This window comes from Neopsephotus bourkii, unplaced genomic scaffold (assembly GCF_033783945.1).
Source record: "Neopsephotus bourkii isolate Nb327-2 ecotype Australia unplaced genomic scaffold, CSIRO-AGI_Nbou_v1 NB_741, whole genome shotgun sequence".
NCBI lineage: Eukaryota > Metazoa > Chordata > Aves > Psittaciformes > Psittacidae > Neopsephotus > Neopsephotus bourkii.
The window spans coordinates 2,074,180-2,146,268 of NW_026901239.1; the positions used below are offsets into that span (position 1 = coordinate 2,074,180).

General features: G+C 36.8%; 1 long non-coding RNA gene across 1 annotated transcript; it reads right to left on the minus strand.

Moving 5' to 3' along the window:
* Positions 1–46,153: 46,153 nt before the first annotated feature.
* On the minus strand, positions 46,154–47,954 carry LOC133212846 (uncharacterized). Its single transcript, XR_009725629.1, has 2 exons — positions 47,866–47,954; positions 46,154–46,798 (listed from the first exon to the last, which is right to left on the minus strand). It is a non-coding gene; the product is annotated as an uncharacterized LOC133212846 (long non-coding RNA).
* Positions 47,955–72,089: the final 24,135 nt, after the last annotated feature.

Consider the following 72,089-nt stretch of genomic DNA (forward strand, 5'->3'; position numbering starts at 1 on the left):
GCTGTCACAAGCAGCATTTCTTTCAACAACAGCCTTAATTTTTTTCCATACCAAAGTACACAAGGTCAGTACCTCAGTCTCCTTTCAGCATTAGTCATTAGATTTAAAATGAAAAATGCATATGATAGCCTTCAAGATCTTTCTCCTTTTCACATTTGCTACGTTTTTTCCTTTTTTCCAGGAGTTACAGTACCCAACCACATATTCTTTTTCCTCCAGCTGTTGTCATTAAACTCTACATCTTAGTCCCTGAATGCAGCAAAGCTTTAAGCACCCACTTTAGGCAAACAGTAGAATCAATGAAGTATTACAGCATTGCTAACCAGTCTACCATAGGAGTAAGTATCCCATAATATGCTCCAGCAAAACAAAAGCCCACCCACAACTGCCATGATTTCATCTGAAGGGAACTGGGAAATATTGTGAGATTTAACCTTGAAGCATATCTATACAGTACGTTCAGTATTCATTACGGTGATGGCCATTGACTTCAGAGTAATGTAGCAGGTGTGCTTTTAACAACAATCAACAGAAAAAAAATACGTAGATGACCTTTTGCTCAAAGTCCTAAAATTAACATTACTCTGATTTTTAACTGTGCAACCCTAATGCTGCTGCAGAAGTTTAAGGCAATTGCCTTTTCCCCCTTCACAGGGCAAGCAACGCTATACACTTTAGAGTCAAAGGCCCCACAGTCAGTTGTATGAATCTTTCAAACACATGTATCTAGAGACTGTCATTTTAACCACTTCCTCAAGGGTTTCTATAGCCCAGCCAACACAATCCAAGATGGCTGAGCCCTCACTCTTCTAAGGAAACACTATCTCTTGAGTATGAGGGCAACCCTCTTGTTCGATTTATAAGTATACAATGCCCAAGAGAACTGATAACCTCTGAACACATAATTAAATTGCACCCAACATTAAATATATTAGTACAGATGCTTCTGCTAGAATAAGCAGACATTCTGCAACCCATTCTACCACTATCCTTAGGAACATCTCCAAATAAATTCAGTAAAACAATCCATTCTGAGAACAGTGAATTGACATGGAAAAGTTCAAAGTTCAAAGAAAGCTACATTCCTTCTTGCATTTTGATTTCTCTCACTCTCTGCCAGCATTTCATATGATCTTGAAGAGGGTCTCTAGAACCCTATTCAACAGAATTCAATGGATTGAATTCATTACATGTTGTGCAGGACTTCTTTCACAGAGGTGAAGCCTGAAAATTGAGGCACTTAGAGCCAGCTTTACAAAGAGCTCCCTGCAGAACAACTCCTGCAGACACCCAGGAGCCCTTATAGAAGGGAACTCTAATTAAGGGCCTAAAAACATGGTCAGGTACCTAACCTGAGATCTGCTTTGAAAAATATCATGCCCCTAAGAGCTTGGTTTGGAAACCTGCTTAGAGACATTTGCTTTAAAACTGTCCTTAAAAACCACACTTAACCTCTCTTGCAGTGGGAAAGAGGTCACTAAGAAGGATTGTTATCAATCATTCTTTTCCATGAGACACTACCAACACCACTAATGCTATTAATTTGCTCACGGATTTCATACTCATTATAAAACTTTAAGATTTTTATTCTTCGGTACAGCTAGGAAAGAGATTACTTCGCCTGAGATCAATGTAATTACAGAGGACATGGCAGATTTGGTATCCTTTTCTTTCCTGTTAAATCCTGATGTTTGCTTCAAGTTCAATCATGATTTGGCAAAGTAATATTGGCAAAACCCACCTTTACACAGGTCTGGTAGAGCTCCCACAACTGGGCACTTATCAGCTTGCTGAGTTTGTGCACTCCAACGACTACTTCTGCAGGCTATAGCACCAGTTCTTTACTCGGCTAGCCCAGTATTCTTGTTGTGCACAAGCCATCTCTGCCTGCCATCTGTTTGTGTAAATGGGATATTTCTGCACAACTCCCTAACACTACATGTTCAGACCTGGTCTTCCAGACTCATCAACAAGGGCATCCCCTTCTGGTGCTGTAATCTGGGTTATCAGTTAATCATTTCAAAGACGTATGATAGCTGAATCAAACAGTACACAAACTTTGTAAAGATTTGCAAAAAAAATATACCATGCTTTAAATACTGCAAGAGAAAGATACAAGTAAGCAAAGCAATAAAACACCCACACGCATCTTGTTTAATATATACTGGTAACTAATGTGGAAAATCTAAAAGTAACCATCTCCAGAAGGCTACCTAACTTCCAGTAAAATTAACATGATTTAGATGCATATGTGATTTTGGGAAGGCAAACTTATTATAAGCATCTAAGTAATTTTTTCAAAGTGGCTTTAAGTCACTTACAAAAGCAGGACTTAGGTACATTATTATTACCGGGCTCTATACATAGTGAAACTTTTAAGAGAAATCAAACCTACAAAAGCAGTTAGGCATCTGATTTCTACTGACTCATTATTGTTCAGAGCCTATATGAGTTAGTGCATGAGAATCTAAGCACATTCTAAATACATGTTTTTTGAGAAATTATTAAAAATTTGCCATTTTAGAAGCTTGGAGTTCATTAGAATAAATTATATCTGAGAGCCTTGACACAACAGGAAATGCCTCAATTTTTTTCAAGGCAGTGCAGACCCACCTTTGGGTGTCACAAAAAGACAAAAGCAAGACTGTGATGTATCTCGTTAAACATGTTACACTATGTGTTTTGTCTGGAGCTTTTGCAGCTCAGGACACTGTTATATTGACAGCCTGAATGCGTAAAACATACCTGTTAGACTAATAGCCAAGAAAACTCTTTTAAAAGCTTAAAAACTCACCTTCACCATTTTATGAAATTGAAATCAGAGCATTATCTGCAATCTGGAAATTGTTCCAGTAATACTTAAGATTACTGGAAATGAATTTGAAAGGTATAAGAATTATGCATCAATCTAAAGAATACACGAAGATGAAAATTGTTGCAGCAGGGCAGCATTTTCATCAGAAAGTTGTATTTAATGGACTCAAGTCTGAAATATTGAAATCATATGAGGTATCCTACTTTCATATTATTTTATGGCATCAGACCTAATCGCTTCCCTTGACTTGATGAATCTTATAGAATTACTGTCAAGCTATATGTGGCTGAGAGATCTGTTTATACGAAGCTGATTCGTAGTTTTGCAGCTAAGTAAAAAGATAAATCCATCTGCTGTCTTTCATCTCACCTTTTATGAAAGCCTTCAAGATGAAGCCTGTAGCAACTTTTTTTTTAATCTTTATTTGGCTGTTCCATTTTCAAATATCAAATGAGGCTTTTTCAGCACAGCCCACTGAAGTTTCTCTCAACTGATGTTATAAAACATCACTAATTCTTAGCTCTAATGCCTACACATGCAAGATGGTCACATATTCAAATGCTCATCAGCTTCCGGCTTCGAACAAAGGTCGTGGTGCAAGAAATGTCATGAGCAGGTTTTTGGCATATTGAGTGAGTTACTTTAACTTCATTCCAAAGAGCCTATTTCTTATAGCCAAAGAAGAAAGTCAGAGATTTCACTACCTTACACTTAATATTTTGAGTCCGTTTAATATTTGGGGACCTGGCTTCCTCTGTTGACATATTATTTAAATTCTAGATTGGCAAAGCCTTCAAAAGTTAAGGTTAAGCACATTCCATGGTAAGCAGTACCTGTGGTCTTTTCATACAGCATGAAGCCGTCTGTGGGAAAATGAAAAGGGACTCTAATGAGATGCCCTAAAGCCATTACCCTCTGCAGCAGCTTATAGCTTCTAAAAATCAGCCTCAGAATGAAGAGTGAAATAAAACTCAACCTGAAATGTTCATCTGATTAGAAGACTATCTTTGCCTAGCACAGGAGCAGGCACACTGAAGCTGCTCAGAGTATAGTAGCCACCCATCTCGGCTAACTACTTGGTTGCTTCATCTTTCAAGAGTCCTGCCAGCATTTACAGATCACAGAACAACATAATCAGTCATGGATGCTCCATCTTCTCATGCCAATTATCTAGTGCCACCTGTGCAGACAATTCTAACCAGGAATTCCACGTTCACTGCTCTTGAAGTAGACGCTAGCACTAAGATTTTTTGCGGAATTTGGGTTGACATGACAGAATAAAATTTACTGTAACATCTGGCAACAGACTGCAGTTTAGAGTTTATGTTTTAATCAGAGAAGTATAGAAGGTTTGGGCATGAAGCCACAAGTTCATAACAATCCCAAATAGTGTCACTAAATACTAAATTTTGGAATTAAAAACTGCACATCTTGCAAGATAAAATGAAAGATTGCACTGGTGAAGCATTAGTCATTACATGTTGACATTTAATTTAACAGAACATTGAGAACAAGAAAGCTTTAACGCCAGACATTGATATCGAAGAGAATTTGAAAATTTATCCAGAAAAAGATACAGTCAAACAGAAAAAAGATATATGGTGACCTCAGCACAAAGAAATGACACAGCATACAACTACAATGGTAGACAGTAACGCATATTACAAGAGATATATCAGCAGGGCTACTTCACTACATTCACAGCTTTGTGACCCTACATACATGCTCTTTAGGAAGGAACAGGCAGCCTCTTCGGCCTCCAGAGGTAGAGAGTCACTGTTCTGCTCAAAGAAGCCTTGGACAGCCAACATTACGAGGTGATTTTGGAGAGAATAGTTGACTTAAATCCCCTTGTCTTCTGGAGGCAGTTGGGTAAGACATAGTACTGTTGCACTAAAAAGACTAGTGTAGTGCTCTCTGACAACAATGCAAATCTCCAGTGACATATGATACCTGGAACTCCCAGTGACTTAGAAATGAAATAGGTGTTTGTGTCAGTCTTATTAAAGCACACACATACTAGGCCATATCCACCTTATCTGTTTGTGTTAATAAACATTAACTTGGAAGTGAGGTGTAGAAAGAACCATGCTCTAATACTGATGGCCATCTTATAAAATACACAAGTAACTAAAACAGAGATAATGAATGAAACATAACTTTGCCAAAGCCAAGGGAGATGGGTTAAAATTACAGAGGAGACTCAAAATTCACAGTTTATTCTCTCACTCCTCTGAATGGATGGGGGTTGATGCAGCAGTTCTTTCCCTGAATATCCTTAGAGTATTTCTTGTTTATCACTCATAAAATATTCAGCAAAAGCACAGTGCCACCTGAAGAAAGGGAAACCATGCTACTTCTCATGGAACTCCCTACTATAAAATTTAAGAAGCAGCAATTTTTGACACAGAGGGGAGAGGGCAAAGAGGGAGTCTCTTGTGATGATCCTAAAATACCACAGAAACACCTTTTAGAGAACCCAGAGACTGTGCTTTCACAGACCATTCCTAAGATGTTCCTTCATTCGTAGCTTCTAGTTTGTTACAGGATATACACCACTTGGGAGTGGAATAGCAGATATGCGCTTCAAGTACTTCCAAATGCAGCAGCCAGATTGTTACCATGGGGGGATGCTAAGCTAACGTTTCAGTGTTCTTGTTGCTAAAACAACTTGCAGACAAATAAAAGCCTCTATTTAAAAACTAGGTGTTGAGCTTTATAATTCTTAAGGACTCACATCTCTGACAATTTTCAAGCCTTTCATCATGAACAATCTCTTCGGAGACTTTTGTAATTTATAAGAACAATGGGATTGCCATTGACAAGTTACAATCACTGAGAGTTTAGGAAGGAACTCTTTTTCTCAAGCACAAAAAGATGATCGAAAACCTTTCACATTTCAGAAGAACAAAAATGGAAATAATTCCTCCCACTCCTCTTTTGCAGAACTTTCACAGAGCGCAATTTCTAAACAAAAAAATTCTGTATAGTTCCTCAGGATAATGAGACAGATACATTATAAACAGACAGATGACTGAAGCACTTAGGATAAAAAAGGTAACCAGAAGACTGTATGGGCTTTCCCCTTGACCTCTAGTAAACTGAGGAGAATCTCAAGTGGATACGTTACCTCCAAGATATTTGCTCCCATTATTCTCAATTCTGCATTAGTAGTAGTAGCTGAAATAATCAATTCTTGATAAAAAAACAATGGAGATACAGATTATGGTACTCAGGAAGACCATGGTGAATACTCCAAAGACTGAAACCACATAATCTGTGAATCTAGAAGTGTATCACAATACACATGCCTGTCTATTGGCTGCAAGAGCACTGTTTATCTCCCATTGGTCTTCAGGATCATGAAAATTGTATTTGCCATTCCAGTCTCTTTCTTAAAACAAAGCCAGATATCTTATGCTCCCTTATACAGTATACATCTGCACTTTTTTTCACTTATCACAGAATCATAGGATGGTTTAGGCTGAAAAGGATATTATCAATATCACTTAGTTCCAACCCCCTGCCATTGGCAGAGAACTTTCCACTAGACCAGGTTGCTCAAAGCCCCATCCACCTTGGCCTTCGACTTACTAGCTCACCAGATTGGCCTTTGCATGTGATACTCCCGTTTGATTCTTCCATTGTCTGTATGCCACAGTTCATATGCAACCTAAATTAAGAACCACATTGACTTGTGTTCATTCCTTGGTCTGCCAGGTGACAGGTTTATTGGCCATGTTAGTGATGTCACAGATTTTCTTTGAATTTCAGTCATCTCGAGTGGCATTTGGAAAGGGCATTTTCTACCTAAAATCAATAGCTTCTCTAGCTGATGTAATATTTCTTCTTACTAGAAATATTACTCAGAATATAAAAGCAATTGATTGTAGGCAGAAAATATACTTGCCAATTACCAATGGAGAGGGAAAGAATAAAAAGTGCTCTCTAGCTTAAGTAGTTCCAGCTGGTGACACACCAGTACTAATCAGCACATGTGTTTCAGAGGCACCAGAGCCATCTCAAGCAAATGCCTTCTTTTAATTCTTACAAGTTGAAATTCAAAGTGTGGTTTATTCCAGTGGCAACATGAACCCAGATTTCTAATGTTGGATTTGTCATAGCTCTACTTTCACAGTAACTAAAGCAAAATAACCTCTTGCTGAATTAAGGTGGTGAAAATGCAAGTTAGGCAAGCTTTCCAGTAACCTTAATGGAATTTGAACACATGAACAGATCAGTGGAACATATTTAAAATATTGGAAATTTGTCCTTTTTTCTTTGCACTGATGTTACAGTAAATAATAAGTTGTGTACTTGATTGTGACAGGTTGTAATTACCTAAGAAGTGTGATACTAATTATTATATAGTAGAACATTAGCATAGCTTTGGTGTGGCACACTGCCAGAAAAATTTCCAGTTCTACAGCAAAGCCCAACAGCCCCAGCTTTGAAAGTGGAACAGACACACAATTTGCCTTGATTCATACTTTATGTTTTATACAGGTGCACCTAGAAAATTGCTCCAAACAACACAGTCCCTGTTTGTCCTCTCACCTCCAAATCTGCTGCAACCACTCTAGTACTCATTTTCTCCATTGTAACTGGTTGCAAGGACGTCCTGTAGATTTACGTAAGGCCTCCAGTCATATGCTGCTTATTCGCATGTTCCCCAGACATGCATAGGGTGTGCATCAGATAACAGTAAAGCTGGAAGAAGAAGAAAGGCACAAACAGGAGTTAAGTAGTTTCAACAAGCTTGACATAAGCAACAGCCAAATGGCCAAATACTTGAAGAAATTGGTTTGAGCAACAGTTTTCTCAATGAAATTATGATATCTCACTTGTTTGATATCTACATATCAAAAGGATTTTTGTAAGAGTTATTTTAAAGCTCATATTTTCACATATACCCCAGTGAGATAGAAGTACAAGTTCTAGTGGTACTGGATTAGAGTACTTAAACTTTCTAAAAGGACTGAAACGAACACTTGCTATTACAAAATGAGTTTTGATTGTTGCTTTCTATGCAATTTTCAGAGAATAATGCAAGTATACTTTTCTGGGCAGGTGAGGCCATTAGACCATTCTATAGAGGGAATTCTGTATTCATCATTCAGAAATGCTAGGTAAACACATTTCTTTAAGATATGAAATTCAGATACCAGTGCAAACTTAATTAAAGTATGAATCTTTTGTTTCTTACATATGTCAAATAAACCCTTTCATTAGAAGAAAGTCTCTGCTTTCGTAGGTGTCCCAACAGCATCTGTTAAATCACATTATAATAAACATAGCAATTTCAGAAATTATATCCTTCACTTTAGTTTTTTAAGGATCTAAGACAAATCCTTTGATAAATTTGAGTCATGCTTGATATATGTTGAATCCTAGAACAAAATTCCAAGTCTCTTCTGTATAGGTTATTCCCTTCTGAATTTCTATATACCATCACTTTATGTACATCCCAGACATGTACACAAACTGAGTCCCAAAAAAGTGTTTTAATGTGTTTTAGGTATGAGCAAAAAGACTCTGAAAAGCTATTTTATTCAGGAACTACTGTAAACCAGGGATAAAAGATGGCATGATTAGTTAAAGAAAAAACAAAAAAATAAACCCAGAAAATGCTTTGGCCAGCTTCTCTTCACAACTAATTTCCTTTTCCTTGCCCTGACATTCTTGCCCTGGCATTATATTAATTAAAGCAGGCAAAGCTTTCAGTTAGCACATTTAGGTTATTTACATTTTAAGAGGATGTTTTGGAACAATTCCAAGCAAGCATTACATAAAATTGGATGTTATACATTGGGCAACTGAACTCCACTTTTACATGCTGCTCCAACAAAGAATATGTTGACAAATATGTCAACAGAGAATACATTGACAAGTTATGTCAACAAACAATATGTTAACAAAGAGCTTACAGCTTCATAGTTCCAAAACATTTTCTCCTGTCTATCAGGGAAAGTTGTTCACCCTCCACATGGCTTGCTAATGTGATTACGAAACAAGGAAAAAAAAATCCTAAAAAAAAAAAAGAAGCCCAAAACAACCAAAAAACAAACTCACAGAACTGTGCTCAAACCACAAAGTTTCCATTTCAAAATTACATAGTTACATTCAAATATTACTGTGAGAGACAGATAAACTAATAGACCTCAAAATGACAGATTTCTAGGACATGTTTTTGGTTCAGGATGATTTTTAGTATGATTAAGCTTGAAATACTAAGACTTCTCTTCACTGGGAAATTTAATGGTGCTTCAGTTTGGCTGTTAAACAAGTTAAATGACATAATGCTGCTCACATTCAACTGACCAGTGAGAATGATAATGAGTTGTGTCAAGAATCTATCACCAGCTCAGAGATAAACCTGCTCTTGTCTAATTTTTTAAGTAGAATGAAAGGAACTTAACCGTTCTGCATCTTAACTGGTTTCGTGTAACAGTAATCAATTCTAAATACATTTAAATGTTGAAATTTATCCTACTACGTCCCAGACTTCTAACAGAAGAAAGAGCTAGGAAGGACATAAAAATAGATTCATTTTGGCAGATGGAAAATGAAGAGAACATTGTCATGAAAAGGCTCAATCAGTCACTTTATGCTTCACCAAGTTTTAGGTATTTTATTCATATGGCAACCAAACTCGGTTTGCCCAAAATTCATTTCACATCAGTTCAGTCTGTTGCCAGGCAAAGAACTTGATAAACCTTGTCAAAGCAAAGAATTAAATGGACTGACACCTTAGGCATTTCTTGTATCTCCGTCTCTTTTTGTTAGCAATCCCACTTATCTACTCTGTAGTGCATAACCACTGTGCAACTAGGTAAGTAAGTGCTACGATCAGCAGCTTTGCACTTGATCCAGTTTGAATCTATCATTCTACTGCAGTTGAAGAGCCACCATCATTTCTGCTCAGCCCAATACAAAATATGTGATGTGTTTCCTATTCTGATATGCTTTTGGTCTTCTGACCCCCAGACAGACCCAGAATGCAAGCAGAAAAAACAACTGTTCCACAATTTTTTTTTCATGAGTAATGTGGAAACAGGAATCATCAGTAACCCCTGAATAATTTTTGCTTCCAAAATGTCACCTTTATTTTCAAGAATCAAATGCTTACCTAATTTGGGCTATTCACATAAACCCAGCTGATCTTGAACACACCCAACATATTAAAAAGGTGAGGATCATCCTCAGGAACAACACTTGTACTGCTAGTTAGGATTTCTTCTGACACATCACTTACTCAGAAGAATTTTCAATGCTGCCATCGCCCTAAAGATTCTTTTCAGGGTTTCAGTAACAGTGGCATCTGCAGAAGGGAGCTCCAGCCACTTGAAACTCATTAAAACATACTTGAGACTGACAATGAGTTGAAAACATCTGTCAGACTTGGCCAAGATTTCAATCAAGTGTGATGTTGCCGTGTTACTCTGCTACATTGACTTAATAAATGACTTGGCTACTGTCAAGGCAAGGAAAGTTGGTTTCTAATTACTAGCCTGGTTTTTTTTTCTGTATCTGAAAGGTACTTTTACTTAAAGGCTCATACGCTACGTGACATGCACCAAAATGAATTTGCTGAATATAGAAGCTGATGTAAAGTAATACAGACTTGCTTTTTAACATGCTGTATTAGGCATCAGCTAATATCTAACATGGAATACATACAGTCTCCAACAGAAAGTAAATCATATGCTTCTCCCAAACATCTTAAGAAGAGTAAACAAGTGGCTACCTGATACTTTCATCCTCTTTTTTTTCTAATTAACCTCAAGTCCCAAACAACTCTGAGCAACAAGCTTCCAAGAACCTAGTGTCATTTTTAAAAAAGAATCTCCAGGAAAACCTCTGAGTTACACAAGGTATTTTTCAAAGAAGCTAAAAAAAAAAAAAAAGTGTACACTTAAAGTGAAAAAAATAAAATAATTTAAAAAAATCACGGTAAATTAATTACAGATTCAAATGGCATGGAAAAGAAGTAGCACACAGTTAATTCTTACCTCCAGAAAGGCAAGTGAAGGGACAGCAGTCTGGGGACTGATGGGCTTCCTCTTTTCACTTTACATTTTTCAGTATCCTTTCCATCCAAAGATGTTACAGATATTTCTTGAGCTCTCCCTTGTCAGGAACGGTCCCATAAACAGAATATTTTAGGAAAACAAAGTTTTACAAAAAGTAAGGCCCTCCACAAAATCAGTGCATTGGACCCTAGAAAGCTCTTACAGTATGACTTAGATTATATAAAACTGTTATATGTGATGAGTATGTTCATCCAGGTGCAGGGAGAGCATGTCAATCTAATCTTAATATTGCTATAAAGCTGCATCAATTTCATTTTACCATTCTGATACATGTAAAGTATTCTGGTAGCTATTTTACTATAGGGATCATTTTATGAAAATTGATTTCCAATAAGCAGATTTATTTAATTTGGTCCAATTTCAGAGGGGTTTTCTTCAAATGTAAAATAAAAGAGCAAGTGTAAAAAGTAGTCAGATTCAGTTTCAAGAAGCTTCCGCTTCCACTAAATCTGCTGTAAAGATTTGACTGAAACCACCCGAACACGTGAAGCCCAATGAGAAGTTCTTTGAAATATCCTCCCCAGGCTGCATGCAGATATATGGGACTTTAACAGGGTTGCATGTGTGTGGCTAGAAAGAAGTAAAAGTTAACATACAGTTCTTGTTCTTTAAGAGCCAACCTGTTGTTCCCTCTTGCAAGCACTTCCATGTTCAGATTATCTGTGCACCAAAACTGCAGCTCCAAAAAAGTGCTTCTTTTGGTTGGTTGGTTGCTGTTGGCTATTTTTTTTCCTGAAACCACTCCAGTTCTCTGAAATGATGGATATTACCTGAAGAAACAACAAAGATTGTATTAGCCATTACTTTTTATGTGACTTATTCGCAATTTGAATAAAGGTCATGTAGATAACCAGAATGAAAATTTTAAGTTTTGCCTGATGTGAAATTTCAGATATATTAACAGGAAAACTCTTTTCCTCTGTTTGCTGTCCAGGAGGAGCTTTAAGAAAAATTATAATTTTTGGGTTATCGGCTGTGGCCAAACAAGAGATCCTTTACCCACATTGTACTTTGAAATTACACAGAAATGCAAAAAAAAAAAAAATTAAAAAAATGAAAATAAGAAAAAAGTTTTTCAAAATTGGAACTCGTGCTATGTTTTGTTTTACAGTATGGTTTCTCTGCAAGAAACTCGAGAAACTGGCAGAATGTCCATTTGCAGCTGTATTCTTTCTAAAAACAAAATTCTTTATGCAGTCAGCATGTGCCTTTTCTAATAATTTTTCACTTCAGAGGAGCACCTCTATTTACACTAAGATAATACAACTATGTAATAGCTTAACTGAAAATACAAATAATATAATATACACACATATTCTTTACATACATATTGAATATTTTAAGTAATCTTTTTAAATACCCAGTATTATTGCAATGATCTCTTTTTAATTTGGCTTCGTGACCACAATAGATGTGCTCACAACATGCTACCCTGACAAAGCAAGGGGCTCTGCTCTAGAAATTTGACCTTTTTTTTCACAATCTAAAGCTAGATGAAAAACTTGAGGTTTTGGGAGGGAGGGAGGGGGTGTAGGGTTGGGAGGTAAGGGTCAAGAGCCAAGCTCGGGCTATACAGTATGCTTAAACTAAGAGCTACTCATACCCATACTCTCACTCTGTGAGCAAACCAGGAAATCAGAGGACTGCACACAGAGTAAGGTGAAACCCAGCTGAGGAAAAGATGACAAAAATCTAATCTTCATAAAGCTGTAACAAGGTTCTTTGAGGCTTTTTAGTCCCTAGGATTTAATAGTAATATCCATTGACAGCTTAGTCATTGAAGTCCTTGGTGGTGTACTATGCTCTTTAACAGTCATCCAGAGAATATATCTGCTTCTGCCAATTCATAAATGCAAATTTGTTTTAGACAAGGCATGAATAACCCACTCATTCATCCTCAAGTGCAATCAGATGAAAATGCATGTGTTGAGCAACCAGCTCTGTTATTATTTGTTATGGATCTGCAATATCTACTTTCATTTCTATCTCTTTTCAGAAGAGGGGCAGACAAGATGATTAAACAGGCAATGTAAATCTCAAGATTAAGGTCAGGAAACATAACTTCATTACAAAACATTCTCTCTAAGCCCCCTGTGAACCTGCATTGTCTCATGGTCTCTAACATGTTATTGAAGTCCACTTCTCAAAAAACTGCCACTTAAAACCACAGGCTAGGTTGCAATTTCTAGCTGATCTGTCTTTCTCCTATAAATAGAAGAGAACTGAGTGGGTAAAATAGAACAGAAAGTCATTCTTGCATCTCCAGCCTCCAGGCTAGGAGAGACAATCAATGGTATGCTTCTCTTATGATGAACATTCACTAAACGTTTTGTTGAGCTAGTTTCTATAATTCACTTATCTGTACAAAGTAGTTTTGCAATTAAATAAGATACTTCTGTCTGTTTTCTTAAGAACACCGTATCAATGCTTGGAAATGTATTTGCTCTGTACGTTTGGCATATGGCAGAATGCAGCTATGCTGTAAATCTGCAGCCTCACAAATTAAATGTGCTATACATTACTACTTACAATATTGCAGCTTTTCATCATAATTTTGAATAAAGTTAACATCATTATGTAATTTTACATTATTGTTATTAAATACTTAAAGAGAGAAAAATTAAAAGCCTTGCACTAACCATGTCAAAAGGACAACATCCTTGAGCCAACAGCATCCTTTTTTTATATATAGAATTCATCCTATCTTCCTCTTCTTACATCATGTCTTGACTTTTATTGGCAAAATACACAGCTCTAAGAAATCACACCATCTTATACCACTTAGCAATAACTCCTCTGGAAAAAAATAAGCGATCTTAGCAAGTACAGAAGCTATCCTGTTCTTTAGATATTTAAATAAAAATGAGAACAACAACAACAAAAAACAGCGCAATGTACAATTTTTTGAAAGAAAAAGATACAGGAACATTAAAAAAAAACAGCAAAAGAAGTCCATTATTTAGCAATGTATATTGTATTTTAATGAATCTAAGTAATACACATTGCTGTATCACCTCAAAAACTTAGGATTCTCAAATTATGTCTATACAGGATGAATGCACCCTAAATGAATACAGACCTCCTAGTCTAATGACTACCAAGTTTTAAAAATTAAAATCTGTAGAACATCTTTTGTCTGCTCTGGGATGAATTTTACTCATTAATAAGAAAACCTCATGGACACCATCACTTGAAAATCATCCTTTTCACTTGTTTTAACCTCAAAAATAAAAGACTTTTTGCTTTTGGAAATGTAAGCCTTTCTGCATGGCCTGTTTGTTCTTCAACACCATTTACCACTGCTGTGTAACTAGCACCTTTAGTCTCATGCAGAAGTAAATACAGCATCCCACAGCATTCCTCGGAATAAAAGAAACATCACAGTATGAGCCAGTGAATCAATTTCAAGGCAAACACAAGCCCATTTTCATGTCTTTGTATTCTGTTGAAGTTTGTCAATGTCAAGTCAACCCTCCCTAAAGACAACACATCTTCAATTAGAGATGTATAAAACAGTTTGCATGCAATTTAAATCCTGCAAACCGGCAATCTTCTCATGAAAATCACAAACAATTATTCCCATTCTCATGCATCAGTACTTCTGACTTACTGCCATCTTTCTGTTACATGAATTGACCTTTAATTTCCAAGCCAGAGAAAAAGACTGAGCATCTGTGACAGGGGTTAGTGATTTGTCATTCAGTCTCCACATAGTCAAGCTTACACTGCTAGCAGTTTAAAATACATGAAAATAGTATTCTTTGCTGCGAAATTCTTCAGGCATCTCCTGGATTCCCACTCCACCCTTAGCAAGAAAAGTTGGTCGTTTTTCATCTTCCCTACTAAAACAGTATACAGCTGTCTTAAGTATTTGAAGCTTGCATGCTTTCTTATGCTGAATGCCAATCAAATACATTACCATGCAGCAATTACTTGAGATATATATTTAAAACCAGTAGAATACAAGAGGCATTGAATTTTGATTTCAACAGATAAGTTGTGTCCTTGTGAGGCCAAATCTTCAGTTAGTTAAGTCAATACATATCCCATGCCTTCAGGGAAACTGCTGATTTATATCTCATATAGTCAGTGGGTCTATATGTAAAGTTCAACAGCAGTGTATACGTAAATTTCAACAGCATGCCAATGGACTGCTGAATCAAAACTTTACTGTAAGCAAGAATACAAACCTTCTCTTTTAGGTTACTGAAACACTGCTCAGAGACACATGAAAAACTGAAATGGAATGAGGAAGTAACAATTCAAAAGAAGCTGACACCTGTCAATGTGCTTTTAAAAAGAAATGTTCTATTTAGCAAAAATGGTGGAATACTTATCTGTTTTGATGAGCACTCATTCAAAATTAGGACTCTATTCATTAAAACATCTCTTGGCTTTTTTTTTTTTTTTTTTTGGTGGAAAATCAGAACTGCTGATTTTCTGTTCCATTTTAAAAAATAATACTTCCAAAACAGTCCAAAAAGGGAGCTTTTTTAAATTTACCATATCTTTGGTTTAGACTCTCAGAATGTTTAATTTCCCTTTCTCGGTATTAGCCCTATTGAATTTTTATTGATTTTATTCTCCTACTTTTTTTTCCCCCTTAAGGCCTCAGCATTTTTCAAGTAATGTAATTTCTCTTTCCTCCCCTTTTTCCTGCAGGATTCTGTCATTCTTTAGTCTCCAGAAGCCCTGGAAGAGTCTAGAGTTTGCTAAAAGCTATTAAGGCATTCTGTGCTTTATGGTGTGTGCTGTGACTGAGTGGCAGCAAAGAAAACACATAAGGAACTGTCTTCTATGACAGTACTACTGTTCTCAGCACACCAGCTGGTCACAGAGTCCTGTGCATCCCTGTTTATGGGGTATTGAAGCACATACTCCTAGGCGCTAAGCTGATTTCTAACACTAAATGTGTAAGTAACATGCAATTTCAATTTGAGTGTTTACTTTTAATTTCTTTTTTTTTAATTCAAAATGGCAAATTTCTGTGAAACATTTTGATAGCAAAATTTGCAGAAGAAAATTGCCATAGTGAGCATTTTTGGGCAAGTCTGCTTCAGAGAAAAAATAAAAAAGAACTCTAGAATTACTTAAAAGAATTATTTTTAAAGCACTTTCTTTTAGACAGAAATCTCAGCATGCTTCAGAACAAGCAGATTTCTTCATGGGAGATACTTCTGAAAGGAAAATTTACATGAAAGGAACATGACATACCCCTCATTGCCCTGCACTGATTGGTGAAGGTAGTGAAAGTAAAGGAGTAAAGATGAGCTTGAGAGAGGGTGGGAGGACATGCACTGTTCTACTGTTTGTCTTTGTTTCTTGCTACTCTTGTTTTAATTGGCAATAAAGTAGTCTTCCTCTAGTTAAGTCTGGTTTGCCTGCAACAGCAACTGCTATGTGCTCTCCCTGTCTATAGCTCAACCCACAAGCTTTCTCATCCTTCCTGTTTTCTCTCCCTCTCCTGCTGAGGAGGAGTAGTGAGACCGAACAAATTGAGAAGTACTAACAATGGCTCTCATTTTGCAACTGTCTATCCAGGAAGAGATATGTCTGTGCCTACTCCTACTGATTTCACTGTACCTGCTTGCAAGCACAGATTCTATATATAGAAGACCCAGCTAGAGCCAGTGAGGCTCCACCAGAGCACAAAGGTCCACCTGCAAGATAACTGCACAAACAGGATCATGAATTGCTCAAATGAACGTGAAGCCAATATAACTGTCAAAGACATATGAACCAAAACCAGAGAATCTCTCCACAATTAGCTCACAACCACTTAGCTATATGGCCATCAAAACAGTAAAGAAAAAATTTGGTGCCAATACAATAAGGGCTCTCTTAATTTCATGCACTATGACTTCTACAATTTCTTCATTTCTCATTTTATTTCCCTAAAAGTGGCTTCATTTAAAAGCAGAGAAACCACATTTCATGCTCTTCAGTTTCATTAAAGATATACAAAAGCCCTTACCAAAAGAAGACTGCTCTAATTAAACCATTGTAGCAGAAGGAAATATTGAAATGATGAATCTGAAAGGATTCTGACATGTTCTATATTCTTTTGCACATCAAGCCTTACATATAAAAAAGACGAAAAGAGCTCCTCCCTTTAAAAAAACAAACAAAACCAGTTTAAAAATTACACAACAAAACGTAACACTCAACCCAGGGTAACACAAATAAACTATCTCACAGATTTTCTGAAGTGTGTCAAGAAAAGAGGTTGCTGATCACTTCTTCAAGAGTGCGAGAATACAGTATTACACCTTCAGAAAGTCAACCTGTATCTGCCTGACAAGGAAGCTATGGCTAAATCCCCTGCTTAAAACTCATTCCACAGGAAATTTCCTAGAAATACCATATGAATTACATAAGAGAAAATCAGCATCATTCATTATGTGCTGCTTAAATAGCACTAGATTTAAAGCATTGCTATAAAGTAAAAAAAAGTCCTCATTCCTTCAGGAACTGCAAAATAAAACTTTTTTGAATTATATCTTTCTAGGAGCAAGAGGAATAGCAATGACTGTTCTGACTCTGACAGTGGGAAGAGAATGAGATGCAGTTTTATTTCATTTTCAAAGCACATGAAACTACAGCTACGTTAAAAAGTTGGCTCACAGTGAACTCCATTTTGTGACTGATTAAATAATTGCTCCAAATTCCAGCAATATTTTAGGGATCTCTTGGTCATAGGACGAATATGGAGAGTTTCTTTCCACGTGAGTAAGCGATCATTCCTGAGGCTGGCTGGAACCAAAGAAGCAACTTATATTTATTCAAATTCTGTTTCATAGTGGATAAGGATCTTTAGTGCCCCTTCGGCATTCAGATCCTGTGCAAACAACTACAGTCTGTTGACTGTTCCACCAGCTGAGGCTTGTGAAATCCTGTGCCGCCTATAACATACGATGCTTCCATGTGGGTTCTGATATTGTAAGACTTCCTTCTAGCTCCAAAATGACAGAGAAGTGGCATTGAGAAAGGCAATTAGACTTTCTTAACCTCATGCTGTGATTATTTTTTTTTTATTCCAGAAATAGACATCTTCTCAGACCTTTTGAATTATCTTCTTAGCTACACAAAGGATTAACAAAATAGATACTAATTCTGTGTCTTTTTTTTTATTCCTATTGACCTTGTCACATTAGCCCAATGCCTAACAGAAGACACAGAAATAATTTCCAGTAATCGAAACCCTACTTATAGTAGGCAAGAGGCACAAGAGAGCAGATTCCAAGAAAATCAAGAAACCAAACTGTTGTTTCATTCACAGCCTGAATGAAAATGACAGATTTTCCAACTAGAAAAGCAGATGAACTAGCGAGCCTTATCAACCTCACAAAAACCTCTGTATCAAATTAAGAGGCATGAAATATTAATTCTACTATTTTAACTTTACTTTTGTTACTCTCCTTACTGTCCATTGGAAACACTAGAAACATTCAGTAAACACACGTTCTGGCCCTATTATCAATAGCGATCAAAGCAGTGAAGAGTGCAATGCATTACTGACTGACTCTTGAGAGACTTTAATCTTTCTTCATAAATCACTCCCTCTCCAACTACCTGATCATTTGGACTTCAGAATAAAATGCAGGTTTTCTGAAAGGTTCTGACTGATCTGAATGGCTCACAAGTAGGACCATGAGGAGTCTTAAATGGCAATGGCCACATGCCATCCTGGTTTTTATGCATCTATTCAGGTAGATTGCCTGAAATGAATGAAGACATCAGAGGAGAGGTTTCATTTTTTTAAAGAAACGTTCTATTGCACTATTGCATATTGCAGAACTATAATATTTAACTTTTTAAGCCTGTAAAGTTTAGATAAAGATGTAGTGAAAATACATTGAAAAAATATTTGCTAAATCCATACACTAAACTCCAATAATTTAAAAATCTGCATTATATCTATTTCTCACTTGCTTACTCCATGTAAAATAATGGATTGCACGGTATATATGCTGTTGAGAGAGCAGGTTCCCTAAAACATAACACACTAGGTAACCGTGGTCTAGCATAACTTGCCAATTTTGCCTGAAGCTGTTTCCATCAACAACAAAGAAAAGGAGGTATCATTGATTTCTATGGATGCTGGCTCAGATGCAAAGACATTATACACAAACAAAGCTTTAGGGACTGGTTTTGATCATCCAGGGTTGTTTTTTTTATTGTTGCTCATCTCTGCATTTCCTGAATTTGCTGAAATAAAGAACAGCTGTTCTCACAAGCTTACCAATTCAAATCTGTGAAGACAAAAGTTGCATCAAATTTTCCTTTTTCTTTAATTGTATAGTATAGATCTTATCTCATTCAATGGAGAACAAAAGAAGTTCAAACAAGGGAGGGAAGGGAGACAGTCTCACAATTTTGCTAGTTATGGGAAAACGTAGCTCCTTGCATGTGCATCTACAGACACAGCGCTGGAATTTCTTGCTCCGCCATATGTGACCAACAGAACAGATATGGTCAAATGGTTCGCACCCAGAGGACTATTCCAGAATTGCCCTAGGGTCATCACAGTGATAAACCTGAAGCAATCTCAGCAGAGCTGTAATTTTTCCTGGACAAAAAGATATACATCTATTCTTCACCACATCTGACCCTTATACTGAGTTATGATACATATGTAGACCAGTTGTAGGAACAAATGATGTGAACGTGCTCAGTGGACACATCCTGGTTTTCTAGACATTTAGTACTCCAAACAAATATCCCAAACCCTTGTTTTCTGCCTTAACAAAATCTTTCACAAAAGTGAAAATTGCCACAGAAATGTGAAAATCAGAGTAAGATGTAAGCTAGAAATGACACTAAACCAGTACATAGCTTAACGTGTGCTACAAAACCTGCCCGGGATTGGACTGTATAATACAAATATACCTGCAGCCTCTGTACTCTCTAGTTCCCTCAAGCATCACCTGACTACAGTCACAGCCATAACAAGTTTATATATATCCTTAAAGTGGGATATAGTCTGTAGCTGAGAAACAGGAGCTCCACATTTGATTCTCACTCCCTTTGTAAACTCAAGGAAACAAATTAGACACTGTGCCTTGATGCCTGTTGCTCAAGAGCCTGGCTGCTGTGCTTTTCAAACTAAAAGGACAAAGATTGCTGGCTGCATGTAGGGGAGGGCGGACAATTGCTGCACTACACACACGCACTCATGGCTAGAAAGAGGTCTGCTGCTCTCTGACACAGCAGAAAACAAAGGAGCATGACTTCTAGGTCCAGCATTTTATTTCTTCCTTTCCCTGCTGTCTCAGACAGTGAAATGAGGCAGGGATGACAGCTATCAGATAAGTCGCTACTTACCTGCAAGTCAAGTGCCACACACAAGTAGTAGGCAGTATAGTTTCCCACGCACATTGAGGGCCCATTCAGAATTCCAAATAATAATTTACCTCACAAGAGTTTGCTCATTATGTGCTTTGCCTGGCCCTTGCGCTCTTGTAAAACACTCTTTGAGTAGGTAGGCATGAAATAATCTCCTGCTGCCTGTAGCACTGGCCTTTTTTTCTTTTCATGTGACTGCAAACAGAAACTCCTTATTCAAAAAGGAAAAGGTTATTAAACTCAGCAGAGTTTTTTTAAAAAAGATAGAAATGAACTGTGACTGCCATCTTAAGTGTGAGTCTTGCCTGGAAAGCTGTTCGACACATAAAAGGCGAGCGGAAAGCACAGATTCAAGCCAAATCTGGCCATTTTCATGTATAGTCACCATTAAGCTGACAAAACAGTCATCTGCTACTACTTTTTATCATGAAGGGTCATTTAATTTGGGATATTATTGTTCTTATTAAAGTTTCCTTTAAGCTGTAGGCTCTCTTTACGTGAATCTCCCTTTTCTAAACAATGCACACATCTCAAAAGGATTTAGACACTGCTTGTACTTTACACTGGTGAGTTGCCTCACTGATATCAGTGACTCACGTAAGTAACATGAAGGCCAGTAAGTGTAAGCAGCACTAGAGCCCTGTCTGATGAAATCTTTATACCTATGGCCGTTCACCTGTAAAACAGCATCACAGTCATGACATGAAAAGTCAGCAGCTGATAAACCAATGAATCAGCACCACATACCTCCAAAGGCCAAATTTTAACTTGTTTTAAATAGAATGATGAAAGATCTTAATCTCTTTCATGCCCTTGTTTAATGGCTGGACTGCCCAGCTACAATATTTCTTCTACGTATAAAGTTTATTATGTGCATTCCAAACCTCAAATTTTAATGCTATTCTCTATGCTAACATTTGTCTGGTGCACAAATTGCCACAACAATCGCACAGCTACTGCAATGATGGTACAATACTTTGAAACAACACAATCTCAAGCTAGTCAGATTGATTATTAGGACCAGTCACACTTGATTGAAAATAAGACAGATAAGCTGTATTAAACCTTCTTATTGGTAACCATCAAGAAATGAAATGAGCTAATGACTATTTTCTTTCTTTTCCCACTGATTTGCAATCCCTGGATGAACACTGTGTAAACCAGAAAGATTTTTGTGGCCATCCTTTAGTAATTGACCTTTAGCTCTTCCCATTTCATTTGCCCTAAGTGTTAATTGACTTTGAAAAAGCAGTATATTATCCTTTTAGAAAAAAAAAAAAAAAAGAGAAAAAAAATCTGATTTGTGCTCGCCAACATCCTACATCATCAAAGCCCTGTTAAATCATAGTGCAGTACAGCTGGAAATGAGTCTCCAGAATAGAAAGAGGGTGGGGGAAGGAAGCGGATCCGTCATTGAAAGACCTCCACTGCCATCTAGAGAGAATCTGTACTAGCCAGTCTTCTAAAAGGGAGTATCAGGTGGTTAGTCAAAATATTTCCATTTTGATGTTGTTACGGGGGAAGGCAGGGGCTCCATTCAAGTTCACCACATCTATACAATTTTAAACCAACTTTGCAGTAATTTGCACTAAAAATAACATAGCCTGGAATATAATTTGACTGTAAATTCTACGGAAGTCATGGGAGATAGATAGCTTTAAAGGCTCACTTATAGGCTTTCCTACAATGAGATATGATATCTGTTCAGTTTTGTTTCAAAGAAGCTCCTTTGAAGATGTAGGTGCTGTATCTTTGCAGAAGGGTGCTTCAGTCACAAACAATTTACATTTTGACAGACATGCTCTGCTCCTAGCAGCTGCCTTTATGATATTGTTTGTCAGTTAGAGAGAGAGAATGTGCTATTTCAGGCTGTGATTTTTTTATATTTTTTTCCAAATGTATAAAATTGTCTTTTCTGAGTGCTTTATATGGAGCAGCCTCACAGAGACAGTCAGACACAGAGCAGGAGGCATCCATGAAATGCATTACCGGTAACAGGTCACTTTAATCTGACCAATTTAATTTACTTTGCCTCTGACCAAAGAGGAACTGAACTCCATTAAGTGCATGTGATAGGTCAGCTACTAAAATAACTGGAGAGGTGTTCCTTACCACCAGCACCTAATCCAGTTACATTCCCAAGACAGCCAACATATGGGTACATGGCTAACTGCATCTAGAACAAAAGAAATTAATCTGTAGCTTAGAGTACAGTCAGCAAGTAATGAAACTGCACTGCTAACACACCTCAAAAGGGAAAGTTCATTACTGCTGTCTCACAAAAACACTTGCTGTGAATTGTGGTCCTCTTGGTCTCCATCACTGTTATTTATTTGCTAATTAAAGAGCAATGTGGGACTTGTAACAGCTAATAGGAACTCACAGGTTCCTCTGTCTATTGATTCTCTGAAAATTTCAAAACCAAAACCTGTCTGAGGACTAAGGACTGTTAGTATAAACCCAGTCACAACTATTAAAATACTGTCTGATGTTTTTCATATTACAGTGCAATTTGTGTTTGCTTCCTTTGTGAATTCCTATTGGGCTGAAATATCCTGAGATCAACAAATTAGTAAATTAGCTTGTGGCTACCTCCTTTAGCTAGCCAGTGAGGTGATCTGTGATCGTGTAAGGTATTTGCTCACTATGGCAGCAGTGGTGAATTAATACTTCACAGAAAAAGATGATAGTGTTTATACTCTTTTTAAAAGAGTTTTACATACTCTTATATAGTTAAAAGTGCATAAAACATGCTGTATTATACAATTATTTACACTCTTCATTCCTAAGAATGGCATCTCAAAACAGAATTATCAAGGAAATGACACCCACAAAAAACATTTTTGGTTTTCACTGGAATACACTGAAATCAGAAACATTTGATTCCACACTACCCTGCACTTCTTGACATTTATCCTGACAGGATGCTAAATCAGGCCATTCTGAACACTCATTTTATATGGGTATGTGCGGCTATTGAAGGTGAAAGCAATGGAGAATCAAGCCTACAGAATCTAATATGCAAACCGTAAGGTTCACTAAGCCAAGAGCTGGTCTCTGTGAGGTGACTGGCTGTCTTCTCATTTCTATTAATGGTAACATTGATGATTCCTGGAGGGAAGAACATAGTAATTTTGAGGGACGGGTTTATGAGGAGAGAGAATCCACCACTACAATGGAGTATTAGGAAACCCAGAATACAGAAGAATGAAGTGGATGACTGACTAGATAGATCTTCCAGTCCAAATGTGTTACAAAATGCAGGAGGCATTGCTTCCGTACATTACAGCCAGCAGATTTGTCAGGAGGAAAAATCCCAATGCACCCTTAAAACCCAATTTGTCCTTTTTGCTGACAAACACAATTAAGCTGTGCAATTCAGGGAGAGAATGGTAGGCATAACAACAGTTATTGTGAAAGGGCATACATTTAAACATGGCTAGACCGGGCTTTTAGTCGTTATCCTGCTTAACTTGTCCAGAGACCTTGAAGACAGTCCGGAAATAATGACAGAGAAGAAGAGCCCACCTTGTAACAATAAAGCATTAAAACTGAATCAGGTAAATGCCAAAAGCAAGACAATTGTGGTCACAATACTGCTTCTGGTGAAAAAGTATATACTTTCTTTATTTTTTTTTTTTTTTTTTTTTTTTTTTAAGGCAAATAAAATCAGCCTATAAAGCTTGCAACATGCAGGCCAGTCCTTAGTCCACTATATTTTACACCACAAGCTGCTTTAGGTATTATTGCCAACACAGAGTCCTGTTAATGTCAGACACAAGTACATCAACTAGAAATAGAAGGGAAGATAATGTTCACATTGTGGAAATGAAAGGATAGAGTCTTTTTTGTGTCTGGAATTTATTGTGGAGTCAAAGGGCACTGACGAAATTCTGTTTGATTTGTACATGCCACTGGATATAATAGGATGGTCTTCATGAAGATATGAATCTCTCAGCCTTTTTCAAAGGCTCGCTTAAAGTGCATTACCTTTCAAGGGATATAAATAAAACTCCTTTAAAGCCACTTACTTACAGCGTGACTGTAATCAGTTTACTTTACATCTTCATGCTTCTTTCCCCTTCCTTCCAGATTTGGTCTTGTTTATTGAAGCTATTTCTAAGAGTAACCTATCCCTCACTATTTTTATTATTTTGTTGTTGTGAAATGAATGGCACAATGAGACCAAGTGCCCACTCTAAAGGTAACTGTCATGTAAGGGTTCAGTCCTTGCTCATAATGAAATTCCCTAAAACATATTCATTCATGCTAGCTGGTTTTGTTCATTTTAGCAAAAAGGCACACATAGATCTTCCTCTGTCTTTCACACGCTCTTTCCTCATAGGTTCACCAACTAACAAATCTCATTCCAGATGGAGCTTCATGTGCAAGCTTCTCATTAAATACCACTGAAAACATGACATAGTTGGCATTGCTGCAATGTAATACTTTATGACTTCGTAAGACATGCTTGGTTTTGCATTGCTTGTAAATATTTTGGTGAATAGGCTGTGTCTTCTCTGGAGAAAGCAAAACCAGCAGTTTGGTGTTCTTTGCCTAGTTTCTTCAGCAAGAAATGAAAAGAGCTACAACTGTCTATTACTCATCTGAAGTTTCCCTTCTCAAAAAAATGTGCCTTCTTGGTATAGAGTATTTTGAATTTGATCAAAATGGAAGATCATCATGCATGCCTGTAACCATGACACTTGATACCAAAGTCACAAAATCACATTCAGGGATACCAAATATCATGGCAGAGCAATAATGTCTTTCATCACTTAAGCAACCAGAGCCAGGTGCAAATCAAGCATAACACCGTTGAGACTACTCAAGCTTCACCGATTTTCACCAAGTAAAAAACTGTCCTATTATAGTGATATAGAGAAGAGCCTCATAACACAGAGAAAGGAATGAGCAAAGAGGCAGCAGATGTAAGTGCTCTTCTGGTCTTTACAGGTAACATCTAGGGATATTCTCTCTGAATTTGTTTGCTTTTCAGAGAGCATACACAACTCTTTGGTCAGCCTGTTTCAGACCTAACTGTAAGCAGTGGACTACTTCCAATGAATACCGCCATAAGATACTGTTATTTACTTTAGTATATGAGACACAGGAGATGAGGTGCTTGAGTGATAAAAAATGGTTAGCATACTAGAGCCAGAAGGTACTTAAGACTAGAAGCAGTTCCAAAATGAAGGACTTGACTTGTGGAATACTGTAACATTAGTATTGATTTTGTTTACTTTGTAAATCTGAAAGGAGGAAAATGCAGTAAAGTGATGAAATGTGCTGACGATACAAAATGGGTGAATCAACAAATACACAACAGGGAAGCAATAAAATTCACAGGGAATTGGCTAGACTAGAATCATGGGCAGATAAGTGGTTTATGCAATTCAGTTTGGTAAAAGGTAAAATAATGAATCTACAGACAAAATAACAAGAAAAGGGAACTCTACCTTCAATGGACAGAGAGGTCACTGCTGAAGAGATTTTCATTTTAATATTCCAATGCTAGTAATTGTATGCTGCAAATCAGATTTCTCTAAAAAAAGCTCCCTTTCAGCCAGCCTTTTTTTTTTCTCACTATTTGCTATTATATGGTAAAAAAGCACTGGGCAGAAGAGAGAATTAAAAGGAATGCTGAATTCTTCAACTTTTGCCCAACTGACTTCTTTTTATATGAAAAAAAAACCTCCCCCCCCCAAAAAAGAAACAAGAAACAATGTTTAAGCACATAGAAATTAAAGAAGATTATTCTAATACCGGGCTAGATTAGGTAGCAAGAAAGTGACTTTTATAATGCTTATATCACTCTGATTAATAAAATGAAACAGAATTGGGAAAGTAAGATATGAAGAAGACAAGGAGAAATATATAAATGCATATGCTAATACAAAACACTTATTTAGGAAGTCTGAGAAACAGGATATACGTTTGTAAAGAAGTGAAGAAGATTAGCCACATCACTTTTACCAGCTTTACAGGAGCACAAATCCCAAGATATTGTTGTTAAACCCGTAAACATACTGTTAAGAGGAAAAAGGAAATATAAAAACCAAACCCTGACATCTGAGACAGGATTTACTAAGGAATACAAAATCCCAGAGCTGTCAGGATTATCCCGGTAACTTTTGTATTGTTGAGAGCTCCCAAACATTGGTAACACTACTTCAACTCCAAAACCTTCTGTGCCGTGCCAGTTCTAGTAAGAAGCTACCATTGCTGAATGAACCTGACTGATCCAACCAGGGAAATTTGGCAAGCAATGCTACTGATAGAACAGGAAGAACAAAATCCTGCTCATTGTTAAACACTACAACTGTGACTGATTTTTTTCAAATATAAATAAATTTTCAAATAAATAAAAATAATGGTAATCAAGAGACATGACAACACAGAAAAGTTAATGACAGGAAAGACTACACATTCTTGCAGACATGGGTGATGACTCAGTTTCACTGGCGGTCCACTTGTCTGCATAGGAGCCAATCCAATTGCCTACTAGTGCCTGATAAGAAAAGCGTTAGTTAGCCACCTATGGATTACAGACATTTGGTTTGACATACAGAAACAAGCCACACAATAGACAACCAACAGAAGAAAAAACCACCAGCCAACATAATTTCATGATTTTCACCATGACAGTTAAATAAGTTACCATCCTTTGTGCTCCTTTTATATGTTTGAAACATGTATAGGACCTTCCAAACCCCTGATTTAATCTGACAGTATCAGAAATGGTAACGTGTTACTCCCCCATGTTGGAGGTTGAGTGTGACAAATAACTGCAAGGCATATGGATCAGGTAGCATGTAGAAATGAAATATTTTTACCTAAGAATGACTCAGATGATTACATCTCTCGCTTGTTTCACACAGTCACAAGGGGTAAAGGTAGGCATCATACACACAGTATTGCACATTTTTTAATATTTTGTGGATAATTACACTGTTACTAGAGGCTGAATACTGGTTGCCTGAAATCAAAGCAAAATAAAAAGCAGCCCTCATGGCTGTTAACTTGACAGCTGGTCATTTCCTCAAATCTGATAAAGAATCCTTGTGCCTTAGAACTGTCTAAGGCACATTCCTGTAGGAGGCAACATAGCAGCAGGGCTAGAGCTTCAAGGGGGGAACCTGATCTTTATTTAATAGTCTTGGCAGCTACAAGAGTACTCCAGCACATTTGCAAATATGCCTGTAGCTAATGAGAGCGTGTGCAGCTCAGAAGGGTTACAGATCTCCACATAAAACTGTGACCTAAAGCTAACACCCAATTTAAAATCAAATTATGGGAGAGTGGGGGGAGTGGAAACTGTGTAAATAATTCATAAGAATTTTAATTGATATTTCTTTTCTGTGGCAACAAGCCCATTAGCATTATGGGTGATTACCTGGTTTTTAATCACTCTTTGTGTTATAGTTGCACATTATACAAACTACCCCATCCCAATATGCTAGAGCAATCTAATGACTAATGCTGCAAGAGTACTTGCAGTCACACAAGCAGTCCTATTTTTTTCAGTGAAATGATATCAGTATAGGCAACTTACCAGTAAAAATGTATCGCACCATACCTTAATTCTGAGACAAATTATGCCAACATGTTGTGCTCTCTGAAGTCAGGCTGGTTTCCACACCACTAATTACAGGGTTAGATATTATGTAATTCAGGGGCACCTGATCTCAGTACTTTTTCACATAAGACTGGTGTCACAGCAAGAGGGAGGGAACAGAATAGCATACCACATTTATTCTCACCCACCCCAACTTTTTTATAACACTACTTTACTAGTATTATTAAGCCTACACTGTAAGCATCATTCCATGGAGATATTATAACCTATCGATCTCTTTTTCTTAGCCTATGTTTAGGTTTTTTTCACTTTATGAAAACAGTGGTGGTAGCTTAATGCTATCTAAAGAATCAATGTCAAAGCAGCTAGGGCAGAGGGTAAACTTTGCAAGCAGTAAAACCTTGGCTTCAGTATCAGATTATCTCAGTTCACCAAGTCTATTCACTAGGCACCAGTGTTGGCTGCCTCATTTCAGGAGTAGCATGTCTGTGTACGTAAAGTTACACTCAGAGTACATCATTAACTCACATCACCAACTTTGCCCCCAGTGTAAAGTCATGTCTAGACAGAATGGAAGATTATATTAGAAAAAGGCTTAAGATATTATTAATTTCTTTCCCAAATGCAATCTTGTGTGTTGGAAGATTTCGAGCTCCTTCTGGAAACCTCTGCCAACGCTCTAGCACATTCCCTTCCGCTGCTCTGCACAAGTCTGCACTGGGAAAAGCTGGTAAAAATGACAGCCCAGGAGACAGTGAGTAATTATTCTGCTCAGTCATAGGTTCCGGAATCCCCTGAGTTTTCAAACACCCTCTTGTCAGGAAAAGTCACCCCTTAAAAGACAAGGTCTATACTGTCGTTCTGGAAGATGTTCTTACAGTGAGTATTATGTATGCACCAAAGAAGGAGCATGAGAAACATTTATGGGACGACATAATTAATAAACAAAAGCAAAAATAAAATGAGTGGTGCAAGCTTAGAGATAGAACTGTCTTTCTCTTTGAAGACTTTCTGTAATGCCATTGGGTAGGCTACAATAAGTCAGAAAGCATGTTTCTCAGTAAAATAATGCCAACTGCCATTAACGCAGCTCTTTGTGTGATTAAAGTACCCTGACCAGTTGTACATGTTGATTTACAACCAAATCCCCAGTCCTGCCCAATGCTGCTTAAGTCTATAGGTAACTATATCCAACAAGTATCTCCAACTGCTAAGAACACAACTCACATGCCTGAAGTTGTGCATGTTGCTTAAGTGTTTGAAAGACTTGGGCCTAAATTAACAAATTACATTATGCCTCTGTAATTAAGCACAGCAGCTGTTTTAGCTTCAGACATCTACATGACATAGCCACTGAGGCAAGAGAATATCTGACCTCACAATACTGCAGGGAGAATTGCAGGTAGGGTGATTAAAATTACTCTGACGGAATGAGTCTTAAAATATGAAGCTTATAAATTATATAGCCCTGTCAATGCCACGGGGACAAACTACAAAGCAGCTTCCATATACCTACTCTCAGTTTGACACAACCATGATTTGGAGGTAAAATTTGAACCCTGCTATCATGCAAAAGAGTAGGCAGAGGGGCAGACTTCCTGCCAGAGCCTTGGTAGAGGAGAGTGAAGGAAACAAAACCGTTGGAATAATCAAGCTGAAAGCATTTCTCTTAGCAACAATATTAATTGCATTAAAATTAAAACTATAATTTTATAATCTGACAGCTAGTAGAACAGAACCAAAGTACAGGACTGCCATCTCCTGGCACTACTGTATAATGAAAGCATGGCAACAATTTCTTGGAAGTTGCTGCAGGACTTGGCTCTTGGAGTATCTGCCGGAAGGACCATGCCAAAATAACTGCACTGGGTTGCACCACCAAGGCACCTGCAGCAACTGTATTAAACACTATGCAAGAAATATAAAGATTATGATGCTTTATGACATGTGTTGCAAGGTGTAATAGGGACCAATGTAAGTTTACACAGAAAACCGAGCCAAAGGGAAACTGCAGAAACAGAGCAAATGCCTGCTCGTATCTGCAAACATGAAAGAAGGTTCTACCCCAGCTAGTACACAAATTCAACACCAGATGAAACTTCAGCCAAACAGAAAAGTAGTAATCAGTCTGAAGGCTACATTAGTCTGAGGAAAGCCAGCCTCTTTTAATGTACACTCATGCTGTATAGTCCTATGTCATACATCGCCATATAAGAAGTTGCCTAGAGCCTTCAACTCTTTTTTTCCTGAAACTGATAACACTTAGTGATACTGGTACTGTAAATTCATAAGCTATTTTGATTCAAAAAAGTTTTGTACCAAGAAAATCAATATTGCATACATTTTGCTCTAATATTCCTGAGGGTCTCCCCTTAACTATAAAACCATTTATGGTTAAAATTAAGCTGCCCAACTGTTCCATTACTTCCTCACTCTCATTATGTACTAAAACATCCATTCAGCATTTTTTTCCCTCTACTAATGTAACAGAAATCATCTGCTCAACAAGATTTATCACTTGCTTTTTTTTTTCCTGTGTTCACATGAGATTGTTGTGCATTTTGCAGTAGGTCTTTATTATCCTGTAATGATGGCTTGCTAATTAAATTAGTTTTTAATGGCACAGTTAAATTCTAATTTATGTTTTGGAGCTTTGTTTAATTCATTTAGTTGTAATGTAATCGCTTTCTCACTATTATCTTACATTACACAGGAAGAACAAAAGAATAGCGATTCCTCTCCTCATGTTCAGTTGTTTCGCTTTTATTAAATCTTGTTACTAATTGCATTTCCCTGAGAAACTTCTTAAACTACTGTAGGCTTATCTGAAGGGAGGGAGTAGAGGGAAACTATGTGACTGCTTAGGATTCAGAGGCTTGAAGGAGTCAAACAGTACACTTACTGCAACACACTAGGAGTCCTCTGCATGTACGTATTGCTTGTGCACGCATGCTCTTTGGAGGCATCACTCGTTACTGCCCTACAGACTTTTGGCAAAAGCTATGCAGGAAAACAAGGCAGTAAAGAAAAGGTAATAGCTTTTTACTTTTTTACCTGTGAGCATCTCCCCCAAACCAGTCTCTTACTAGCAACGTTCAAAAGAGCTATTTTGGAGGACTGAAATGAGACTCAAGGTGTGATTTGATGACTCCAGGTCTGCCTCAAAGTGGTTTTCCTCCCTGTACTCCTATCAGGTCTTGTTCTACCCTCTAAATCCTTGCTTTTGTGACAATGCTTTCTTACAGACAACCCACCTGTTCAGAAGGAGGTTAAAAGGAAAATAATTATTCGGTACATCATGTAAGATAGTCTATGAGTAAGGAGTTTGGAGAACACTGTGTGCTACAGATGATTTCATCCAGGAATTAATGTAGCCCTGCAACTTAACTTGAGAAAGGTGTTTTATGGGGTGGGGAAACTAAAACACTGAGACTAAATAACTTTTGAAAGCTTGTATACTAAATACCCAATAAGTAGATCCTACTTTTCCAATGTTAGCTCTGAGTCAGTAAGTTTGATTTTGTCCACATTTCATAAATTAGGCAATATTGCAGTCAACCACATATATTTTTAAAGGTCTCCATCTTTGCTTTTCCATAACTTGTGCTGTCCAAATTGAAATGTATAAACGTAAACTGGTTTTAGTTTAAAACAACACATGCAAATATATGGAAAACTAAATATTCTGTTCTCTCTGTGTGCCACAGCACTGTAAATGGCTCAGGCCTCAAGAGCAAACATGTTCCAGGTGCTGGAAGAGATCAGGAGCAAGGTCTGTTTCCTGCTAAGGTGACAAATCCCCAAATAACGCAGCAGAAGACAGATCCCTTTTCAGTACTATACTTTCTAGTCTGTAACTTGGTAACAGCAGCTTTCACCTTTCAGTGTATTCAGAAAGGTGGTTCATTTTTTTTACAAACCGATAATTAAATCCATTTAAGTAAAATGAAAAGAGCTACAGACTTTTAAGGTACCACTACCATAACATTGGAACCAGTTGCATATAAATGGCACTGCTTAACTACAAGAGTAGAAACTTTCTGAATTGACATATTTTGGTATAGTTTCATTTCAGCTTCAGTGTCTTCAGACATGCTATTCCTGAAAGCGACCCTGGAGAGTTTAGCAAACCAAATTTACCCTCTGCAGTCTGCTACTCCTCATAAGCCAATAAAAGCTGTTTCTGAATGGCTGTGGTATAAGAAGAAGCCCTAAAATTACTTTCGGACCTATATTTAGTCTAACGACAATGTGTTACACATGGGCATTCTTTTCTGATGCTACAAACCTTCAGAGAACAATTCTTTGGTTTATGATTCGTGGTATAAATTCAGTTTTGTACAACCTTGTCATTAACATGGCACTCAAAACAAAATTATAATTTTTAGTACTGACGTGTAGCACAGAAAATCTGAGGTTTTCAGCCTACTTGAACAAATATGATCAAAGCTGTTCACATGGGAAGAATTGGCATTTTTTTAACTACATACCAATATTAATCTCAAAATACATAGATCCCTTTCTCTCCATTTGCCTTTAGCGATACTATCAATAGATGAATAATTATCAACAATCATTTGGTGACTTTACTTTTAAAGTTAAAATCTCAGAAGCAAGAGAATCAGAAGTACTGCTGTGAACATATTTTTATTAATATTTCATAAGGGGAAAAAAACCTTTTCCTCAATGTATTTTTTAAGATCTAGGAGATGACATTCATTGGGTTGGTTTTGACAGTTTTAACTTCTGATAGGCACAGTCATTTTCCAGTTCTACACTATGCTGCAAGTTTTTCAAAATTAACAAAATCATCCATGAAGCACCTTCTGAAAAGAGTATCTTTTCTGCACAGAAGTTGTAATTTATGTATGCAGCTCAAAACATTTATCACCTCTTTGTTGCTGAATTCAACAGCTGAAGATTGCCTGCTACAAGACAGTCACATAATTAGTATGACAGACCACTACAGATTTCAATTACGGTATCATGATCAGTGCCTAGAATAAAGAGGGAAATTTTGTGGAAGAAATCCATAGGAAATAAACTGGACTGACAACTGACTAGAATTCAATTTTGCTGAAGTGATATTGAAATACAGAGAAATAGCAGTGCATTGATTAAGTTTCAAACTGCCTCATTACTAATACTGTCTCGTGAACCTGTATGCTCTGTTATCACCATGGCAACATGATCATCAGAGCAATCCAGAGAGCATGCAACACTACAGACTGTTCATTTACATTTGTGATAGACTCAGACAAGACTTGGGATTTAGTAAGCCCAAATTTTTTCTAGTGCATGGAGGAAAATGAAGCCCAGAATCATAATTGAAGTTCATAAATAAAAGTTCCAGAAAAGCAAAGAGGAAAATGTTCTTAGTACTTCATATACATTGATTTATTCTATCTTTTATAACAATTTCCACCCTCTCATGACCCACTAAGTTACTGGAAACAGTATACTGTTAATGTCTTCTATTGTGTCCAAACAGAAATGCTATTATTTTGATCTTAGTCACATCTACTCTGCAGCTGAAGTGGTCTTCAGTTTCTGGGCTGTAATCTTCACCTTTAAAATCTGAGTAGCTCACTCAAAAAATCAGATTTAAACTTCAAACTAGACTTCAATCCCTAATTTGTGGATGTCTGTATCTGAGTATCATAATGCACATGTAATATGAGTCTACAAAGACCTTTAAAAAAATCAGAATTTATGTCTCCAGGCTCATAACTCTGAGCAAAGTATAAGAGAGGTCTCTATCAATCTCCTGCACTCACTCTCTAAGAACGTACAAAGTTGCAGCCAACATCATCCTTTTGTAAGAGAAGGATGCTCAGATAGTGATTCTGTTTGCAGCATAGTCCCGCATATAACTGTTCCACTACAAGTCACAGGGCTGTAAATTAAAGTAGGAATAAGTGGCAAAGAAAAGGTATATAGGAATTATAACCTATCCCAGAAAGACTATACATTATCAGACTCAGATGATCAGTATTATAATATACTGATATATATATATTATAATGCTGATATGGTTATAAATATATTTATATTATTATATTTATACAGATATTATAATTATACAGATGGCATCTTTAGGTTTATAAGTAGACAATATTTCACTTTGAATAATGGTGGAAAAGGGATTCAGGTTGACACAACTGAACCCATTTTCAAAACCTCATTTAAAAAAAAAAATCAAAGAAATTTATTTACAAATATCACTTATAAAATGCGGGTTTTTTTAATAATTAACACTCCTTTCCCGCAGAGCAGGGTGGTAAGCTGGGCTGAAATTATTGTATGAATGACATGACTTTACAGGACGTTATCATCTGAACATCTACATTTTTGCAGCTCTTCCTGGCTTTACAGAGAAAACTTGAAAAAAAGAAAAAGTCATTTCAAAAGTTCAGAAAAGTATGTTCTATTAACACATTATGTTTATTTACCTGCATTCTATACTTGTGTACTTTATGAACTGAAGATTACAGACAGACTTCTCCATCAGTTACTAGCGAAACTCAGCCATTACACATATACCGACCAAATGCTTGTATTCAATCCACAGCAGCATGGACTTCTCCTGTTATACATTATGTTTGAAAAAAATATCAAGTTCTCTGCTAGCTCTGGAGTGGAGCTCCACATGGGGGAAGAGGAGGAGAAGTAGCATAAGAGGAAGTGCTTTCCTCTGAGATTTATTTTTTCTTTTAACGGAAGTTATTTGCCACTCCTTTTGAAGCTGAAATACCACTGTAAATCCTGGAGAGAAAGATTAAAAGGCATAGAGCAAGTGAAGCAGTTAGGGGCACAAGATAAAGATATAGGAACTATTTCAGCTCTACATACATGGTATGTAAACAGAGGTTGACTTACATGGCATGCATACGTACACAGTACCAGTGAGAAGCAATCTAGCAGTTCATATATTTACTAGAATTTGAAGCCAGAACAACTAGACAGGCAGATGTTTTAAAATCCATCAAAATGAGCCCAAGCAAACACTAAAAATACTAAAAAGCAATACGATTGAATGAAGCAGTATCAAATAGCAAACAGTTAAATGTAATTTGGAGCCATTACAATGTACTTCTTGTCTATGGTCATCTGTTCTTTTGAAGAGTGAGGATAAGTAAAATGCCATCAGCAATACATGCTAGAGGAAACACAGCACATAAACATCCAATCAGAAGTAGAAAGAAAAAAAAAATAAGAAGCAATTATATTGAAATCAGCCCCAGATTGTACCTGCAATTTCATTTCAAAATTAAAAAGGGCACATTTCTTGGCTTCTATCAGAAACCCAACAGCAAATCGGATCATAAAATCATTTTGGCTGCCTCACATAGTTTTCAGGCTGGCCTAGAAGATGAATAAGAACCTTAGGCCCCAAATCTTGTTTCTATGACTTACAAAGAAAAGCCTAGAAACATGCCGTCAGACACTGACAGTTCTTCCAAAAACTGAATTACCCCTTTAAAAAATAAAAAATAAGGTAACATTTTGTAAATGCATGCTACCAGTCTTCTGAAACACGTTAACAACATAAGTGTCATGGGTCTGCTGTAACTTAGCACCAAAAAAGCATTAAATGCAATTGCCTTTGACTAATAGATATTTTATGTTAAAGGTTAACCTCTAATTCTGCTCCAAGAAGTACATACTTGCCATTCACTGCAGACGTTAGCAGTTATGATTAAGATACATTAATCAAAGTCATCCTGGGGCAAAAAGTCAGTATAAACTTAAGTGAATGAATATTGGCCATTGGAACTGAAATTGTGAAATTCAAGAAATAATCAGTAGAACCCAGAGCCAAAAGGAAATGAACTTTAAAAACTACCAGATGCTTTGTAGCTTAGTAGGACAATGTATTTTAGGGACATATCAATACCATGTATCACCATGTAAAGAAAATCCTAGAAGGATTTTCTCAAAATAACAGGAAGAATTTTCTCAAAATAACAACCTAGTCTGTTAAACACAGTATGACATGACCCCATTCCCATGTAATTCAGTAAAAAAACGGTTTCTAGTAGCAGAGGCAGCTACATTTATCTCTGTGAGATGCCCAGCTTTCCTATGAGACTTGGTATGACGAAAGACTACCATTGTACACGCTTTAAAAAGGCAAAGCCCAGCTCCTTTATTTCCATGTCCCCCCAGCCTCTGCAGTTCTTCAAGTCTTACAAATAAATGTCTAAAAAAATACTATTTCCCTAATGTACACAGGTTATTCTTTATCCCAAGTGTGGTCACTACGATTAAACCAACCAGGTGCTAAAAACATACCTTTTTAAAAAGCCATTATAAATAAATCGGGGTACAGACAGAGGCTGTGTCTACAGAGTACATACTTAAGCTCTATCCTTGTCACACCCCAGGACAAAATCCTGTCTGTGCACCATCCTTCTTTCACTCTCCACTCCCTACACCCCAAACAGGAGCTAACCAAAACCTGAACTGAAAGCAAGGGACACCAGCATGCAAAGGCAGGGTGGACATCCAGCTGCTCACCCACCAGCAGCAATGCCAGAACCTCAGCTGCTAATGAAAACCACTTGGAACAGCATTCTTCCCCACCTTGAGCATTCCTATCACACACACCCCCACACACAGCCCCTGCCACCATTCTTTGCTATTTTTCATTTAGACATTTCTTAGCACTCCTGCATTTACCCGCCGCTTGTTGTGGCACTGCCCCATTAAAGGTCACCAGTTTCTGTGAAAGGGAACCCCAAGGACTTTGCTATTGTAAGAAACCACAGGGGTGGTTCAGCACATGGATGCATGGTAGTGGAAGGCAGCTCTGCTTCGGGTCAGGGATCTGGTGGCAGGTGTGGGACAGCCTTCTGGCAAAACTAGAAGTGCCAAGAGTTTTGAAAGCAGAAGACAAGTTTTATTCAAACAAAAATTACAACAGCAAGCTTTCAAATGGCAAAAGGCCACCTCCACGGTGCATTGACGAGCAGACCCGTTTCCAATCCTATCCCCAGCTCTGCCCTCAGCCCGGTTAGGGCAGAGTTCAGCTGGCTCCCTGGGTGACTGTGTCCTTCCCAGTCATCCTCCCCCAAGCCCCAAGTTAAAACATCTTTCTTCCTATGCCTTTGTCCCAGCCTGCCCACTGGCCTCTGCAGTCAGCACAGTAGCTGACAACATTGTAACTGGTGGCTACAATTAGCACCTTGTGTTGCTGGTGGGCTAATTGCAGCTGGCTATAATTAGCCTTTTATAGATTGCCAGGCTGAAATTTGATCACATAAAGACAGGCCTTTTCAAAAACAATTTTGTGGCAGCTGTATACTAAGCCCCTGTGGAGGCAGAAAGCATACATCTAGGAATGGTTATTCCATGGGAAGCAAGCAATCACAGGGATTTCTTTTAATGCCTCTTCATGTTAACACAGCATAATGAAAAAATTAGCCATAAGCTTTCTAATATGAAAGTACACACATCTGAATGCAAAATCACACCATTTTTTAAGCAAAAGGGGAAGAAAACAGGTTTTATATTAGACCAGTGATAAATTGTTTCACAAAAGAAGTAGTGACTGTGCAGCAGGAGTGTAGTTTTCTGCATGGACAAATGTTTGGGGATATCCTGAAGCATGTATCAGTTTGTAAATACCAAAGCAACAGGCTTTTCTTCTGTTTATATTCCCAGACAACATCAAAAAGGGCAGGCAGTCATCTGCTTTGTTCTAAATACAGCAGGCAGTAATTGCACATTTAAGACATTTTTACAGTACCCAGCAATTTCATATATAATAATTTATTCTTTTTTGGCAGCTGTACCCTGCATTCATTACACCACAAGCATAAAGCAGAAAATGCAAGGTGAATCCATGCTTTCATTTCTAGGGGAAGGTTTCAAATAAGCAAGCTATAATGAGAAGCACTGTTGTGAAACTGCTATCTACCTGTTTGTGTACTTGCAAAGTGACAAAACCCTGTATGTTTTCCATTTTCTACAAATATATAAGGTTTGGTCTTAGCTCTCAGTAAGCAGATATGCCATCAATTTGAGTGGAAGTCGTAAATATGTAAGATCACTCAGAGTTATGTCCTTATGACTGTTCTGAGATGTCAATTACTTCCTTGAGAAATATATTCCAGAGAGGAAAAACCTGTTAGCAAAAAAAGAACTTGTATATACAGCCTTAAAATGGATTTCAGTAAAAACTGAGAAAAATAACCTTTCAAGCAGAATTATACCTATATTAGACATCTTTTGTTTCAAGAATAAGATTACTGAATAATAATCCAATGTTTAAAAAGAGGAAAGCGCTTTTTCCCCCAACATAGTCACTCACAGAAAACCAGCCCTCTCTCCAAAGCTTCAAGTGTGCAGTAAGATGCATTTTAGGAGAAAGGTAATTACAGCAATTTGAGGGCAAAATATGAACAGGAAGGAGGAGGAAAGTAGTCACTCCTTTCCATTCTCCTTCTATCTTCTGACATAGTAGTGAGCACACAATTTGGAGTAGTAAAGGGAGCTCAAAGCAGGAAACAGTTTCTGAGTGCTTACCTCAGGGCAAAAAGGACTTCCTGCTGAACCCCCTACCTGGCAATTAATGGCAACAATAATAGTTGAAATTCTACCCCTTCATGAAGCCAGGCTTCAGTGGGAAAAGCACCACACAAACAGCTGTGTGGTCACATTCATTTTCCACCAGTTATGTCTCTCCTGCCTGCACATGCCCTAAAATCCACACAGATCTCTACTTATTTACACATTTCAAGTGCTAACAGCTATTTGGTTTTGCCCTATGCCTTATCCCTACCAGTATTCACAAAGAAATATTTGCAAATTATAATTCAGCAGTTCTCACACCATACTGCTGAAAATCCAACAATTTAAATTGTAAGAGATGTTCCGTAACAGCTCCAAGTTGTGATTTACAACGTACCAAAAATTCACATTTTTCCCTACTAAGAGCTATTCCTCTACCGTTAATATAAGCACAGACTTCTTACATTATTAGAAGCTGATGTGTTTTCAGATGCTTCAGCAATTCTTACGTACTGATAGATCTGTTTGGGGCTTTTCCCCCCAGGACACAGCTTTATCCATTCATTGTCTGATCTGAATTTCATCAGTCTAAAGATGATTCTTGTTGTTTTTAGCAGTCATCTGTGGAGCAAAAGCAGAACAAACTTAGACTCTGAAACCAAAGTAGGGCATTGTCTGATGAAAATTACTTATGGAATAGAATACATGAAACAATTACCAGTAAAACAGCTGACATTTGATACTTTAAGGAGGCAGTCCTAGTACTGCTAAACCTGTCAGATGTTAGTTAGGTAGTCACTAGACTGACAACTACTGACCCACAGCCACTGCCCTTTTTGCCTTGTGTTCTGTCTCCTACATCCATGCATTCCCTCCCACTTTGAAAAACTTTTGAGAGACTAGTTGTTGCTTTTTATTTTTGTTTGTTTTGCTTTTCCTAATAAAGTTTTAGTGTGGCCTTTGCCTCCAAGAATTACTACAATACAAGTAAAAACACACTAAAGACCCATTTTTGAAGTGCACGTGGGAAAAATAGCTTTTCCAGGTGATTCTGAAGTAATTTATTCTGCCTGTTATTGAGACCTAGCCTTGAGGAACGGTTCTTGTAGAATGAGAGAAATAGGCAACAAACTTCAGTTGTCTTCCATCAGATTTCACAGGATTTTCAAAACCAACATCACCTCAAGCAAGAAACTGACTTAGAATTTTCTTGGTAGTGCACAATAATCAAAATCATTTAAAACAACATTTATTTCCCTTACTAAAACCTTAAGTATGCTCAGCTGCTGTCTTATTTCAAACAAGGAAATGGCAGCAGTGTATATATGCCCTCCACAACACAAAACTAGCATAATTATTAGCTTTAATGACAACTTGACCACAGATGCTGGTGCCAGTACTCCAGCATATATCCACATTATTAAATGTCCTCCTTCAGCCAGATGTTGTGAGCTTTGCACCCAAAAGCTTTATGCTGACAAGCAGGAAGTTCTATAAAAATGGAGTTCTGTCTTAGCAATTAGTTTTAACAAAATACTTATTACAGAGACAGATCAATCCTCACCACCTTTTCCCCCCTTCAGCAACTTACTCTTCTACAGCTTCACATTTCTCAATAATCAAGCCCTTGAGCTAGGGACATTACCATTTTTCCTCCTCATTTATAAAGGACAATACAATTGCTGGTGTTACAAAAACAATAGTAACATTGTGATTGCATTATTTTGCTACTATTTGACTAGAATAGAATGAGCACCTCGAAAAAACAATTTTTTTTTGAGAATGGAAGGAATAGAATGAGTTTTAACCACATTTGATATTGGCCTGTATGCCCTATAACGTAATTTTGGAAAACTCAGCATTCAATTTGGACTGAGGCTATGCTCCCACAGTTGAAGTTTTTCTTCTGTAATTTAGATTTTCTTGGGTTTCAGATTTACAAATATAAAATTTCTTCCACGCATAAACAATATAGCAATCACTGCTCCCTCAATGTCTATTCTTCTCTTTTTTCTTATGAAAGACAAGAATTATTTTAAACCAAGGTGTCCGTCATGCTTCACACCAACCACTGCTTTCCAGTTTGGGGAACCAGTAAGTCCCCTGTATAAGTTCCAGTAATAAATTCTGGTCCTGTAATGCTTTACACAAATGTCTGAAAATGCAGTTTAATGCCGAAGATTAAAATATATATAATAATGCTTCATTATTTTATCAAAGATATGTCTTACTTGCTAGAAGTTCCACACACTTCCAGCATGATGTCGATTTTACATAAAATACCAAGGTTGTCTTTTGCATTGCTTCAGCGTTCTAGAACAATCCACCAGTTCCCTTAGGAAGATTAATTTATACAAGTTATCTTGAATATTCTTTTGAAGAAAATCATGCAGCCTTGTACACCATCGCTTCCAGTAAATACTTCTTTAAATGAACATTGACTGGTGGCTCACTTTCCCTAGGTTCCAGTGAAGAACCCAGGACAAGAGAGGTGCACAGGGTGTAAAACACAGATCTATTTACTCCAGCTGTGCAATGATGAAACTCTTCTCAAATCAAGAGAATTCCACCACTAGTGTAAAACAGTTACCAGTCGAGCGGAAATCTGGAAGTCTGACAGTTGCAGCTTCCCTCCACTTCCACTCTTGTTCCCTCTCCTCTAAAGCATTCGGCTCCATTTGTGAGATAGGAAATAAAGAAATTCTTAATAGGTGCAAGGAGGACCAGGTGCAAGGAGATGCAGCTTCAGTTCTGTCACTTTTCAGTTCTAAAGTCTCCAGCATATGTAAAAATTAAAATACAGCAGAACAAAACAGTATTTTTTCCAAAAGTAAATCTCAGCAAGTCTTTTCTCACTCAGGCTGCATCTTGCCTGGGTAGGTGAAAGACACTACACTACATCCATCAGACAGGAATCAACAGTATTCAAAAAATAAAATACTAATAAAAAAATATCATAAGACTGGGGAGGGTAGTAACTCCAGTGTTTATTCATGCTGATAAACCTCTTGGTTAAAGCATATTAAACATGCTTATTACAATAAGTTCAACAGTAGTAGTTCCAATAATGCCCATCAAACAACTCTTCTAATGCAAGTACCAGGTTTGGAAGCAAGAGATATTAAGCTTTAAGTTTCATGTTCTACTGAGACAATTACCAGAGTGAGGGAATCACTAGGCTCTGGACTACATGGCATTTTGTCTGGTGCACAGTGACAGTTTTCAGACTCACTGGTGGGCTTAGGCTTCCTAACATACTATAATAAGCACTTCAGAGTAAGCACACCATTGCAACAACAGGCACAGAACTACTTATTCAAAGATTCCAGTGAGTATCCCATTGTCATCTCCATCACAGATGCAAAACATATGCTACAAATCCAAAACATCTTACCACTTCTGTCTGCTGAATTTTACATTTGCATTTTACATTTCTGATAGAGAAACAGGTGCTGTTGTAAAGCCATGGGAAAGCACTGAGTTTGCCATGACTATGGCAGTAATGCAAAGTTGTCCACAAGAGGGGAAGACTTCAAATTAAAACGTGTAATTCATTTTCTTTGCAGAATATTCTCTGGTGACATTTGTACAGACCTCTATGTGTTAGCAATCTACTTGTGATGTTTTGCAATTGGTTCAAAAGCAGGTTTTGCTCTGTGGAGTGACAGCAGCAGCAATGATTAGATGAAACTTGAATGCAAGTTCCTGCTGAGCTTCCCCTGCCAGGGAGCAGCCAAGCCACTGTACTTGGGAACTTTAGGGAGCTTTGGTGGGTTTTTTTCTTGTTTTCTTTGTCAATTTGTGATTTGTTCTCTTTGACTTACTTTTCCTTTCCTTAAGACTGGCACTATCTATGACAAGCTAATTATGATATATTCATTTCTGAATACTTTTAGAGAGATGGCCCAGAATGTCAAACTGTTGTAATAGAGATGAGAAAACAGCAGGTGCTTGACATCTAATTTAGTTAGAGCTGCCAGCTGAAATAAGAGAATGAACATACAACACGTACCATGCATATATGTTTATTAAATCACTAAGTACCTGTGTAGCAGAGAACTCAAAATAACCTAACCGGTATATTTCACCATTGGTCTATATCTCTAATCTACTATACGTTTACAGAGAAGGAGGAATTCAGTTTGGAACACCTACCTTCTCTGCAACATTTAATCTGCAGCAATTCATCAGAAGTGAAACTAGGACTCAGTATCAGGACATTCCCATCATGTGACCTAATAGCAGGGAGTCATTCCTAACAAAAACATGAATTAAAATGCAAATTCATCCAGATTCCCTCTGAACCCTAGATCTCAAGTACTTTGTTGTGAAAATCCTTCTCTGTTCACCAATCAAGCTCACAAGACAGTAGCAACATTAGTGAGTTTGGGGAAGACAGAGGAAGCTGTAATAGGAAAGGTTTTAACCAGCAAGAGGCATGTCATCTTTTTTTTTTCTAACTATCTTCAAGTAATTATTGCATTATTTAATCATTTTTTATGCTTTCATAAACCAGCTCTCACACAACCACTACACACAAGTCAGCCTTTCTCTCTAAACAGGTATTCAGAAGAGAAATGTCAGGTATAAAACCCTCCCAGAGTTTTGACTCTTAAAGCAAGTTTTTGTCTTGGGGCTTAGCTTCCTTTGTAGCTGATATAACTTCTGGTAGGTCCAAACAGTCTCAATTAAAAGTAGTGAAAACTCTCCCTCAGAAACCTGGCCAGACATTAACCATGGGGCTATACAATTATTTTTACAATTAAAAGAAAAAAGTGTGACCAATCTTTCAGCTCGTTATTCTGAAAGGTGCAATCCACAGCTACTGCCTTCTATATGCTCAGTGACTGATGTTGAGAAGAGCAAAGAGGACTACGTAGCTCCACAGACCTCCTGAGGGAGCTGCAAACAAACTCTTGGGATGGCAGGCAGCTTTGCCCTAGGTAAATAAGCCTTCAAAGCCAATAAAGCTGTTGCAAAAATCCTGTCACCATTCTTGAATCAGAACTGGCCCTTGACAGAAATCCGTATTTTTTGCATTGAAGTTTCCTCTATCCCATGACTGATCCAGGACACACCCAAAACCATGCTGTCCTGTTTGCAAGCTGTGCCATAAGCCCTGAAAATCAGACTGTGGAGACGTGTTTATGCCTTCATTTAAACTCTCTTGTGAAACAGTACTTTTATTTCTATGCTGTTCAGCCCTTCTAAAGTTTGGTAAGGACAGTGAGATGACCTAAAGGCAAGAATGAAGTACTGTACTTCCATTTATGTTAGGGGAGAGAGGCTTTGGCTTTTTTCTGTTACCTCTTAAGATTCAGTAACAGCAATAATAACCTTGAGCATTAAAAATACCATTGTCTGTTTCATATGGAATATATATATATTAAAAAAGTCTTATTTCACATGGAATATATATATGTGTGTGTGTATATATATATATATATATATATAATAGTCTTATTAACAAAACCAAGATTTCTTGGGCTGCTCTGCCACCTCAGAAGTATGCAAGCATATGAGAAGTGGGAAGAAAAGACATTAATTATTGAACTGAGAACAGCGGAACGTCGTCCTCAAGAGATTCAAAAGACCCCCGGGACTGATAGGCTCATGGATCAAGTGCTTTTGCTTTCTTTGAAGCAGCTGACTGGATACCAAAGGAGTCCTACATATAACAGTACTCTACACAAGACCTCAAAAATGACATCTTTATTCACCACTGCAAATTGTTCACACATCAGCTCTAATCCTCAGGTACAATACTCACTTGTTCCTAGCACAAAAAGCACATCTCTTTTGGTATTTATGAAACTGAATCCATAAACATGTCTGAAATTCAAGCATATACCCTGCACTGCCTTTCAACAGACCTGCATAGAGTTGATATTCTCACATTTGAGTAATCCAAACCTGGCAAGAATTGGCTATGACTCTGAATTTTTCAGTGCTGTGCACAGCTAATGAAAAAAAAAAATAAAAAAAAGTATCTTGTAACAAAGAACCCAGCACAAAGATTAAGTATTTTCAACAGTACAATGGCCAAAACCCGGTTTTATATATGACACCATGTATTCTTTATGACACTAGCAATACCTGCAGAAACTGCACTTATTAGCCAGGAGCCTAAGGCTATCATGGTCACCTCAATAAATGAACGCTGCATGCAGAGCTCCAGTTAAAATGCAAAGCTGGGCTGATGTACGGTATGCAAAGCCCTTTCTGCTATTAGCAGTATATTTTTACAGACAGCTGTGACACCAGTGTTGCACGATACAGATTAGCTGGTGTTCAAATCATTTGTTTCAAACTTTCAAGCCATGGGGTCTAATTTCTCTGCTAAAAAACAGGTACCCTGTGGGGCTAATCAGTCTGGACAGCAGATTAGGTAAACATTACGTTTCTGCTAGAATCCAAGCTAGCTGTCAGTATGAGTGACCCTATTGTGTAAAACTACTCCAAGAGTAACACCTTAACTCCCAGGCAAGATACTAACTCTTAGCAATGACTGTAGTGACACTATCTAATCCAGTAGATGAAGAAGCACTAAGCTGCTCTGTTCTAGAGAGACACCCTGCCTGCAACACTGGTCTTGGAAGGAGAGGAACTCCAGGAGGACGTGCTGGAGGACATAAAAGCACTCCAGTTCCTTCACTTGGCATTTCAGGACTAGGACCCTAGGACACACTGAAGAACACACCTGTCCCTCACCATAAATGCAGCATTAAAATGATGGGGTGGGGGTGGGGGGTGTTTTATGCAAGAGAAACTCTGCAAAGTTATTGACTTTCTTTCAGACACTGCTAAAAGAGGTATCAATCATGTTCACTTTCAGATGGACAGCAGTTTCACTTGTCTATCTTTGCATGAATCAAAGCTATTTAAACACCACAGAAGAGCCAAGCTAGTCTTATTCAAGATACCAGCTATTTTCTGACTGTCTTCCTCTTGCTTATATACATAAAACAATGCAGTGCCAGTTAAAACTTCTCTGATTGTCCTTTCAGTTTCTGAAAGGTTTCCTCTCTGGAACAACTTTTAACTGCTCCATCCTTTCCTCTCTGAGTATTTCTGTAGTTCAGTTAGCTTCTGATAGTGTGCTATTCTGTAATCACAGCCAATTGAGAATCAGAGACCTGCTTCCTTCAGTGCTTAATAAATCAGACTTGCTTAACAAATCAGACTTGCTTAACATAGCACAACACAATAACCTGCTCCCAACCATTACTTGCAAAAGAACCTTTCAAAGGCATAAAAGCTATTTCAGGCTGAGGGTAGAAGAAATTTTAAAACGTACCATGCGTGTGACCCTCCCTGTTTTCTAGCAGGCTCAAAAGCCTTTATAAATGCATCTATTTAAGTGTCTTGGAACTACACATAACTTGGAAATGAGGTAAGTTAAAATTTAGCATTTTTAGGAAATTATGGAGGGTTTTTGCTAAGAAACTCTCAAATTATCAAACTGTAAATTCCTTCAGTCCCTATGTTATAGAATGTTTTGTTACAGGTAATTAATGAAGACACTGCAATCTCCTGCAAGCTGTCTCAACAAACAACTTCAAACCAGCAGTCCTCATGCCAATCTGAAAATTACATGCAAAGAATCACAAATACAATTCCATTCCAAACTCTAGAGCACACACAGAATAGCTTCACAGTTGCTTACAAATTCCCCTCTGCAACAGGCACAAGTGATCAAAGTAGGACCAACTAAATTGCAGGGAGAATATCCTTTCAGACTACACTTAACTTTGGATCCAGCCCAAAATCCGGAATTCTAAACAAAAACAACAACAAAACCAGCCACATCATTTAAATCTTTATTTGTTGGCCTATGGGTGGAAAAGAGCAGCAAGCCCAATGTACTTTCTTAGAGCACAAACCACTGAAGGAACGTATCCCAGCTTTGGATGACAGAATAAATTTAACTAACAGAATAACCAAAGGAGGGCTCAACAGCCTGGTCTGTTATTTTAGTAAATGTATTGCAGTTTCAAAAGGCGGCTTTATGAGAGTATTCAGCAATTTTGGTAGCTTTTAGTAAGTGCTCACTGTACCCTTCCTTGATCTTAAAACTTTTCACTTTTCTAACACAACCTAATACACAATTTGTCTATTTTACTGAACCTGTTCAATGGGATCATGGTTTTAACAATTCTTTCCACTATAATCCCCAAGTCTTTTTCTTGATCACTGTGCTGGATGATTGTTCCACTTAGCAGGTATTCCCCAGATTATTTAGTTCCTTCAACTTCAATTACCTTACATTTCTCTACATTGAACTCTATTTGCCATCTGCTAGTCTCAAGTAAAACAATTCCTTCTAATTTTGAATGCATTACTCCACATTATTTGTTATGCCTCTAATCCTGGTATATATAATTTTGGAGGTTTTGTTTTCAATATTGTTTTCCAAGTCAGCTTGATAGGTGTCAAGAGAAATGTCTCAGCCTGTTCAGAAAAGAAATAAATACTTCAGGAAAAAAAATCTTTGCTTCCAGAAGTATGTGTTATTTAGTAACTCTAAAAAAAAATAGAGAAATTCATGTTTCATGAAACACAGGAAATAAAAATCACATATTGCTATAAATAACCTGTGTACTTTATATTTCTCTCCCAAGAAAAGACCTGAAAGTCAAGGCTTGGAGTAATTATTTTTACTATTCTGAAGACTTCTCTGAGCTTGCAAGAAACTTATTCTTAAAATTGGACCTGTGAATTACCTGATGATTCAGCTCCCTATTGCAAGTTTTATTGTCTTTTATAGGCAAATTGCAGCTGTATTCTGCAGTTAGAGGAACCAATCCAAAGCCTATTGCATCTCGTTTTCCCACTGGTTCTAGTAGGTTTGGCTCAGGCTTGCCTAGCATTTTCCACTCAAAGAACTCTGGGTAGCTTAATTACAGACAATTTCCTAATATTTGTGTTTGAACAGAAGATAAACATGAGTCCCAGAGGTTAACTACAGTTTTTAAGATCAGCAATAGATTTTCATCATGGCTTTTTAAAAATTTGCTGAAGGAAAGTTAGCAGTAACATACAGCAAGAATCTGCACCACAAATCACTAGACTAACAAGATTACCCTTCACTTTATTTCACATTATTTTTCAGCATATCGTTGGAAGCAGACTTTATCTGGAGATTCTATATGAAGACTGTGATGTTAACTCTCCTGCAGATTAAAAAATCATTAACTTTCTACCTAAGGAACTCAGTAATTAGTGATTTTATTTTTTCCTACCACCAGAAAAAGAATCAAAATATAGCAAATATTTTTTTTCATATGCTGAGTAGCAGATTTTGATTTTGATTTTTTTTGCCACTGTAATGATATCCTCTAAGAAAGCAATGAATCAGGTGTTTTTAAGATCAGAGATTCCAGTGACAACTGCAGTGAGAAAAATAGCACCTTGAATTCAGGTCCCACTAAGGAAGGGTGTTTCCCCCCCCCCCCCCCCCAGTATTTCTAAATGCTTCTGTGTGTTTCCAATACGTAACTTTTACTGAAGTAACCTACCTTTATTGAACATGCCTTGAGGTCCCTTCCAACCTGGGTTCTGTGATTCTAAAGCCCTGGAAATGGATCCACTTACACACATCAGCAGTCTTCCTAACAACAAATGCAGCAAATCCTAGAGATGACTGGCATGCAAGACATTTTTACATATGAATCCTAGAAGATGGTTTTGTTTCTTATTGATGTCTCTTCATAGGGAAATTGTAAGAGCTTTAAAAGACTAGGAATTCCAGATGTTTGTAAAATATGTATAATATATTTAAGGAAAAAATGTTAATTTAAACAGAGTAGTTTGTTTTCAAAACCAAGTGTTTTCCATACTATTTCACTTCTGAGAAGACTGCTCACTCTAAATGGTTCGGTTTGGAGTGCATCTACCTATGTGGTCTGACTGAACTCTCTCTTTAACAATCTGGTCTACCAATCATACTTCAACAGCTCAACTCCTAGGTTACCCTTAGGGGTTGAACACTTCCTGTTTGATTTCCTGCTATGATGAAGCAGTTGCTCTTGTCTAAGTGACAGCACTGAAAGTCTACAGAATTATCACTTATCTAGTATTGTTGCTTATGAAAGTGGCATAATCTTAATACATATTTACAAAAAGCCTCTCACTATGGCTGTTCTACTTGTTTCCACAAAAATAAGACCTTTACTTGAACACTGTCTTTTGAAAGAAACACCAGAGGAATCACTTATATGCAAACTCATTTTAATTAGGCTTTGTAAAAACCACAGAAATGTTTATGCTCTACCAGCCCTCGTAGCAGGGGTTTAAATTACGAACAGGAACCTCTGCCGAAGTGGCACAAAGGAGTTGGCACAGGAGCCTGCCAGTCTCCTACTGCTCTTCCTTATCCCTCAGCCACCACTGACACAGTTTTCCTGTGGAGGAGAACAAGTGAGAGCAGTCAGTGTCATTTCTAAAGCAGCTTTAATTCTCCACCAGCTTCCTGCCAAGAAATCCACAAGGTCAACAGGGAACATTGTTAGGGGGCCACAATACTTGGTGCTTAGGTTTTAAGCTTTACTGCAGCTTGAGGTTTTTAAACATTTAGAATACCTTTAGAAATACACCATTAGCACTGTTATGGGACATTTGCACTGTACAGAGTATTCCTTTCACTCCACTAATAATGGACGCAACTGTACCTTTAAGAGGCATGTCCTTGCACTTACTAAGAGGTGCAGATATACAAGTTTTCGTGCTTTTTCTTCTCAAAGAATTCCTCATCTTTCTAGTTCCAGCTTATTATTTACTACTCTTCTTGTGAAATCTTATTTCATAATTTCTTTGGTCTAATAGCCTGATACCAACCCTCCACACTCCGAGTCTTCTTAGACAAATTAGGGGATTGTTCTGCTTTCAGTGAACTGTACATTATTTAAATTTACAAATACATAAATGAGACACTGCCTTCATCATGCTTGGAGAATCTTTGAAACCAATTTCTTTAATATCTTCTTCAGCATCATTTAATATCTTTTTAGTCATTGTGGCTATGTCATGATGACTTCGATGCATCAGGGCATCCATGGTCTCAGCTACTATAAAGAGCAAGACATTCAGCCTTCCATCTTAACCTATTATTTGTCCCTGCACAAAATAAATGTCATATCTATCTAAATCAGTATTTTACTCTCAGTGGTAGACACATACACAGTTTCAGCTACAAGATCCATAATGGCTTCCTGCAAATACCTTTGGGTGCAGAATCTTTGCTATATTGGTATACAATCTTTATTAGATTTACTGCAAGTTTAAACCACACTTCAAAGCTACTCTGCAAAATCTCCTAGCATCTCCATAAAGCTCTGGTAAATATTATGTATTTCCATTGATTTTCAGATTACATTTAGAGAAGGGGTTATCATTCACTACAAATTCTACAGTGCTGAGGTTCAGATGCACCACACTTAACCAAGGTACCAAAGGTAAGGTGCACACAATAACAGTAAGTTCCCTTTACAATCATTAGGGACAAGCACTTTCTGATAGCAACTCAGATTTTCAAAGGAACAAACAGGTTTTGGAGCATGCTTATCTCCTGTGACTACTTCGGGAGCCTGAGACAACAATGTCCTTAGTTTAGGCATATCAGCATAGTGCTAGAAGTTAAGCGGCTGGAAGATCCAAGCTGTTTCTGAGTATCAAATACTATTACAATTGATAAAAATAACATGGGTGAACACATTTCTCTCTCAGAATCAAACACCAAACAGAATTAATGGACCAACGCAAGGACCTTACCCATCTGATCGACATCATTTGCATTTAACAGAGCTACAAACGGCGTAACAGCTAACAAGTGTTCATTCTAACCTCATTTAGAGCTGCCATATCCTTCCTAGAGCTCTTCATAACAGTGTCCATTCTATACAATCAGTCCTAAATTAATTTTAACAATTACCTCTGAATTTAAATGTCCAACAGTAAAATGGCCCCACATTCTTGCTTTAAAACTTTTGCATGTAAAAATAGCAATGACTTGTCCAAGTGTTTCTTCAGGAACATGGTGAACAAGATCAAAAGATAGTTAATTGTAATAAAGTCATTACAGGTTACATTGCCACTAGATGTTCATAGTAAAGTGAACTCATTAAGAAGAAAAGGTGGTGGTGTGTCTACTCTCTTGTAAAGAAACAGAATTATTATTATTATAAGCTCCATTAGCAAATCAGCACCATTCTTGAGTCAGACTAGCACTAGCAGACAGCCAGCTAGTCTATTTGATCCATTTTAAAATCCATTTATATTAGCCTTCAACTACTATTTCAATAGTACAATGTTTAAACTGCTTACCCTAACACAAAATCACACAAATGTATGATTGAACCATTCAGTAATGAGGTATTTTGGCAAGTAATGAAAAACAGGGCACTATATACAATAGTAAATATTTGACTGTTTCTTTAAAAGAAAACTGCAGCATTTCAATATTTACTTTCACTCAGAATTGTTGATGATTTTCCTGCTGAGCAATAAAGGAAAATTAAAAGTACCTTCATAATCACTTGATCTTCCTTTAAAAAAAAAAATTGCAAAAATAGTCTCTGTATTTCTATTGTTTGTGAATTAGAAAATGTAAATTGCAAATACATTTGGAAGTACTACTCTTTTAAAATAGCATCTCAAACTTTGATTTTCTTATCTGCTCTCTGCCCTAAAGCAAATAGCAATTTCTCACAATGACAAGATGGATCTGGCATCCTAAAGCTATATCAGCATGAACTATCATCAGCACTGGCTGAGCATCTATCTTGCGTTATATACAGTTCCCTAACATGTTTATGCTACAGTGACAATTATAAGAGTAACGCTGACTGTCTGCAGATGGTTAGTTGATCCATAACAAAAATGAGCCCCCTTATTATTTATTAGCACCGAGTAGAAGACAGATAACAACTTCTCTCTTTAACAATGTAGTCTCTTGAGAGTAAATCATCATACACAGCGATAAGGATGCCCAAAATGTCACTTTAATTTTGATCATTCAATACAGTTGGAGTACACGTCATCTAAAGCAGTAACAACAGCCTGCCTGTCCGCATCTTCCTTCAGAATTAAATGTGTATTTTAACACACCTAGACATAATTTGCAAGATAGAAAGTCACCTCACTTGCTGGCTCCCACCTAGAGGCACAAAGTTGGTACCAATGTATGAATCTCATCTTTAACCAGGCAAAATAACCGAATATAACTTATTTTCTTTTAAAGATCCAATCTGGCACTTATTTTAAAATATTTACTCTACAAATAAAGGGACAAATCCTTAGTTATACCTGAAAGCAGCTCTTCAGCATTTAACACATCAAATCCCAAGTTCTTTATGATGAAAAGTAAACAGAGAGGTCTGATTTTTCTTGCTCTGTCTACCTGAAGTTACATCAATCAGCTAAGCAAGCCCTCTAGGCTCTCCTTAAAATCAACAGTGAGAAACAGACATCTCCAGAGGGCAATTCATCCCATCCCAAAACAAATGTTATGATCAAGAATTGCTGTCACCTATCTGTTCATGACTGACTAAAGGAGACACTTTTCAAGTGGTTTTGTCCAAAGTAACACACAACACAGTAACAGGAAACCAGAACCAGCATTCAGTGGCTTCAGCCAGCCAGTAATTCCTGGCCTAATTGTAGGACAACAGCAACAGTATTTCAGATAAGAACAAAGAATATGTTATGATTTATTAAAACTGTGCTACTGAAAATTAAGTTCTAGTATAGATAAAATGCTATATCAACCTAACAGCTTTTTTTTTTTTTTTTGTTAACACTCCTTAAAAGACCTTAGGAAGGAAAATGTGTTCTTTTTCAAAGAAAACATGGCTGAAAAACATCAGCCCATCACTCACCTGAGGAAACCAGATTTTATGGATAACGATGAAATAAGAAACCGTTCTCAAGCTTAATTTTATATTTTCTGCCTTTGACATCTTGTGTGAGTAACTTCCACCCCCTTATGCACAGCTCTTAATGTATTAAAAATAATAAAGGAGACAAACAGGAGAAGTCAAATATGACAATATAATTGAATTACTCAGCATTCGAAATCCCTGTTCACCCCATACACCTTCTTCATGGCAGCAAGGGAGGTAAAGGATGGAAACCAGCTTCTCTCAAGCAGGAGTAGGGATGTGCTGTAGCAACCAATTCGCTAAAGGCTGTAGCAAAGCTATCTTAGTTGTAAAGCAGGACAACATTAATGTAAAACCTGGTATCCACATTTATCCAATAGGGGCCAGTAGCTCACTTGACTCTCTTGAACAACACCCTGTATCACTACAGGATATATCTGTGAGCTTCCAGCTGTGAGTACAGGACAAAAGCACCTCATCTGACCCCACAGCTTCAGCTAGAATACATCAGCAGAATCTATTCTTTGATCTGTGTCACACCTTACCTGCAACTGTGCTAGTGTCTCACCAACTCAGTACATACCTTAGAGAAGAAAGCAATCTGAGAGCCCTAAATAGTAGACTTGATCCATTTTCTTTATTTCTGAATATCTCTAATAAACAAATAAAATCAACAACAACAACAACAAAAGCACACACAAAATCTGCACATCAGCTCAGTGGGCTCTTTAAAGCTACAGAAAACTTTGGTTTAAGTCCAGTTTTTAAGACAGTCTGGTCCTACTTCCACAAACTTATTATCAAAAAACAACCGAAGATACTTCAACCTGAGAATACAAAGGAGAAAAAAAAAAACTATTGAAGAGCAGGGACTGAAAACTGTTCAATTGTTTGCAATGAAAAAGTCCCAAAATAATATTAAAAACATTATTTTAGTAAGCTCCCTTTTCAAAACATGCAAATTTGTGTAATTACAGGAAGGGATATTAGGTCACAAGATAGAAAGGAGCTTCCACACAGGGCCATAGATATTAAGTCTCTTCTCTCCTGTCAAATCTTCGTTCCCCCTGTGTCTCACCTCTGCTTTTCTAACTAATTCATTTTATTTCACTTACTTTTCTCAAGTGTCCTCTCATTGTAATTCAGTGTCTACGCTAGACTTACACCTTGACTGACTGATTTATTTTCTTTTTCTCCTTATGTCCATGCTTCGCAAGCATTTCATAGTAATTAAAGATTTCTCTAGTCTATTTAAAGATTACACAGATAATCAACAGGCAGTGACTTTGATTGATAAACACTGTCATGAAGCCTAGAGAATAAATGTTTAAGTGACTTTCCTTGAAGAAAAGCTCCATAGATAGTATGCTCCAAACTATGACTGAGACGTTTTTAACACATACCAGTGTTGCTAAGAAAGATGGCACAGACTACCAGAGATTGTCACAATGAAAGAGATTTGCTGCAGAAATCTCAGTTTCTCAATGATCTCATCTGCCCTGGGGTATCTCACCTACTACATATTACTTTAGACTCCTTTGGTATGACATATCAACAGAAAATCAATAGCAATAAAACTACAGTGAAGCAACCTTCACTGCTGAGAAATTAAGATAGAATGCGAACCTCATGGATTTCAAAATAACAATGGGAGATGACAAGAAACAACAGCAGTGGTAGACAGGCAAGAACAGCTAAAGGGTCCCCATGGGTCATCATTGCAAAACATTATTTTTGTACACATACACTTGATTTAGTACTGGTTACATAGTCTACAGTACCAGAAAGCCTAATAAGTCACTGCCTTGGACGACAGCCTTAACACCTGTGCTTCATCAAACAGCAGGATGCCTTGTAAATCACCTAGAGAAGCAACTGGTGACCATACAGCATGCCTGCAAGAATCTTGCAAATCCCACTTCAGCAAATCCCACTGATTAAGTTCATTTCATTTTCAATATTAAAGCCCACATAAACACTTTATACTACTACTTATCCTTTTCGCCCAATTACTGCTTTTAGGATCAAGTTAACATCACTTTTGCTTCCTGAGCTAACAGAGATGTATTATTTCTGATTTTTGAAGTAGTGCCAGTGTGCCTTTGACAACGGTCTGGAGCATCCAGTAATTTAAAAGGAAAAGTAATGGCTAGAGAGTAATGTTATAGAAGACCCTAGGCACTTGTATTTAAAGGACAGATGGATTGTTTAATTATATGAGAGTAAAGCAATAGGAAAACCTTTAAAAGTATTTGACTTGGTACTGAATGTCTTTGGGTTTTCCTTTTCTTACATTAAATTGCACCAAACACTTCACTCATGTCTATGAAATTTATTTAGAGTTTAATAGAAATATTAGATTATGTGTCAGCATCGAGAGAAATTCCACTGATGTGACTAGACCTCTATTTATATCATCAGAGAACAGTGACACTGGGTCTTGATATTATGCAGATCAATGTGAAACAAAGTAAATTCATGGGTTGCATCTCAAATTCCAGCCCGGAAATTTTTAAGGTAATTCTGACATTTATTGTCACCTGCAAATGAAGTGATTTTATGCAGGTTTAAAAAAAGTTTCAAAAGGGAGAAAACATGAAAGAAGCCTGCTTCAAGCATGAAGAGATGTGAGTTAACTCAGTGGATTTTGAAGTATTTGAAGTTGAAATATAGCATTAGTTCTACCTTTAAACAAATGAGAAAAGAATGAACTTGTGTGGAAGGTACACGAATGGCCAGTTGTAGCAAGGAAAAATGCTAGACCAAAATTCCTGATGTTTAGAACATTGCTATGTTCTGTTTACTATTATAGAGCATAACTTAACATCTGAGACAAATTTGGCCATTTTCCCCTTCCCTCTTTTGAAGGCTAGACAAGAAATGCATTATAAACTTCTGCCATAAGAGATCTTACAATGAAAGAGACCTGCAAGTCAATTACTATATCTGAGCTCATGTGTGTTAAGTTAAAAGTCTGAGCTCTTACTAAGGAAAAAGACAAAGACTTAAAGGAGAGAGAGAATTTAACAGCATAAGACCAGAATTAAAAAATAATCTGTGCTTGCATCGCAAGCAGTGGATTTTTCTGTTTGTTTTTTGCAGGACCCACAACACATTTATAAAATAAATCAAATAAAGACTGTACCAACGGTCCTTTTGCAACCTACTGGCATAGTCATTGTTATTTGTAGTCATGGCTGAATTACTTGGTTTAACCTGCACTGCTCTGTATTATCATCCTCTTCTTGATTTTAGGATGAAATTTTTTAACATTTATGGAGTGCATTTCAAATCAAAATTTCTCCAATTGTCTTCAACAATTTTTCATTACAGAAAAGTAGCAATAAAGAACTGCTCATTTTGACTCTCATTTCTAACACTCCTTTTTAATAAAATGTCCATTACATCTTTGTATTCTTGCTAGTTACTCAGAGCTCTCTTTAAGTGTAAAAAGATTTCCCAACATTCCACATGCACCCAGGGCACAGCTGTCTTAGGAGATGGTAACTGATCATGGAGATGGTTTGCCACTGAGAAGAATTCTAGGTCTGTCTGATTAACAAAGGGAAAAAGGAACGTACAAAAGCAAGACACTATATCAGTTTATATTTGCCCGCTCAAATAATTGTACTCACTTTTTATACATATTTGGCTTATTGCTTAAGCCTAGTAGATTATTCCAGTTTCACTGGCACACATTAAGAGATCGGGAAGTGGACATAATTTCTTCCCTCTTCAAATTGGCATGCTGTGAGGCAAACTGTAATATCAGCATTCAGAGGAAGCATTTTGTACTGTGTGTAGTCCCACAATAGCCAACAGGACCACTTACCACTTACTGCCTTCCCTTTGGATATATTAAAGGGTTGAGGATAAGGTCATTGTATCCCTGTGTTGCCAAGAATGGACTCCTGTTTTCTGACTTTCTTGAAGGTTTTCACTAAAGCTCCTGCAAAAGACGCATACAGACCCCTTCTCTGTAACTTGTGTATGTGCTGGCCCCACTAGCACTACTTCCGTACAACTGATGTTCTGTCACTCACTAATGATGTCAAAAGAGGGAAGCAAGACCTTGAAGCTTGTTTTCTCATGATATCCAGAGACAACCCTCTTACCCCTTTCATTTTGAACAAACCTTTTGTGCGCCTATTGTTTCACAGAGGCAAAATGTGAAGTCTTTCTTGAACACAACATCTTTTGATACCCTGAAGCCTTTCGTACAAGCTGGGATTTATGCACACAGGTAAAGTGGGGAATTGTTCCATTACTGCCTACATTGTGTCTGCAAATAAATTGCTCTATGCTCCAGGCCTTCTCTTTTAACCAACAAAGCCAGGTACGCGTTTGCAAAAGGTTACGCTATATACTTTACAAAAAAGTTTCCCATTTAGATCGATCTAAACCAAACTGTCCTGCATTAGACTTCTAACCCATAGAACACTCTGGCTCCAGTTTTTATCGATTCCACCCAATTGTATTTTGACAAACAAGTTTAGCATTGAAACCAACAGTTGCAATTTGGCAGCCAGGGTTTTCTCTTTCATTTTAATAATGTTTCTGCCAGCATTCACTGTTCTTGTTATTCAAGGTACAATAACCATAACTCATGTCTTTGGGGCATTACTACCTGTATACTTTGGAGTAAAGGGGGCTCTTAGGATGTCCAATATAATGCATTTTGCAATCTATTAGTAGACTTTGAATCACCTTGCCAGTTAATCATACAACTATGAATGCTGAAGATATGAAAAACAAGAGGGATTGAAACGTATCTTTCCAGATTAAGAGAAGCTATTTGAAAAATATAGGCAGACTAGCGAAGATAGGTTTTGAACTGTGCTGCACTGATGCACAAAAAAATTTTAATCAAAAGGGCTTTTTGCCTTAGTTGCTTGTAACAATACTGAAAATGAAGGGATGCACAAACTTCTATGTTCTGCTAAAAATGGAGATATAAAATGAGGAATTTGGCGCATCTGGATGAAACCCATTAAAGAAAAAAAGAGATAAATACATCAATCCTCTATTTACCTGCACTGCCATTTTAAGCTAGAAGAAGCTGATGCATTTAGTCAGATTCATCATCAGTACTGGATAGTATTATTAATCTCTTGCTTGTTTATGCGTTTGAGTTCCTTTTTACTTTCCTTGTGTGTACTTTGCTGCCACCTCCAGGATACTGTCATTATAAGACGAAGTTAACCCAAACCTGTAATCAACTGAAAGTTTTTGCTCTGAGGTGCAGTATTTCAAATTGTAAGCATAGCTTTAGTTTCATTAAAAAAAAAAAAAGAAAATCGCCCAAAAATCTGTTTGCAGACACCATTCACAAGCATGGGTGTCATGATGGCTTACAGATGCAAAAGTTGCAGGCTGCTTGTTAGAAAACGGTGCTTTAAAATAATAGCCTATTTAGCATAATGCTAAATAGCAGAGGAAACCCTATAAAATTGTATTTACGGCATACATTCATTCTGAAGGAGCTTTTTGTGCTTGTTATTTCACCTACTTTGGGGGGGGAGGATGGAAGGTAAACAGTTCTTAAATGGAAGTATCTTTCAGGGTTGGGATTTTTTTTTCTTTTTTTTTTTTAACTATTAATTCATTCAAGGCACACTACTAAACCCCTAGAAGCAGGCAAGAATTTCTGTGTGAAAACAACATTCAAATCATCTAGAATGAAAAGGTAGTACTTGTATTGTCCTCCTCTATTAATGACAGAATCAAGTTCAAGTGGGTGCAGTATCAGGTATCATTAAGGAATTCATCTGACCAAAAGCTGAAATGAGGTGTTAAGTCGCACAGTGTATACATGAACACAATGGACTATAGAAAATGTGCCCTAAAATCAAGACTAACATTAGACAAGAATAAAGTTTTAAGATGCCATACAATTAGAAATATTTACTTATGTTAAGCCATGTACAACAGTATTTTTGTTTTCATATATATAAGTCTTTTCATCCCTCATCTTTCCTGTTACCTTCCTTTGGATATATCGTAACATTAGATCAATGTATTAATTCTGTACTACACTCTCTCGACTGCATGCCACACACTTTCATATGGTCATAATCCCAAAGCTACACCCACATTGATAATACACTGGTAAGCATTAATCAAGCCATTTCCAAAACATATCACTTGACTTTTCTACACTTGCTTTCAACGGCCCCTTGCTTGCCTAATCACCTTTTGGGCCTTTCACACAGCCCTCATTAGGTAAATGGATTTGACCTGTACCAAGCTAGAGTCCTAACTGGCTATAATATTTATTAAATCCTGATATATCTAATTATCATCATTTTTAAATGATTCAGAACTTAAGACTATGTTCTGGGTGCAGACATATTATATACTTTTTCTTGGTAAAACGTAAGATCTTGAAGTCATAATTTACAACAGTGAAAGCTCACCAAAGAGATGATACTGGGATAAGTTTTTATCAAAAAATAAGATTCAGGGAAAATTAGATCATACCCTACTAGGTCTTCAGTTACAAATATTTCTATCTCAGAAGTATAGGATGAAGCCTAGTTCCATTGTCTAGAATCTACAATCCAGATTTTTCAGTTGTTGATTAACTGTAACAATGGGCAAATGAATAAACCCCATCCCATGGTAGAAATGGTCTGGATTAAGCGTTGCCACACCTTTTCTTCGTGGAAAAGATCAGCATAGGTACTACAGATCGTAGAATCCACAAGTGTAGTGATATTTAAAACAGGCCTTTAATTTGTTAAGACTTTTGCAGAGTTTATCCTAGTGGCAAGTGTTTCTGTACAAATTCTGCCTTGGGAACTTTTGCCAGGTGAAGCATTTGTAGATGGCAAGCTGCAATACTAACTCATACAAACACCTTTCCATGTTATAGCTGAAGTGCTTTGCCACAAATCATTCAAATTATGTATACAGTGTAAGTTATTTGGCTCCATTTTAACTTTTATTTTTGCAGTTATTTAAATAATGACTTCAGTTGCTAAAGATGAGATGTGTGTTCACTGTATTAGTCTAAAACTATTTGGCAACAATCCTGCCAGAGGAAGTGGCTAGCATAGCATTATGACTTTCATTGATTTCCTTCACTAAGATCATTTCAAACCTATCAGAGCCATAAAAATACATAGAATAGGTGCTCACTGTATTTACAACAATACTAAACTATAATTACCTTTTGGAATTCGAAAGGGTCAATTACATTTCCTTTATTTTAGACAGAATTCACTTGCTTTCCAATCTGATCAGAATCTGAAGTAGTTACTAATTTGTACACAGTAAAAGTAGTATCTCTTTATAGGTGAAGACAGTAGTTTGAGAGGAAGACAAGACAAAAACTTCAGTGGAATGTATGTAGCATGATAAAATTTGACCTGCAATCCAGAAAATGGTGCATTGTATGTCAACATTTAGGAATACTTCAGAACTGTTGAAGAAATTATACCAAAGTAAAAGTGTTCTACTTGGAATAAGGACTCAGCTGCCTGAAATATTCATCCACAGTAACCTGAAATAGTCAACTGCTCTGGAACCTTGAACTAATATGATCACACCCTGAAAATTCCTTTAAAAAGACATGATAATACAGACCTTTTTTATTTCCCATCCTGAAGAACTTAAAATGAATTAATTTTGTTCAAAATGGAAACCTGTAGTAATTCATAGCATATCAGAACCCCACCAACATGGCATATTTGTGGTGATTATTTGGACAAAGGTGTGTCTGCTAAAAGAAATTCAATCCCTGTAGCAGTAACAAGGATTTTTTTGATCGTTTTCCTCTGGCTTTTTAATTTGTTTTTTATATGCTCTGTAAATCTTAGGATTTACGTTTTTAAAAAGTGAAATCCAAAGGAAGCTAGAAAGTAATACAAAAATGGTAAATTAACTCAGAATTCCTGAGAAGATATACTATTGTTATTAACACCAACTTCTTTCTTACATAGAACAGAAATAAAAGGCTCATATAGTCTCTATAGCTGAATTTAAGTTTTAAAACATGTTTAGAGCACATTAACTCCATTACTATTGTAATACTTTATAGTTTTTTCATAGCAGAAAGCTGAATCACATTTTCCTCTCAAATGTCAACTTGCTATAGCTCCACGTAAACATAATCCCAATCAGATGTTCATCACATACAGACTTCTGCTGTCAATATCCAGTATGGTTCTTCACCAGAAGCCATCAATATTCCCTACACACTGTATTTTCTGACAGGCCATGCATCAGCCACATGCTGTTTATTTGTTAGTTTCATTGATTTAAACACTTTCTTATGCTTTCACTTGCACATCCAGGAGGGGGATGATATTAGCAGAAGCTCCACAACACGGATGCAATGTACTACTCAAAGCAAACACACCATGAGTGTTCATGTCTTGAAGAGCAAGAGAAAATTTAATACTGTATCAAGCTGCTTTTGCCATCTTGCTTAAAGGGTAACAAGCTTTCAGGCATGTATGTGCCTAAGAGTTTATATACTACACTTACCATGTAGTATCATCAATGTCTTTTTTTCAGCTTAAGTCTAGTCTCATTTTTTGAAATACAAAAATGCTTTTTTTAATAGTTTACACTGCTGTTTGACAGCTCGCATAGATAAGAGAAAGAGTTCAAGTCTTCCATGTGGAGAATGAATCAATTTCTGACACCTTTAAACCAGACAGAATTAAGGCTCTTATTCATCACATAAGGCTGATTGGAAGCAGTATTACTTCATGCTAAAAGAAGGATTTAATGTTCCCCTAGACTTGCTTTTCAAATAGTTTTCATGAGATCACAGCACCTACAAAAAAAACCAAGAAGGTGAAATTCATAATTTCACCCCAAAACAGCAAAGAGGTCAGATTCCCAATATGCTCTGAACACAGGCAAAACATTCTTGACAAAGAACACATGAAAAACCCTAATCAAGACAAGCCACGAAGGAAAAAAATTAAATTAGTGATCACTGTGGGCATACTGCAACTTCTATTTCAGGCTACATCTTACCAAGATAAGCGGCCCAAGATGTCCCACTTAAAATAATTCAGCATAAAATGCCACTCAATATAATGGTGTCAATGGCTAGTCTCAACTTTCTTCCACAACTTAATCTATAACATTTCCCACCTTCCGTGTCATTTCATGGCAGCAAAATGCTAGTTATAAAGGCTACTTAAAAACAGTGTTTCTAGTTACAGACCATTAGTTGTAAAGACATTTAAGTACCCTAATGCTTCTATTAAAATGTAAATACTATATAAGATATTAAAAATCACAATAAATATTATATATTAAAAATCACAAATTCAAAGCAAAGCAAGCCATTTATTTACCACACTTTATTGAGAACACTTTGAATAATATTTACAGCTGAAGATTTCAAGGAAGGTAATTTTTTTTCCCTTAGTTCAATAAGCATTATCTTTTAAATGTTGCTATCGCTATTGTTACTAAACACCATGGCATCTTTCTCAGAAATGATAACAACTGCAGGAAAACATAAAATATTTCACTTACAAAAGCACATTGTAAATAATCAATTAGGCAGTTTATAACTGATGTGACTCAGGAGGAAATGATGGCAGGATATTTGAAATAATCATTTCCTTGCTACCTTTTGTCTCAAGACAACAATATCAGTAATATATTAGTGCTTCCCAAATGCCACCCCCTCACCACATCCACCCTACCGAGCATGAGCTAGAAAGGCAGGTACAGCAAAGGCTAAATTACAAGTGCTGTCCATTTCCCACTTTTCTCAACTCACCTGATTCAGCAAAGGCAACAGACAAAACAGCAGGAAAGGGATTGCAGAGGAAAACAATCATGCAGAAGAGTGCACTGAAGAACACTCACCCATCTACTCCAAAGTCATTCTGGCCCTCAGCAAGCATGGAATTTAATGCTGAATATTCCAGTAAGATCATACTGTTTGAGTAAACAACTGTGTATAACCTTTACTTCAGCTGATAGAAAATGATGCAGTATTCTATTATCTACACTGTCAAGTGTTTTATCGGTATATTTTTTATTCCTCAAAATTGTTTTACATGTTGCACTTCCCTGCAACTGTACTGAATTTATAACTCCAGGTGCAATTCTGTATTGGAACAGAAGTGCTTGAGACCCTTAACTGTTAATGACACAATAGAGTATTCCGTTTTTCTCCCCCAGTACATGCTTCCTTAGGAGTATTTTTACAGCTACTTTACTACAACATTTGAAGGCTGATCTGAAAGATCTGAAATTTGTTTTGTTTTTTTTCTGTCCCCCTAAGGAAAAGCAAGTTTTTTGTTGCTTAGGTCCACAGCAGCATGTCAAACAGTGTCTATAAATTTGGGTAACCTTCTTAAAATTGCAGTTTTGCAGTTAATGAGCCACTGATACACATAGTTCAGAGATGCATAAAATTAGAATTGAGGTAGACTGCTGATGTAATAAACTTTTCATTAGAGCTTTTTCAGGTATTGTTTTTACCAAAGTCATAATTAAACTAAGGCCTAGGGAAGACCTACTAATTTCAAGGAATAGTCCCACTCTGTCCCATAGTGACAGGTCTGACTTAAGCAGGATAATTGATGCTACCAAAGCATGAATTCAAACTCTGAGCTTGACAACAGCCTGAGCAAGCAGTGAGACAGAATCATTGCTTCACCCTCTGCAGCCAGGGTTACAGCATGCTCCTCAGGAACACAAATGAACTGACAATAAACTTGCTCTTTATACAAAACACAGCTGCAGAAAAACACTGACCTTGGATTTAAAGATGTATTTAATGATATAATACTGGCATCTTTCATGAGCACTAAATTCAGTGAAATGGAATAGCGCTTACTAGATTAATTGGTAATTATCAAATTAGCAGTGAAGTGATGATAGCCCCCGAGAGTCTTGCCTTCAAGACCCTATCTAAGCAGCAATAAAGGGTTGAAGTAGACTCTAGCTTAGTGTGAATATGCAAACAAAGTAAGTTTACTGATAATAAAATAAGCCCAAAGATTTTATATTCTTATCAAACATATCAGCAGAAATTCCTGAGAATGGACAATTTCAACACTATTTCAAAGTGCTATCAATTGGCTGCACTATGTGAGTTGAAGATAAAACCTGAGGAATATCCTGTCATTTTTTATATGATACTCTTGCAAGAAAAAACATTTGTGCAAGATTGTGCAAGATTGTGCAAGATTGTGCAAGATTGTGCAAGATTGTGCAAGATTGTGCAAGATTGTGCAAGATTGTGCAAGATTGTGCAAGATTGTGCAAGATTGTGCAAGATTGTGCAAGACCACTTGCTGTTGTGCCAGAAAAGCAAATTCTCTTCTACAACCCCCTGCCCTTTCTAAAGAAAGATATGTAGAGGAGACTTGAGATGAAAATTAAGTCTTTTTAAGACTTAAAGACAACTAAATACTGCTTCCAACAAACATCTTTTCGACCTATTTCACCAAGGCACGTACAATTGGTTGACAGCGCAAACCTACTGGGTAACTATGGAGGTGGGTCTAGGGGTTTAAGACATATCATTGTAAGTTATTTTCTCAGTTGAGAATGACTAACGAATCAAAATTCCTTGATTTTGAGTCAATATAAACACTTTTCATTCTACTGTAAAAGATTCATCGTTATTTACCATAAGCCAATGAATAGGGTAAATCACCAAGAATAATAGTATCTCTTCTAATTTTTCTGGGAAAGAAGTGAGAAACTAACATCCTCACTAAGGGAAATGTCTTGTATCAAAGCGCATGCAACAGCTCTGCACACATGAAAACTCTTAAGATAACAAGTTATCTCAAAGTGAAAGTTTTGGAAGTCTATAACATCTGTCTTTATTTCAGTACTTTCTATGCAACTCGGGTTCAACTCATTTAATAAACTCAACAGCTTAAAGCTTAAACGATTAAAAGAGAGGAGATGTACTAAGAAGAGACATATTAAAAGTAAAAGCCATACTCAGATGTAGCCATGTTAAAAACCAGAAAAATTGTAATGAGCCCTATGCTTAGGAGAGAGCATTGTGCAGTTAATGTAAGCAATGAACCTTTCATGTGAAATGATGTAGTGTCACAACTCATTTGCATCCCACTTAGAGTGTAATTAAGTTTCCCTGACAGCATGGTTTATGGCTGAAAGAAGAGACCTGGCTGCTAAATTAATCCAGAATCCCTCTAGTTAATAACAGTCTGCAAACGAAACTTTACAAACTTTCATTTAAAGTTTCCAAACTTACATTTAAAGTGGCACTACAAGGAATTTCGGAAAATGTTTCTCAAGACTTCAAGCCACACTCAGTCGCACAGCTGACTTGAAGACACATCTATTAAATCCAAGACAAGGTTTGACCCAAGCCATAGGTCAGAAGATAACATAGCAACATATCTAAACAGATTTCCATTTTTTTGTTACTCCTGGAAACTGACCTAAACATTACAGAACTCGATCACCAGGGTAACGTTCTCAACTGCAAAAAGATAAAAGGTCAGAGTGAAAAGGTGCTCCTAATTGTAACAAAATGGATGATCATCAGTGGGTCATCACTAATAAATATACCTATATCTGATTTTTGATAGAACAATAATATCCAGCAATATGCAATTAATGTTCAACAGTTATTTTGGTTTTAATTGAAAGCACCATTCTTATCAACCACATATAAAATCCTTGCTCTAAGGAGTTACTAAAAACATTTTAAGACTGTCTACATAAAGAAGTCATGCTTTTATTTTGGGGGGTAACATTTTATGAACCATTTTCTTCTTTATTGTGTTTCATCTTAAAGATTCCATTTAGAGCAAAGTAAAGTGAAACACTTCACAATACATAAATCATGTAAAATCCACATAGATTTAAGAAAAGTCAACACATTACCATGAACCATAAGTTATGGGCTACTTAGAATAAACAGTTCATAAACACTGTCATTTTATTTACCTTTATAGTCCTGCATGCATGTTACAAGTAGTGAGGTACCTAAGCAGTCTCTCCATTATTCTGACAAAAATCATTAGGGAGAATTCCATTTCTGCCACTTGAAAGAATCCAATTTTAGCAGCTCAACAAGATTATTCACAAGCATCACTCTGAAATACATTACATAAAAATCTGCAAAGTCAGAATCTGGATCCAAAAGGAACAGGTACACCATGGCTATAATTAAACTGTAGCTGTTACAACAGACTTATTCCTTCCCTACGAGAGGATTAGTTATAACAGCTTTTGTGACTATCAAGTATGACTAACTGAAAAACAAAGAGCATGTTTTGCAACATGTTCTGACGTTCTGGGAAGCAATTTTACTCTACACTTGAAGAACGCGCCCACCAGTAGCAGTTATTTTATATAAACATTCCAACTAGTCACAAAAAACCATGGGTTTGCAGTTGGTGGTAACAGAACGTGAGCTAAGACTCTCTGAATTTCAGAGGTTAAGCTATAGCTTTATACTACTAGTATCACCACTACTTACAAGATTGGTCAAAATAATTTCAAATATTTTCTGTTAAAGGGATATTTTAGGAAAGCACGTTGTACCCAGGAAGAGAAGTTTAAAACACCAGTCACCACTCCACAGTCATCACTGATAACAATCAATGCCAAACCTAAGTAGTAAAGAAGTGTAGTCCCTTAGATGACAGAACTTGCCCGTGTGCCTGAATGTGATTTCCAACAGAAGAAAATACAGTTTTAACTATCCAGAACAAACGTTTGTTTTCAAACAAACATTACTTGATAGTAGGAACTGACTTATCTATATCCACAGTAGTAAGATAGCTATAGTTTCTAGCTCTCTCCCAGACTCCATTTTTGAGTTAATGTTTTAAAATACACCAAACAGTTAACTAATGGAGAAAATAATGAACAGGAAAACAGTATGCAAGTAAATGTTATGAGATCCACTAATAATTTAAACTTTAAAATTCAATTCTCTTAGATGTGATGAAAGCAGAATTCAGTTTCTGGCTTTCATACGGAGCCACGTGCAAGCCTAACATGTTACTCAAGGCCACATATGTATGGATCTTATCAAATACAACTGTGTCCTGGCCACATGTTTCAGGGCAGCAAGATTTAATTTTCCTTTAAATGCAATGAAGTTTTGACTTGGTTTTGCAATTATCAAGAGTTTATCAGCATTAACTAAACTAGTACTGGATATTAGCAATTGTATAGTAATATTGTATAATATTAATAATATGAATGTCATTATGTTCCCAATTAGTTAAGTATCAAAATAGTAAGTTTTAAAAAACATCAAATAAATATGCTTTTTTTGGCAGGGACAGAGCAATTTCCCATTCCTTTGCTGCAACAATAGAGTTAAACAAAGACAACTAGGGCCTTCAGGCAGCCAAAAAATTCTACCACAGAACCACCAAGCCTGAAATGAACGAAAAGTTGCCTCTGCAATTTTTTTCTCTAACAACATCTTGCTTAAGTTCTGAAATCAGGGCCACTGGGCACTATAAATCAGCCTCATGCTTAGGAGTCCAATTTTGTTTTATTGGCAAAAAGAAGCTGTTCATACAAATCAGGCTCCTGACCCAGTTCAATCTCTTCAATGCTCATAAATTTTTCCAATGATATATCCATTGATAACATCAAATTCATTATTCTCAGGTGGCAAACATTTTCAATAAATGATGCACCATTTGAACTGCACCAGCTTATATCCACTTTTGATAGCAGATTGATCCCTTTGCAGGGCATTTACAAGAAACTCATTATAATTTCAACCTCATTTGTAGTGTGACATTGGTAAAGTACTTTGAGTGAAAGCATTTTCAAATACTTAAAATATTTTCATTATCTGCATTATTCAGACAAGGACCCCCAAGTTTCATTTTTATTTTATGATTAATTATTATTTAGGCACTAATCAACCAACAAAATTAAGCAATTAATTAAACCAACTAAAGTTTCAACATACGAATTTCAGAAGTACAGAGGATCGAACGTTATCACTGTAAGCACTAAAGTGCACGTGTTGAAATACAGACACTGCTTTTGATTACTTTGTAATTTTTAACAGTATTCTTTCTTCAAACCACCATTGATAGGGTCAGTATGTGCAGTGGTTGCATATCTTTATTCCTAAATTGTGGCAATTAAGAAAAATTTCCCCTCTGTTTGCAAGGAAACAATATACCCAAGTCAGCCAAATTAGCATTTTCAGAAAAAAAATCTGTTTGGGTCCTGACCAGATGACTGGATATACTACAGCGTAAATTCCAATCCCTACTGGTAATTTAGTCCATCATGGAAGAAGCTGTTGTTTATCTTCCCTATCAAAGAATGGCTAAGCAAGCCTCAGATGAACCTGAAATGACAAAATTGCAACTAATTCACCTGCCCAACTTAAGGCAAGTCCTTTTGTTACGCTGCAAAAAGAAAGCATCAAGTTAGTAACTCACACTGGTACAGCCACAATCCTTACCTCAATAGCAAGAAGCAGCATGTTTGCATTAACAGCAGGTGGTATTTAAAAAAAAACTACAAAAAAACCACAACCAACCAAACATAGGTAAGGAGCAATTGCTGCTCAAGTACAAGAAACATTTTGTTCACACAGGGCAAAATCCTATGAGTTTTGTCATTCAATTCAACAGCAGCCATATTACAACCTTAAAAATATAATGCAAGACTATAATCAGCTAAAGCTGCTGCAGTCTTGGTGACGCACTCTAACCATTCTCAAAACTTCTGCCTTAAATTAATACTCTTCACTGAAGTACACAAGCATTATAAACATTACCTGCCAAGTTTTCAAATTATAGAAAACCTATTACTCTAAAACATTAAGTGTGCAGTTAACTGAAAGTGTGAGCTATTGAAAAAAATATATTCACATTCTGCACAGTGTGTTAAAGTGAGGCTGGAATTTTTGATAATTACTAGGGAAAAAACACAGCTTTGGTCTTCACAGAGTACCCATAAAGCTGAAGTATAAACTTGAACACAGAGATATCCAGTTTTCTGCTCAACTAGGTAACCTGGGCCAGCTCACAAGGGATACAAAGTATCCTCTCATAACTCAAAATGCATTATTTCAGTGACTTATTTTAGGCACTAAAACAAATGAAGTAAGATGTACAGGTTTTAGTAACCAAATGGGGGGGTAGGTCATAAAGCGGAAGACAGTTAAAAACAAAAAAAAGCAACAAATGTCAATTTGCAAACCTCTCTGTAAATGAACAACTGGGAAAAATAAGAAATTGATTTTATCACGATTTACATCACTAAAAATTTACTTGCATTTAACCTTGAAGAAAGGATATTTTATGTGGAAACCTAAAGAGTGGAATAGTTAGCAAGGTCAGAATTCGTTTTATTAAAAATAAAAACTATTTAACATATTCCTGGATCTTATGCTATATTGCTCTTGAACAAAGCTACCCTTAAAAATAGATCAAATAGTTCCATTTCCACTTAAAATAGAACATTGTGTATAAGTAAGAATTTCCAGATTTAAGAGTTTTCTTTTGTCTAGTGCTCTTATATATAAAGTCATTCAGAAAAGTATTTTTTAATCCTGACCTTAAAGAAACCCTCAGTCTTATGAGGCACCCAAACTGACTAACCAAATCTGGTTTAAAAGTGATCTACCAAGGAAAATATTTTAGATTTAATTTTCTTATTATTAAAATTCTTTTTAATGTGAAAAAGTACATGTGTGGGCAGAACGGTTAACATACAGAGATGAAATCATGTACCTGTATTTCTCTACAATTAACATTAGAATACTGGACTATCTTTTCAACCCACGTACTTCCCCTCTTTAATCACAACTCATCACTGTGATACTTCATTGTCTGGATGAAAACCTATAACCATCAACTTTCTACTTACAAGAAGCTAGAACAGCAAATTACTAGGAGTCCCTCTCTGTGGCTAATAGACACAAGACAGGGGCTCCCCTTCCTTCTGAAAATTTACAGCAAGGCACAATCTAATCCAAATTCTATGCAAGATTTACAGAGAAATTTTGTACTTACAGAAAACACTATGAAATTAGTGACATACTACCCAATTAGCTGTATCCAGCTTACTTATAATTCAATTACTGACCCTTAATGGAGGATTTTGACGGTACTTTGGGAAATTTATCATCTGTTGTCCTGAACAGAACTCTTTCCACATGGACCTCAATTATTTCTAAGCATTCAGCACACCCAGAACTCTAAGACTTCCTTAACTCATTGTCTTATCCATGCAAATAACTACTTTTTTGTCACGTATTTGCTAGAAAATTACAGAAAAGGGGAGCATTGTTTGCAGAAAACTTTCTCCATATGGATACCTTTAATTCAATAAAAGTTCAAGAATGCAGTCTGGCTTTATTGTATAAGTTTAATTAGGAACTGCATTTCCCTTTGTGAGGCTATGAAGACATGAAAACATTGTGAACTGTGTCCTTCCAAACACCTGACCATTCTGAACTTAATTTCCCTAAAAATTCTCTGATCTCATTAATAAGGACACAAATAAGAAGCCTTTAATTCTTAAGAAAATTAAGTAAAAACAATAGTGCCAAGAAAAGAAATAAGAAAGACTTAGTTTCAGATGGCATTTCATTGTCTTTGCAGGATACTACTCACTGCAAAGTAATCTTCTCCAGAGAGAATTCACCCACATTCAGTCAAACCTCAATTGTAATGCTAAAATAAGCTCAGTTAGCATTCATTAAATACTGAATTTAACTTCATATCTAATCTCTTCTTCCGCCAGCAGCTTGGCTGATCCATCCTAGTTTTCCATCAGTAACAAAAACCACATGCATACACAGTCACATAAAAGACAGTGGCTTTTTATCCTCATGCAAGCAATTACAATAGTTACTAGTTCAAATTAAAATGGTATCTGAACTTAAATTATGCACAGACACACACCATAAATCAAAACTTCATTAGCTAACTTTTTTGTTCCATCAGAAGTTAATTACTGGATAGGGAAACAAATCTAAGGACCAGATGTTTGCATTCATTTTATTAATTGCTCATCATACTGTATACAACTGGTAAAGAATTCTATATACAAATGTTAAGTGAAAGTTCAACAATCAACAACCTCATAATCAGTGCAATGCCCATAACAGAAACTAAGCTTTAACTCTATTTTACTCAAAGCTGCAATGAATGAAGTTATATAAATTCCTATTGACAAAACTACTAAAGGCATTTTAACCATGAAGGTTTTGCAATGGCTTTCTCTTTTGGCAGCTATGTGAACTTCTGCCTCATTTTTCAGAAATTAAGCTTAAGTAGTTGCACTACCTGTGTATCTCTCCTGTTCTAATTACTTTTGAATCCATGGAACAACCTCATCTAAAAGGGGGGATGAGGGGGGGAGAGGTAGGGAAGTGTAATGCATTAACAGTTAATATGCTTTTAAAATTTTTGTGGTGAGAAAGTGAAGAGTGAGAAGGATGCTCCTGTTACATCCCCTATGAAGCGAACAGGGGTACAATTCAGTCATGTGCACTTTATTTAATAAGCAGTTGCTAGTCAATCAGCTGATTAATGTAGCCAGCATATCAAGTAAATTATCCATCAGCTTAGCTCCAGGAGCAAACAAGCTTCTGCTTAGGATAGAAAAAGGACAGTAAGGCTCAGAAGGCACAGAAAACTAAATTGTTAAGAAACTACTATCTGAGAAAGTGCAATCAGCATGTGACGAAAGATTCTTGATTAATAACAGAGATAGATGCATACAATTTGTACGTTTATGGTTTTACTTAATAGGATGGCTCTGTAACTGTCAAGGGCTGAACATATCACAGGGGAAGTATACACAAATGCTAGAATACTAGATTGGACTCCTTGCTAATCACAAACTTGCAAATGCTGCTCAGCAAATTTCAGAATTTGGCCCAAATTTGATTCAGACTACAGATCCTTTTATACCTTAAATAATATCAATATGCAGATCATTATAGCAAGATAATTCCAGCAGAAAGGTTTTTTTTTGACCAACAGAGTTGATTTAACAAAGCCAGTATGGACATCTGAAATTACAACCTCACCATTTTATCACAGAATCCCTCCCTCACCCTGGGTGAATTTTGGTATGAGTTTTTTGGTTTCAGTTTTCAAATTAATTTGCACTCAAGAGTGACTGATTCCAAATGGACATTCTGTGCTGTACAGTACTCCTCACTGCAACTTACGGCCTGACATATCTAAATCATAATATCAATATGCTAGTGGTTAACAGGCAGCGTCACTTGTTTCTTAAAAAGTACAGCTCTTCTACTGCACAATGTCTCCTAACACCCAACCTTTCAGACCCACACACCACCTCATACTCTGCCAACTTTTAACCATTAGATATTAAAGTAATGCCATCGTAAAGTAACACCATTGTATTGATGACAATGCATTTGACCATCTTAGGAGTTTCAAAAAAATTCCCAAGATGTCAAATGCAAGCTCACAAAACTTACTGAAAGCTGACAATGTATGTGTAAGCAAACAGCTAACCTTTTCACCACAAAAAATAAAAACTAAACATATTCCTATTGTTTCCATTTATGAGAAACAGATGACTTGACAGTCAGCTCAGAGTCTGACAGCAACTACAAGCTCCTTAACTGTCACTTTTCTAGTAAGACCTAACAATCCTAAGTGATTTCTAATGCAGACAGAAGGGTTTAGGGAACATGGAACACAAATCCAATGGAAACTAGGCTTCACAAAACAGCATGTAATTAGTATGTTCTAATTAGATGCTAAAAGACACACAACCATCCACAATTAATTCGACTCAAAGTATGGCTTAGGGAACATCCAAGTTAGAAAAGACCCCAAGTGCCAAAAAAAAATATGTGAAAGCAATTCTAGGAGGCTCCCATTATGTGGCCTACTGAAAAACAGAAAACTCCT